The sequence below is a fragment of the Stomoxys calcitrans genome, chromosome 2, assembly GCF_963082655.1.
Source record: "Stomoxys calcitrans chromosome 2, idStoCalc2.1, whole genome shotgun sequence".
NCBI lineage: Eukaryota > Metazoa > Arthropoda > Insecta > Diptera > Muscidae > Stomoxys > Stomoxys calcitrans.
In genome coordinates this window covers 55,561,464-55,633,552 of record NC_081553.1, presented here as the reverse complement: position 1 = coordinate 55,633,552, position 72,089 = coordinate 55,561,464, and the positions used below count along the sequence as shown (strand labels likewise).

Here is a 72,089-nt window from a genome sequence, read left to right as displayed (position 1 = left end):
AGATCATCCGATAGGATTTTCGCCGTCGTACCGACTGTTTCGCTGTTCCACAGTGTTACATGCGCGTTAGTCGCTCACACCCTTAATTCGGACTGCGTCGAGCCGAAAGGCTTCGGGTAAACCAAGTTTATTGACGACAGTCCTCTGGCCTTCACCGCCAAATCGTCTGCCCTATAATTCCCCCTTACTCAGTTATGGCCCGACACCCAAACAATGCGGATTGTGCAATCCTCAGAGATGGCGTTAACCTCTTCCTTAAATTACAAGACAGTTCGTGACTTTACCGTCCTGGTTGTTATAACCCTTAAGGTCATTTTACTGTCCGTAAAGATGTTCACGCTCGTCGTCCTCGCGTTAGCACCACACCACCTCACGCATTCCATGATCGCACGGATCTCGGCCTGCAGGACCGTATTATGGTAAGGCAGTCTAAAACAGATCTCAGCCCTTGGATTCTCAATGTAGATCCCCAGGACTACTCTGTCCTCTAGCTTTGATGCATCCGTGAAACATGATCTCCAGACGGCAATACTAGGGCTCCATCAAGCCAAGACTGTGCCGCTGACAGCAATGCCTCGCACTCGGCCTCAAGTGTTGTCTCAGGTATTCGATTGGAAACCTCTTCCCTTCCATTCCTTACGTCGCCTCGATTATACCACAATGGTATGAGCTGCTCCCATACTCAATCCATTCTCTCATCGCCTTAAGTCTCATAGCCGCAGTGGCTTGGTCTGTATGTCTACGGGTCGGATATCTTGTATAGTCTCCAATGTTCTAGTGGGCGTGGTCCTCATCGATCCGTCTATGCCAAGTCAACATGTTCTCTGAACCTGTTGTGTGGTCCTTATATTGCACTTTTTCTCCATAGCAGTCTACCAAACTACTGAGGCGTAAACACGCTCCTGTAGAGCCAGTGAACTATCCTAGGATTCAGGCCCCATTTCGAGCCTACGGACCGTCTACATAGTGTTCAACATCTGTGAGCTTTCTCGATACGCTCCTGAATGTGACACTTCCAATTCAGTTTCCTGTCCAACATCACATCTAAGTATTTGACTTTGTCAGATATCGAAATCGTCTTATTGAGGAAACGTGGTGCGTTAAATTGGCCCACCTTCGTCTTTCTCGTGAACAGGCATATTTCAATCTTCTCTGGGTTAACATTGAGGCCCCAAGTACTATATAAGTACTTGGTATTTTATAAGTACCCGGGTATTTCTCCTATCGAAGATGGTTTTATTCCAGGACGTACACTTCACAAAGGGCAGGTCCCCATAGTCCTTGATCAGCTCCAAGATACTGTCAAGCATCATCTTGCCCAAAGTCTTTCTCCTATCGAAATTGATTTTGTTCCAGGTAGTACCCTTCACTAAGGGCACGTCTTCATAGTCCTTGACCTGCACCAAGATGCTGTTAATTCTTCGCTTCCAACAGCTTTGGTAAGACTTCTTCATATTCTCAAGGGCAACTGAATCGTTCATGTTTTCGTTTTCCCACTTCGGAGTGATGCGGGCCTCCATAATGTTGGACAATAATTCGCCTATAACTATCTCAGGATTTGGCGTGGTGGCAGGATCATATTTGGCAAAATTGCCGCAGCTGTATTCATAAAAGTCTTCACAAGGATCCGCCAACAAATTTTTATACTTAAAAATATGCTGAGAAATGGTTTGACGAACAAACCCCGCGCCTGGGGTTTCAGGCTTCAATTCAGCTTTCGATAGTGTAGAGCAGTGTTGGGCACATGTGCTTGTGTGCTTGTGTGCGTAATATTTCCAAGCCCATGGGCTTCTGTTGTTGTTCGCATACACAAGTGTGTGTAATAGTGTGTGTGCATTTGTCCGCCACTGGAGTAGAGCCTGTTGCAGGCACAGGACAACGACAGCCAGTATGGCATAAGCCAACGTTATGTTTAATATCTCCTCAGTGCTTTTCTTGTGAAAAACCAGCAGCCAACTGAATTATTGAACTTCGAATACCAGCAGACTTAGTTTGATCTCGTCTCAGTCCTCAATCTTCTATCCACAACCTGGAGCTTAACATTTTTTTTTCATTTTTGACAGACCATATTGTAATAAAGTTGGTACCGAAATTACAAAATTCCCATCTCTGCTGATAGGAGGCATGGGGTTAAAGGTACGAAGTATTTATATGGTACCAGGTCTTATATGCTACCAGGTACTTTTATGTGCTTTTAGGTTGTTGTTGTAGCCACATTTTCATGTGGAGGCAGCGAAACTCGCCAAGCTTTTGTAGGTGGGCAAGCACGTTTCGGTCCAAAGAACCGATGGCCGCGGGAACTGGTTGGTCATCTGTTATTTAAAGGCGCTTTATCATATCGAGCATCATAGGCACTCAGTATTTGTGCAAGAGCCAGTGCCGCCCGACCTCAGAAAATCATTTTAATACATTTATATTTAACAAAAAAATATTATGTGAGTTATTCATCGCTTTTATAATTTTGTTATAGTTCGTGTCTTTGTTTCTTACCTTATATCGTAAAATGGAAAAAGTTTTATTTCTGAGGAGACATAAATCGAGGGTTTGATATCCTGCAAAAACAAAGACAAAAATAAACTAATCAATTAAATACGTTTTGTTTAAATTATGTAGTATTCGGTTGTCATAAAGTAACCGGTAGTTACATAGTACCCATTAGAAGCTAAGGTGTTTATAGGCGTTTTTATAAGAGCGAAAGGAAACGAGGCTTTTTTAATGGTTTTTGAAAAAGAAAAAAATTAAAGATCAATGCAAAAAAGCAATTAATTTAAATAATAATATATAGTACCCGGTAGATATGTAGTACTCGGTATTTATATTAAACCCGGCAGTTGTTTAGTAGCTATATCGCAGCCAGTAGCACTTGGTGGTTATATAGTATTCATTAATTCTATAGTATCCTTTTAATACTAGCCGAAAAGTATAAAATATCAGAAAGCTATTGAGTACTCGAAAGTTATTGAGTACCCGGTAGTGAAGTAGTACCCAGTGGTTATATGGTACCTGGTATTTATAAAGTACCGGAAAATTATTAAGTATCAGAAAGTTATTAAGATCCCGGTAGTTATATAGTAACCGAAAGTTATTTAGTATCCAATAGTTATAAAGTACCGCAAGGTTATTAGGTACCATAAAGTTATTTTGTACCCGGTAGTTGTATAGTACATAGAAAATTTTAAGTTAGGAATGTCGTGCTACTTACAAAATTAAGGATATTGTAAGTAGCACGGAATTCCTATCTTAAAACTTTCTGTTTCGAGGTTACTTTTAAGTTTTTTGAGCGCACACCAAGCCGATTTCTGGCTTAGGCAGAAGGGCAGAATAATATTTGCAACCTCTCTTCAACCTGAACTTACCTATATAGTACACGAAAGTTATTTAGTATCCGGTAGTTATATAGTACCCGGTAGTGTTGAAGTATCCGATAGTATTGTAGTACCCGGTATTTATAAAGCAATCGGTGGTTATCCGTTAGTCATAGAGTACCAGATTATTATAAAGTACCTGCTATTTATAAAGTACTCGGTGGTTATATAGTACCCGGTAGTTAAATTGTGCCCGGTAGTTATATTGTATTCGGGTATTTTCAAATATCTAGCAGGTATAAAATGCACCACAGTTACCTTGTACCCGATAGTTATGAAGTACCCGTTAACTAAGTAGTAGGTGGTTCTTTTATAGTACTCAATAATTGTATAGTTCCCGATGTAACCATCGTACCCGATAGCTATGTAGCATTCGGTATTTACATTGTATCCGGTAGTCATATAATCTCGGTAGTTACGCAATACTTGGTAATTATACAGTACCTGGTAGTCATATAGTACCCGCAATTCATTTAGTACCCGGTAGTTATAAAGTACTCAGTGGATACCCTCTTGTTATATAGTACCCGGTTGTTTGCATAGATAATCTATGCACGGATACAAAGTATTTGAGCAATTCATAAGGAACACACCCAAAAGAGTCTTCATTAGTAGTCAGAAAGGAAGCTGAATTTCAATTTAAAATTAACACCCAATACACCAATTTTGTTCATCATCATCATTTTATTAATCGTAAATAACTTGTATTCCTTTTTAATATATAATGCACTTTTCCTGCGGATTCATGAAAGTGCCCACAGGACAATTGAAAGCTATAGCAAACTCATCGTAATCAGCCAGGGGACCGATGTCTCTCAGCTTATTGGGCGTATGGGTGTCGGCAAGCTGCATGGCCACCACAGAGGGATCATAGTTGGAGCACCACACCTGACCATAGCTTATGAAGAACAATTGCTTGTGTGTGAATTGGCTAAAATTCGGCAAAGACTCCTTGGCCATGGAATGACCCTTAAGCGTGCCTTTGTGATACCAATTCATATAGGCCTCAAAGGCCAAACGTATGCCACTGGCATCGGCAATGTTTTCCGCTTGCGATTCCATTTTGGCCAAATGTTGTCCCTCGTACATTAAATTCTGAAATTGATTAACAAAACATGGAGTGCGTTGACGGAACTGGCGATCGGTTTCATCATCCCACCAAGGTCGAGCATTGCCATGAGCATCATAGTGACGGCCTGTATCATCGAAACCATGGACAATTTCGTGAGCTATGAAATAGCCAAGAAAACCAAAATTGTAGGCTGCGGGATACGAGCTGGACCAGGTGTAAAAGGGTTGCATGAAGCCAATGGGAACCTGAACGACATTCATGAACGGATCGTAGGTGGCTGTGTTGCTGGCCTCTACTCCAATTTCCACACCTCGAGGCGGTTTATGCCACAAGTCTCTAGCCTTTTCGCCATAGGCCAATAATATTTTATGGATGTTTGCCGTATAGTGCGAGTCACTTAATTCAAGTTGGCCAATTTCGGTGGCAATCTCTGGCTGATCTTCATAGGAAAGAATTTTCAATTTCATGTACTTCAACTTTTCAATGGCATTTCGTTTGGTTTCGCCTTGAATCCAATCCAATCGAGGAGATATCAAAATATTGCGAAAGGCGAGTTTAAATTGACGCCACATATCGTACAGCATATTTTCCGCATCGTGGGTAAAATATTTACGATAAATCAAATTATCCAAAAGCTTGTAGAAATACTTTCGGGTCTGAGCCACGCAGTATTCCTGGACTTGGTGATCTTCTTCGCCTTGGGTTTGAAAGAAATATTCATAGAGATAAGTGTAATAGACATAATTCGCTATAGTTTCGTTGGGGGTTTTTCTCAGCAGATCTCTGGTATGGTCCACATAATCCCTTTGCACCATAATCATGTCAAGGCTTATGGGTTCACCCATAACATCCTTGACCAGTTCGTGGATCTCATCGCCCTCCGTTAGGTAACTGTCTGCCGGGAAATAGGCATCGAAGCGTTGAGCTCCTCCACGCTCATCCAACATACCTTGAGCCAAGGCTATGTCGAAATCAAAAACTTCTTTTGCAGTTTCAAGAGCCAGTTCCTCGTCTTCGACTTGCAAATACGCCTGAAACCATGAACTAATTGCCTCTACGTAATTGTCTCGATCACGGGCCAATATCTCATCTCTGTCCACCAACACGGGCTGGCCAACAAAAATACGATTCTCCGAATTGTTGTGAAAGTTAGCCATTACTCGAACTTCGAAAATGTTGGGCAAACCTGACTCACGAATCATCTCGTAGACAGTCTCCCTCCAATCGAAGTTTTCGCTATTCCAAAATTCCCCTTCCAATAAGGGCATGTCTCCCAACTCTTCAATCTGTTCCAACATGCTGTCAATATAAAACTGCTTCGCTGTCTGTACTCCCAGACAGCTTTGATAAAATTTCCTCACGTTCTTAATGGCATCTGAGTCGCTTTCGTCATCGCTTTCCAGCTCCTGCGTAATGCGGGCCTCCATGGTTTTAGCCAGCAATTCACCAATGCCAACAGCAGGATTTTCAGCAGTGACCGGATTGTATTGGGCAAAATTACCGCAGCTGTATTCGTAGAAGTTCTCACAAGGATCCACAGATAAGTTCATGTATTTCGCTATTTGCTGCGATATGGCCTGACGAACGGCCTCCACTGGTGTTTCAGGCTTCAGTTCAGCTATCGAAAGTGTAGACCCATGTTGAAAGCACATAGCCAAAACAGCCAACAGGGCATATGCTGCGAATATGCGTTTCGTTAATTTTTCCATTGTTCTCCTATACCACAACTAAGTGCTTTTCTTTTGAAAAGCCGGCTACCGACTGAAAAATTTAATTTCGAAATGGCGATAATGAAACTTCATTTGTCGTCCCTGTCACTTTGGCCTTAAGCTTATCACAAAGCTAATTTATAACACAAATAGATTTTTTTGTAATAAAGATTATGCCAAAACTCTCATCCTAAATGATAAGAGTGTGCGTGCCTGCTAAGGTGTTTATGGGCATTGCTATTAGAGCTGAAGGAAACGAAGCTATTTTTAATGGTTTTTGAGAAAAAAAAAATAGCGAAAGGTCAATGCAATTAATTTGAATAGAAACTTAAATTTGCATTTTTCTCCATATGGTTTACGGTATATAGAATGGTACGGTGATAGGAATATGAGAACTATGCTGAAATTAAACACCACATTTAATTAAAAAAATCGAAGATTATGTATTTGTGTATGATGTATGCATTATTTATATAGTACCCGGTATTTATGTAGTATCGGTATTTATATAACTCGTTATAATATTTATATAGTACCCGGTATTTATAGAGTATCCGGCATTTATATAGTACCCGGTATTTATATAGTACCCGGTATTTATATAGTACCCGGTATTTATATAGTACCCGGTATTTAGATAGTATCTGGTACTTATATAGTACCCGGTATTTATATAGTACCCGGTATTTATATAGTACCCGGTATTTATATAGTACCCGGTATATATGTAGTACCCGGGATTTTTATAGTACCCAGTATTTATATAGTACCCGGAATTAATGAAGTACCGGGTATTTATATAGTCCCCAGTACTTTTACAGTACCCGGTTTTTATATAGTACCCGGTATTTATATAGTAACCATTATTTATATAGTACCCGGAATTAATGAAGTACCCTGTATTTGTATAGTACCAGGTATTTATATAGTACCCGGTATAAATGTAGAACCCGGAATTAATGAAGTGTATGGTATCTATATAGAACCCGGTATTTACATAGTACCCGGTTTTATATAGTACCCGGTTTTTATAGTGTAACCGGTATTTATATAGTACCCGGGATTTACATAGTTCCCTGTACTTATATGTTGCCTGTACTTGGAATTTATATAGTACCCGGTATTTATATAGTACCCGGAATTAATAAGGTACCCGGTATTTATATAGTACCCAGTATTTTTACAGTACCCGGTGTTCATATATAGTACCCGGTATTTATATAGTACCCGGTGTTTATATAGTACCCGGTATTTGTATAGTTCCTCGTTATTTATGTAGTAACCGGTATTTATATAATACCCGGAATTAATGAAGTACCCTGTATTTATATAGTACCCGGTATAAATGTGGTACCCGGAATTAATGAAGTATCTGGTATCTATATAGCACCCAGTATTTACATAGTACCCGGTTTTTATAGTGTAACCGGTATTTATATAGTACCCGAGTTTTACATAGTTCCCTGCACTCATATGTTGCCTGTACTTCGAATTTATGTAGTACCCGGTATTTATATCGTACCCGGTATATAAATAGTACCCGGAAATTTATATAGTACCCGGTATAAATATAGTACTCGGTATTTTTTTATAGTACCCGGTATGTATATAGTACCCGGTATTAATATAATACCGGATACTTATATGATACCCGGTACTATAAAAAAAATACCAAGTACTATATTAGTACCGGGTACCATAAAAAAATACCGAGTACTATATTTATACCGGGTACTATATAAATTGCCGGGTACTATTTATATACCGGGTACTATCTACAACTTTGCGCAATATAGTCCAAAGCTCGATGTAGCTACTGTATAAACCGATAACCTTAATTTAAAACCTTATTTTTTAAATAAGCGGTCCATGGTAGAGAGTATATAAGATTCTTCTCAACCGAATTTAATGCACTTTGGTTTTTTTTATTCCTAACTAGCCGAACCGGGCTAGTTACGCTGCGCCTTCTTTAACTTTCTAATATCACTGACACTTCACCCTGAATGCGGACACTTCAACCTGAATGCGGATATCGAGTTTGTGCCATTGTAGCCTATGACGATGAACGTGTTCGAACCCTGGCGAGAATATCGGACAAAGCGGTGGTTGGCGACATTTGCAAGGTACAATGCCATGCATGGTCATTTAAAATAATTTCCCCAAAGAGGTGTCGCACTGCAGGACCCCGTTCGGACTCGGCCATAAAAAAGGTCCCTTACTAATATGAACCTAATATGAACCATTTGCAGGGTGTTTTGGGGTTGGGGCGGCCACCGGCACTTTGCACTGAAAATAGATATCAAATTCGTTCTTTACTCCCAACGGAAATGAAGTTCAGTTTGGGGGTGCTCTAGGGCGTACTCCAAAACACTTGGCTCCAAAATTGGAAATCAAATTCGTTTTCTACTGTCAAATACCTTTCATTTGAGTCCCATATTGTCATAATGGGTCAAATAACTCATTTGACTATGTTTAGGAGGAAAAACGCCACCTAGACCTGAACGCAAATTTTAATGTCATATTCGTAATCTATTCCAAAATATCTTTCATTTGTGTCCCATATAGACATGGTCGGCTAATATGCCCATTTGGGGGTATTTGGGGGTGGGCGACCACCCACTACTTGGACCTAATGTTTTATGCCATATTTGTAATCTACTGCCTAATACTTTTCATTTGAGTCTCATATTGACATGAACTTCGAAAATATCTATTTCGAGGAGATTTGGGGTTAGGGCGGATCGCTGGGTACTTCGATCCAAAATTTAATGCGATTTTAGTCGTACCTCCAATACCTTTCATTTGATACCCATATTGTGCCTATCAGTCCACTTTTGGTTTTGGGTGGCGTTTTTGGGGTAAGGGAGAGGGTCCGCCACCATCCGATACCGAAAAATTGTATATCCTATGTCTTCTTCCACAAAAACATACGCAATCTGTGAACATTGAAAGAAAATCAGTTCAGTCGTTTTTCATTCTACGGATCAAACAAGCTAACCGAGTTCTAAATTGTCATGATAGGCCATATGCTCATTTGGGGCGTTTTTAGGAGGTGGGGTGACCCCTACACTTCCATCTAATTTTGTATGCCAGATTTGTTATCTACTACTGAATACCCATCATTTGAGCGCCATATTGATAAGGTCGTTAATTTTTATGCTATTAGAAGTTTTGAGGTTAGGGCAACTTCCTGGGTACTTGGAACCAATTTTTAATACCTTATTCGTATTCTACTCTTCAATACCTGTCATTTGATATCCATATTGTCTTTATCGGTCCACTTGTGAATTTGGGTGGTATTTTTGGGGTAACGGGGGAGGGTCCGCCCCCTACCGATATTAATAAATTATAAAGCATATATCTTCTTCCTGACCATATTCGTAATCTACTTCCGGAAACCCCTCATTTGAGTCCCATATTGCCATGATCATTCAATAAACCTATTTTAGGATGTTTTGGGGTTGGGGCGGACCCCCAATTACTTGGGCCCAATTGTCCTGATCGGTATACTTTTATTTTTGGGTAGTACTTTTGGGGTAAGGGGGAGGGTCCGTCCCCCTTCCAATATCAAAACGTTATATAGCCTATGTTTCCTTCCAGACCAACCTACACAATTTTTAATAATTTTTTTTTTTTAATTTTATGCACAGAAAAAAATAGAATTCAATACCAATTCAGTTTCCTGTCCAAGATCACAGCTAAGTGTTTGACCTTGTCAGATATCGAAATCGCCTTATTGAGGAAACGTGGTGCGTAAATTCGCCCACCTTCGTCTTCCTCGTGAACAGGCATATTTCACTCTTCTCTGGGTTAACATTGAGACCTCTAGGTCAGCCCAGTCATATGCCATATGCAAGACCCTTTCGGCCCTTCTGCATAGCTCGTTCGGATCCTTACCCCTTAGAAGTATTATAATATCGTCTGCGTAGCAGACGGGTTCAAATCCCACCTCTGTTAGCATCCGTAATAGGTCATTTATGGTGGTCACCCATAGGAGTGGCGATAAAATTCCCCCCTGTGGCGTGCCCTGTGCCACTTTATCCCTTATATGCAGGCCATGGGACAAACAATTTATCCACCTGTTCCTTAGCATATGGTTTATCCAGTCTCTAAGGACCGGGTCCATCCGGTACTGGTCCATGAGAGAAGCTGTTGTACAAAATTTCAGCCAAAACGGATAATACTTATGCCCTTTAGAGGCTCAAGAAGTTAAGACCCCAGATCGGTTTATATGGCAGCTATATCAGGTTTTGGACCGATTTGAAATATTCTTAGCACAGTTGTCAAAAGTCATAACAAAACACCTCGTGCAAAATTTTAGCCAAATCGGATAGGAATTGCTCCCTGTAGAGGATCAAGAAGTCAAGACCCCAGATCGGTTTATATGGCAGCTATATCTGGTTATGGACCGATTTGAACTATTCTTAGCATAAATGTTGGAAGCCATAACAAAACATCTGATGCAAAATTTCAGTCAAATCGGATAATAATTGCGTCCTCTAGTCGCTCAAGAAGCCAAGACCCCAGATCGGTTTATATGGCAGCTATATCTGGTTATGGACCTATTTGAACTATTCTTAGCATAGTTGTTAAAAGTTAAAACAAAAAATGTCATGCAAATTTTCAGGTAAATCGGATAATAATTGCGCCCTCTAGTGGCTCAAGAAGTCAAGACCCCATATCGGTTTATATGGCAGCTATATCTGGTTTTGGACTGATTTGAACTATTCTTAGCACAGTTGTTGAAAGTCATAACAAAACACCTCGTACAAAATTTCAGCCAAATTGCATAATAGCTGCGTCCTCTAGTCGCTCAAGAAGTCAAGACCCCAGATCGGTTTATATGGCAGCTATATCAGGTTTTGGACCGATTTGAACTATTCTTAGCACAGTTGTTGAAAGTCATAATAAAACATCTCATTCAAAATTTCAGCCAAATCGGATAATAACTGCGTCCTCTGGTGGCTCAAGAAGTCAAGACCCCAGATCGGTTTATATGGCAGCTATATCTGGTTATGGACCGATTTGAACTATTCTTAGCACAGTTGTTGAAAGTTAAAACAAAACATGTCATGCAAAATTTCAGCCAAATCGGATAATAATTGTGTCCTCTAGTCGCTCAAGAAGTCAAGACGCCAGATCGGTTCATATGACAGCTATATCAGGTTATGGACCGATTTGAACTATTCTTAATACAGTTGTTGGAAGTCATAACAAAACATGTGGTGCAAAATTTCAGCCAAATCGGATAGGAATTGCGCACTCTAGACGTTCAAGAAGTCAAGACTCCTGATAGGTTTATATGACAGCTATATCAGGTTGCACCATATTCAGCACAGTTGTTGGAAGTCATAATAAAACATCTCATGCAAAATTTCAGCCAAATCGGATAAGAATTGTGCCTTCTAGCGGCTCAAGAAGTCAAGATCCCAGATGGGTTTATATGGCAGCTATAACAAAACGTGGACCGATATAGACTATTTACAATCCCAACTGACCTACACTAATAGGAAGTATTTGTGCAAAATTTCAAGCGGCTAGCTTTACTCCTTCGAAAGTTAGCGTGCTTTCGACAGACAGACGGACGGACGGACGGACAGACGGACAGACGGACAGACGGACGGACGGACAGACGGACGAACAGACGGACGGACGGACAGACGGACGGACAGACGGACGGACAGACGGACGGACGGAAGGACAGACATGGCTAGTTCGACTTAAAATGTCATGACGATCAAGAATATATGTACTTTAGTATACCCCCATCCTATGATGGAGGGTTTAAAAACACACAGAACTCGCAAAGAGTTTCCCAATGTCCATTCTATCGATGAGATCACATTGAATGGCCTATTATTCTTCTTCTCCCGCAGAGTTCATAGTTTATCGCAGATAATTAGCAAAAGCCTACATAAAATGAGAATGATTTACGCCTTACAGTTCAGTTACTTGGGGGAAACCCAAACAGACAGTCAGATTAGCGGTATAACAGAAAATAATTTAAAAGAACAATTAAAGAAAACCCCAACAAACATGAGAATGTTAAGCATAGTGGGTATGCTGCAACTCCTCATCGTTCTGGGATTCTCACAAGCATCGCCCCTCAAAGACAGCCAAGAGGACGATGCCATACGACAAACCAATGCTGAAGAGATACTGCGCTACATGAATACATCTGTGGATCCTTGCGAGGATTTCTATGAATTCACTTGCGGAAATTATGCCAAATACCATAAGGCTACCATGGAAAATTCCGAAATCAGTTTATTGCGTCAATTGCATTCCACCATGAATGAAAAGTTCAAATCGTTGCTGCTGACAGCAGATTCGCCCTCGGACTCGATGATAGAGCGACAAGCCAAGACCTTCTATAGGTCATGTTTAAATCTGTACTCATAACAACACACCTATGAGGAAAGCGTAGCGCAGCTGCTGGCAGAATTTGGACAAATGCCCGCTCTAATGGAACAGCAAGGAGTCGCCTGGCAAGAAGACAATTTCGACTGGCTGGAGACTATAGCCCAAATTGCCCATAAACTTGGCATTTCAATTCTCATGCAAATTATTTTGGACATTGACTTTGCCAACAATAGCCGTAATCGTTTGTATATCTCCCAACAGGAATTTCCGTTGGGTGCCAAAGCCTCTTACCAAAACAAGGAAAACAATCCCCTAATGTATATCTTTCGGGTGGAGACTGCCAGGCAGTTAAAGATGTATTTGAAACTCGACATAACATTAGCTCGCAAGGTAGCTAAAGACATAGTCGACTTTGAGAGTATGTTGGCCGAAGGTATGGCAGATGAGCGAGATGACTTGAATATGAACGAAATGTACAAGGCATCCACTTTGGAGGAGGCCCAGGCAGAATATGCCCCGCACATGGATCTCAGGAAACAGGCTACGGCCATCTTGGATACTTTGCCGCCGAATATCGAGGGTTATGCTATGCACGGTTACTTGGAGCAGCTCTTCAAAACCATATCCAAAGTTCCCAAAAGTACTGTGGCCAATTACATTTTCTTCCAAATGCTATCGCGATTCGTAGTTGATGTGGATGAAAGAGAAGCGAAACGTCAAGATGACTGCCTGAATAACATGAAGAAATATTTCTACAAGCATCTGGATAATATGTTCTATCACCATGAAATATCCAATGACACCGCAGAGCCTGTTGCTGAGATGTGGCAGCTGTTGAAGGACTCTTTCCAAACTTCTCTGCAGCAGCTCAATTGGATACAGGAGGGTACCCGACAAAAATCCATACAGAAACTCCAAGCCATGAATCAAGACATTCTTAACTATGAAGACCACAATTTAACCAAAACATATGCCAATCTAAACCTGCTAGACAACGACTACTTGGGAAATGTTAGGCAAATGCTTGAGCTAGGGGCCGCCAGCGAGAGAGCCAAAGTAAATGAACCACCTCAAGTCAAGAAAACCGCTAGTGAGTTGTCTACATCTCCCGCATACATGAAACTTGAAAATGCAATCAAAATTCCGGTGGTCTTCCTGCAGCCTCATACCACTTTTTCCAAGCATTTTCCCAATGCCTACAATTTTGGAACAATGGGCTCCGTATTGGCCCATGAACTTGTCCATGGTTTCGATAAAGATGGGCAATATTTCGACCTGAAGGGTAACAATCGTCTATGGTGGGATGCCGAGTCCAGCGCAGAGTTTGAAACTCATACCAAATGTTTAAGAGACCAATACCGAGGCTTCATCTATGAGGGTCAACCCTTGGGGGATATACCAAATCAAGCCGAAAATATTGCAGACAATGGGGGCATACGCACGGCCTATCTGGCCTATTTGAAATGGTCTGTAGAAGCTGCTGCTGAGAACGATCAACACAAATTGAAATTGAAAACTCTGCCCGGCCTAAGCTACAACAATCGGCAATTGTTTTTCATTAGCTATGGTCACTTATGGTGCAAACAAACTCTTAAAGCTTTCAAAACTTCTTTCGCTTCCATGGACACGCATGTGCCCAGCAAATTTCGAGTTAATGGACCCCTGGCAAATTTGGAAGAGTTCTCCACAGAGTTCAAATGCCCAGAGGGCAGTAACATGAATCCTGTAAAAAAATGTAAAATTTATTGAAAATTAAATTCCACTAATAAACAAGTAAAAGCGTGCTAAGTTCGGCCGGGCCGAATCTTGGGAACCCACCACCATGAATTCTGCTAAAAATCTATACAAAATCAATTTAGTTGAAGGGCATTATTTTAATCTACATATCAAACTTTTGTCAAACCAGCAAAAATTAAGGCTCTAGGAACCGAACAAGGATGATCGAGAGACCGGTTTACATGGGAGCTATATCAGGATCTTGACCGATTTGAACCGTACTTGGCACATTTGTTGGAAGTGCAAAATTTCAGCCAAATTGGTTGAAAATTGAGCCTTCCAGGGGCTCAAGAAGTCATACAGGGAGATCGGTTTATATGGGAGTTACATCAGGTTCTTGACCGATCTGGACCGTAAATGGCACAGTTATTGGAAGTAACAACAGAACACTATGTGCAAAATTTCGGCCAAATCGGACAAAAATTGCTGCTTCCAGGGGCTCAAGAAGTGAAATCGTGAAATCGGTTTATATGGGAGCTATATCAGGTTCTTGACCGATTTGAACCGTACTTTACACAATTGTTAGAAGCCATAAGAGAATACTATGTGCAAAATTTCAGCAAAATCGGATGAAAATTTCGGCTTCCAGGGGCTCAAGAAGTCAAATGGGGAGATCGGTTTATATGGGAGCTATATCAGATTCTTGACCGATATGAACCGTACTTGGCACAGTTGTTGGAAGTTATAACAGAACACCACATGCTCAATTTCAGCCAAATCGAATGAAAATTGAGCCTTCCAGGGGCTCAAGAGTCATATCGAGATATCGGTTTATATGGGAGCTATATCAGGTTCTTGACCGATTTGAACCGTACTTAGCACAGTTGTTGGAAGTCATAACAAATCACTATGTGCAAAATATTAGCCAAATTGGATGAAAATTGCGACTTCTAGGGGCTCAAGAAGTCAAATGGGGAGATCGGCTTATATGGGAGCTATATCCAAATCAGAACCGATATGGCCCATTTGCAGTCCCCAACGACCTACATCAATACTAAGTATGTATGCAAAATCAAGCGGCTAGCTTTAAGCGCTCGACTGCTGTCATGATTTTATAGTGACGTAGGTTGTTGGGGATTGCAAATGGCCCATATCGGTTCAGATTTAGATGTAGCTCCCATATAATCCGATCTCCCGACTTTTATAAATGATCCGAATCAGTCCATAATCTGATATAGCTTCCCATCTCCCGATTTGATTTATTGAGACTTACAAGCCGCAATTTTTGTTCGATTTGGCTAAGATTTTGCATGTGATGTTCCGTTATGACTTCCACCAACTGTTTTAAGTACGGTCCATGTCGGTCTATAACCTGATATAGCTCCCATATAAACCAATCTCCCGATTAGATTCTTGAGCCTCTGAGAGCTGCAATTTTTGTTCAATTTGGCTAAAATTTTACATTTAGTGGACTGTTATGACTTCCAACAACTATGCAAAGTACGGTCCGAATCGGTGTATAACCTGATATAGCTCCCATATAAACCGATCTCCCGATTTGACTTCTTGAGCCCTTACAAATCACAATTTTTGTCCGATTTGGCTGAAATTTTGCAGGTAGTATTCTGTTATGACTTCCAATAGCTGTGTTAAGTACGGTCCGAATCGGTATATAACCTGAAATAGCTCCCATATAAACCGATCTCCCGATTTGACTTCTTACGCCCTTAGAAGCCGCAATTTTTGTCCGATTTGGCTGAAATTTAGCATGGTGTGTTCTGTTATGACTTCAAATAACAGTGGCAAGTATGGACCGAATAGGTCTATAACCTGATATAGCTCCCATATAAACCGATCTCCCGATTTAACTTCTTGAGCCCCTTAAAGCCACAATTTTTTACCGATTTAGCTGAAATTTTCTTTTTAGTGTTCTGTAATGACTTCCAACAGCTATGCTAAGTACGGTCCGAATCGGTGTATAACCTGATATAGCTCCCATATAAACCGATCTCCCGATTTGACTTCTTGAGCCCCTGAAAGCTGTAATTTTCGTCCGATTTGGCTTAAATTTTACGCGTCGTGTTCTCCAATGACATTCAGAAATTGTGCCACATACGGTCCAAATTAGTCCATAACCTGATATAGCTGCCATATAAACCGATCTCGAATCTTGACATCTTGAACTGCCAGAGAGCGCAATTCTTATCCGACTTGGCTGAAATTTGAAAGCTGAAACCGTGCCAAGTATATTCTTAATCGGTTCATTACCTGATATAGCTCCCCTACAAAAAGATTTCTCTATAATCCTATTTGGCTAAAATTTTGAACGAAGCGTTTTGTTATGACTTTCAACAACTGCGCCAAGTATGGTCTTATTCGGTTTATAACCTGATATAGTTCCCATATAAACCGATCTCCCGATTATATTTCTTGAGCATATAGAGGGCGCAATTCTTATCCGATTTGGCTGAAATTTTGCTCAATGACTTCAACTTTAGTCTCCATCGGATCATAAATTCGTAAAGCTCATTTGTTATGTCAGTGAAGATAAATAGTGGAGACACAAACCACAAACTTAGCAGCACTCTGTTAGAGGCAATAGCAGATCACTGTTTAAAATTTTAGACCATACTTGGCACGATTGTTGGAGGTTAATCGGATAATAATTGCGCCCTCTAGCGGCTGAAGAAGTCAAAATACAAGATTGGTTTATATGGCAGCTATATTAGGTTATGGACCGATTTGGACCATATATAGCACAGTTTTTGTAGGTCATAACAAAACACCTCATGCGAAATTTCAGCTAAATCGGATAAAAATCGCACACTCTAGTGGCGCAAGAAGTCAAGATCCATGATCGGTTTATATGGCAGCTATATCAAAACATTGACCGATATGAGGGGAGACTCTCCCCAAGGGAGGGTAGACTGTAAAGACTCGGCTACTAAAAAAAGTTCCCTTATCGTTGATAAACTCAACTTGAATCGAAAAGCACTCATTGATGTATGAAAAGTTTGCCCCTGCTCGGTTCCTGGCCAAATTTTTACTCTACTCCCAAATGCCTTTCTTTTCAGCTCTATATTACAGTATTGGTAAATATTTCGGGTTTAGGAGGTAAAGGGTGATTTTTTTGAGGTTAGGATTTTCATGCATTAGTATTTGACAGATCACGTGGGATTTCAGACATGGTGTCAAAGAGAAAGATGCTCAGTATGCTTTGACATTTCATCATGAATAGACTTACTAACGAGCAACGCTTGCAAATCATTGAATTTTATTACCAAAATCAGTGTTCGGTTCGAAATGTGTTCAAATTTTGACAAATTTTGTTCAGCGATGAGGCTCATTTCTGGTTGAATGGCTACGTAAATAAGCAAAATTGCCGCATTTGGAGTGAAGAGCAACCAGAAGCCGTTCAAGAACTGCCCATGCATCCCGAAAAATGCACTGTTTGGTGTGGTTTGTACGCTGGTGGAATCATTGGACCGTATTTTTTCAAAGATGCTGTTGGACGCAACGTTACGGTGAATGAACACATTTCGAACCGAACACTGATTTTGGTAGTAAAATTCAATGATTTGCAAGCGTTGCTCGTTAGTAAGTCTATTCATGATGAAATGTCAAAGCACACTGAGCATCTTTCTCTTTGACACCATGTCTGAAATCCCACGTGATCTGTCAAATACTAATGCATGAAAATCCTAACCTCAAAAAAATCACCCTTTATTTCGGGAGTGGTCACTTGGCCATCAAAGTAAATATAAGATTCGCGTTCCACTTTCAGAAACATTTGGTATGAGTCCCATAATGGCATGATAGGTAAATAAGTTGTGTTTGAAGGTGGAATGGACTCCAGGGTCTTTGTCCCGAAAATCAATAAATATCCACCCCAAATAGCTTTTATATAATAGGGAGGTATTTTGGGGTGGTGCGGCTCCCCCAAACACATGGCTCTATATTGCCGTGATTGGTCTATATATCCATTTGGCGGGTTTTGGGCTGTCCCCGCGGCATCGGTCCCCAACAATAGAAAACATGTTTTTTTTTGATGATTGTTAAAATGCAAAAAATTTCGAACTAATCGCATTACCAAACTGGTATTTTTGAAACGAGGGTAAAAAGAAGTGCTTTTTAGGGTAGACATTTCGATTCAAATATGGATATCAAATTCGTGTCCACTCCCAAATCCCTTTATATTGAATCGTTTGATAGGTGTTTTGGGGTTGGGGAGGCCCCCGGCACTTTGACCTGAAACTTCATATCACATTCGTTATTTACTCCCAAATACCGTTGATTTGAGCTCCATATTGCTGTAGTCGGAAATAAAGTTCAGTTTAAGGGGTGATTTAGGGCGTACCCCCAAAATTGGATATCAAATTCGTTTTCTATTCTCAAATAACTTTCATTTGAGTGCCATATTGCCATAATGGGTCAATGGGTCAATTAATCTATTCGACGTATTTTTAGAAGGAAAAGAGCCACCTTGACTTGAACGCAAATTTTAATGTCATATTTTTAATCTACTCCCAAATATCTTTCATTTGAATCCTATATAGCCATGATCGGCTGATATGCTCATTTGGAGGTGAGGCGACCTCCCATTACATGGACCTAATTTGTAATCCACTGCCGGATACTTTTCATTAGTGTCCCATATTGATAGGAATGTCGAATATGTCTACTTGGAGGAGTTTTTGGGTTGGGGCAGCCCGCTAGGTACTTGGACCAAAATTTAATATGATTTTCATTTTCCAGTCTCCGATACCTTTCATTTGATACCCATATTGTGCCCATCAGTCATCTTTTGGATTTGGGTGGCGTTTTTGGTGAGGAGGGGAGAGGCAGCCACCATTTGATATCTAAAAATTATATAACCTATGTTTAATTTTTTTGATTCTACGGAACAAACAAACAAACCGAGTCCCATATAGTCATGGTGGGTCATTTGCCCATTTGGGGAGTTTTTGGGGGGTGGGGTGAGCCCCTACACTTCGATCGGATTTTGTATGCCAGATTCGTAATCTACTCCCGAATACCTTTTACTTAAGCCCCATATTGATATGGACGACCAATTTGTCTGTTTTTAGATATTTTAGGGTTAGGGGGACTTCCTGGGTACTTGGACCCAATTTTTAATACCATATTTGTATTCTACTCTTTAATGCCTTTCATTTGATATCCATATTGTCTTTATTGGTCCACTTGTGATTTTGGGTGGTATTTTTGGGGTAACGGAGGAGGGTCCGCCCCCTTCCGATATTAACAAATCATAAAGCGTATTTCTTCTTCCTGACCATATTCGTAATCTACTCCCGAATACCTTTCATTTGAGTCCTATATTGTCATGATTGTCAAAAAAATACATTTGAAGGGGTTTTTGGGGGTAGCGCGGGCCCCCAGGTACTTGGACCCAACTTTTATTATGAAATTCGTACTCTTCTTTTGAATACCTTTCATTTGAATCCCATATTGTCCTGATCGCTCCACTTTTATTTTGGGGTCGTACTTTTAGGGTAAGGGGGAGAGTCCGCTCCCCCTCCTCATTTTTTATGTCATATTTGTAATCACCTCTCGAATACATTTCATTTGAGTCCCATATTTATATGTACGTCCAATATGTTTGCTTAGGGAACTTTTGGGGTTGGAGTGGCCTCTGGATTCCTTGGATCCAACTTTTAATATGATATTCGTATTTTATTCGCCAATAGCTTTCATTTGATACCTATATTGTCCCCATCGGTCCACTTTTGATTTTAAGTAGTGTTTTTGGGGTAACGGGGGAGGGTCCGCCCACTTCCAATATCAACAAACTAAAAACCCTTTTCCTCCTTCCTGACCACCGAATACCTTTTATTCGAGTCCCATATTGTCATTATCGTCCAATAATCGTTTGGGGTCGGGGCGGCCCCCCAGTTACTTGGATCCACCAACACTGTGGTACAGGGTATTATAGATTTGTACCGATCGACTCAGAATCACTTTCTGATTCGATTTAGCCATCCATGTATTCTTGTAATCAAAGTGCAGGTCGTATTTGTTGCTCGATTGTCACGAAATTTTGCACATATCACTTTTTCGCCCCAATGACAAACGCTATTGATTTTGAAAAAAATCGATTCAGATTTAGATATAGCTCCCATATATATCTTTCATCCGATATGGCTTTTTCAGGCTGTAGAAGCCACAATTTTCGTCTGATCTTCACAACATTTGGCATTGGGTGTTTTATTTGAGGTCTTCATATTTGTGGAAAATTTCATAAAAATCGGTTCAGATTTAGACATAGCTCCCATATATATATATCGCCCGATTTGCACTTAAATGGCCGTAGTAGCTTCAATTTTCATCCGATCTGCACAAAATTTGGCTCAGTCTGTTTTGTTACTGCACTTAATATATCTGGATTTCATTTCATAAAAATAGGTTCAGATTTAGATATAGCTCCTATATATATCTTTCATCCGATTTGAACTATTATAGCTGTAGAACCCACAATTTTGGTCCGATCTTCACCAAATTTGGCGTGGAGTCGTTTTTCTGGAGTCTCAATGTATTTCATAAAAATCGGTTTAGATTTAGATATAGCTCCTATATATATTTTTCATCCAATTTGGCTTTTTAAGACTGTAGAAGCCACAATTTTGGTCCGATCTTTACAAAATTTTGCATGAGGTGCTTTATTTGACTTCTTTATATATGTGAAAAATCGGTTTAGATTTAGATATAGCTCCACTGATGTATATTTCATCCGATATGAAATTTTAAGGCAGTAAAATCCACAATTTTGGTCACATCTCTACAATCTAGGGCGTGAGATGCTCTATTTGACTTCCCACTATGTGTCATTAACATTGGCACAGGTTTCGTTATATCTCCCACATAATCGTTTATCCGATATGGCCTTTTAAAGATGTTGAAATCCAAGGAAAATCTTACAAGGTTCTAAATTGCTATTTTAATTGGCATCTAAATTAAAGTCTGACTAGATTTCCACATAAGTTTTGCATATAAAAAGTACTACATGCACTAGGTGGTGTAGGGTATTATATAGTCGGCACCGCCCGACTTTTGCCTTTCCTTACTGGTTAATACGAAATTCGTAGTCTTCTCCTGAATACCTTTCATTTGAATCCCATATTGTCCCGATCGTTTCACTTTTATTTTGGGGTCGTACTTTTAAGGTAAGGGGGATGGTCCGCCCCCCCCCCCCCCCCCCTACCTACCTACCTATCAATTCATTATACAGCCTATTGCTCCTTCCGGATCATTCCCCACAATCTGTGAAAATTTGAAAGAAATCGGTTCAGCCGTTTTTTAGTCTATACGGAACAAACAAATTTACAAACCCACAAACAAACAAACAAACAATCATACAAACAATCAAACAAACAAACACAAATTCATTTTTCTATATAAGATATGGGGCTATATCTTTTTATAGACCCATTCGCCCATTCGGATCATACTTGGCATGGATGTTGGATGTCATAACACAAGTCTTTATTCTCAATTTTGCCAAATCGGATAAAAATGGAGACTTCTAGGGGCTCAAGAAGTCAAAACCGGGGATCGGTTTATATGGGGGCTATATCCAAATCTAAACCGATATGGCCCATTTGGAATCCCCAACGACCTACACTAATAACAAGTATCTGTGCAAAATTTCAAGCGGCTAGCTTTACTCGTTCGACCGCTATCGTGATTTCGACGTACGGACGGACGGACGGACATGGCTAGATAGACTCAGACCCTTTTATGGGGTCACAGAGCAATACTTCGAGGTCTTACGAACGGCCTGATTGAATTAGTATACCCCCATCCAATGATGGTGGGTGGGTGGATAAACATTTGGTTTTTCCGCTACTAATTACGGTTAATTAAAATTTCGCTCAATGTTTAAATGGTTATGGGGTTTAAAGAGCCAAAAGCCCCAATGGTAGCGCCACTGTGGCAAAAAGTTTAAATCGCCTTATAATTTCTTATGACAAGTATTTTGTGCATCTATCCATCATTACCCTAAATGCTGATTTGTTGCAAACATTGTTTCCATTCTCCTCTGTGTTCTACTTCTCAGCCATAGTTCAAAGATTATCGCTGATGTTTGAAAATTCAGATTGCATGGCCTCATAGAATTTAGCGCAAAGACATTGTTGTGCACTCTTGCTTGCCTCAAATCGATTTTAGTTTAATCGAGGCGATTTCAAGAGACGGCAGTACAAATAGATAGCACCAAAGGACGCTGTCTTTCCGAATTCTATAACAATGAGGGTAGTTGGGAGACTTGTAGGTATCCTCTGGTTGCTTGGGATATCACAAGCAAACCCCATCAACCAGCCCCAAGAGGAGACAACCATACGCCAAAGCAAGGCCCAGGAGATATTGCGCTACATGAACACCACAGCAGATCCTTGTGAGGATTTCTATGAGTTCACCTGCGGCAATTATGGCAAATATCATACGCCCAGTCAGGAAAATCCTAAAATTGGAGTTATGCAAAATTTACAAACCAAAATGAAGGAAAAGCTCAAAGTGTTGTTGGCAGCAAGAGACTCTCCCTCCGATACGGCAATAGATAAGCAGGCCAAGATCTTCTATAGGTCATGTCTAAATATGGCTGCGAATAACCAAAGCCATGCAGATAAACGTAAAGCTATTGCCCATGAATTTGGTCAGGTGCCCATTTTAATGGAACAGGAGGGTGTGGCTTGGCCGGCGGAAAATTTCGATTGGCTACACACGGTAGCCAACATGGCCCACAAACTGGGCGTTGTGGTACTTTTGGAGTTTGGTGTGGCCATCGATTTCGCCAACAACAGTGTAAATCGTTTGTACATCTCCCAGCAAGAGTTTCCCGTGCCCTCCAAGGCCATTTATCTAAAGGAGGAGTATAAACCCCTGAGGGATCATTACAAGAATGCCATTGCCGCCGACTTGATGGTTTTCTTGAATGTCAGTGCTGAGTTGGCCACTCAGGCTGCCGATGCCATAGTTGATTTTGAGTGCATGCTGGCCGAAGGCATGATGGATGCTCAGGAGGGCCTAGGCATGGCTGAGCTGTATAAACTAATGACGCAGGAGGAGGCTTTCAAGAAATATGCCTCTCACATGGACATCAAGAAACATGCCTCTGATGTTTTTGGCCCTTTGCCAGAGGACCTGAAGGTCTATATGCAGCATGATTATTTTGTGCATTTGCATAGCACCGTATCCAAAGTACCCAAGAGCACTCTGGCCAATTATATTTTCTATAAACTGTTGAAAAACTTTATATTTGTGCAACCGGAAACGGAGGAAAAGCGTCAGAATGAATGTTTGGATGCCATGAAAAAATATTTCTTTAAAAATTTGGACAACATGTACTACCGCCACCAGATTACCAGTGACTCGGGCAAGGGGATTTCAGAGATATGGCAGCAATTGAAAAACAGCTATCAGAAATCCCTGGAATCCACCGAGCTCAATTGGATTCAAGAGGATACTCGCAAATATGCGGTGAAAAAACTTCAAGCCATGAGCATAGAAATTTTGTCCTACGAACATTACGATTTCAACAAAACCCATGGAAATCTGAGCTTGGATGAGCACGACTACATAGGGAATCTAAGAAAAATGCTTGAGGTAATGGCCGCCATAGAAAGGGCCAAAATTAATGAACCCCCACAGTCGATAGATTTTGGGCAGCAAGTGTCTATGACCCCTGTACACATGGTGCTGGAAAATGCCATAAAAGTTCCAGTGGCCTTTCTGCAACCGCAGACCACCTGGTCTCAGCACTTTCCGAATGCCTTGAATTATGGCTCCATGGGTTCAGTTTTGGCTCATGAGCTATTGCATGGTTTCGACGATACCGGACGCACCTACGATCTGAGGGGTAACAACTATGAATGGTGGGATTCCGAATCCAGTGCTCAGTTTGATAATCGCACAAAATGTCTGCGAACTCAATATACCGGCTACTCGTACGGAGGACATCAATTACCCGATATGGCAAATCAAGGTGAAAATATTGCCGATAATGGAGGTGTGCGCATGGCCTATCAGGCCTATATGAATTGGTTCAACAATGCCAAACCCAGCATGGAGATGGAAACATTGCCCGGTCTGAACTATACAAATTGGCAGCTGTTCTTTATAGGCTATGCTCAAATTTGGTGTGAAACCACTTTGGAGGAATTTCAAAGTGCCATGGCCTCCATGGATGCCCATGTGCCAGAAAAGATGCGAGTTATTGGACCGCTATCGAATTTTGAGGAATTTTCAAAGGCCTACCAGTGTCCCCTGGGAAGTGGTATGAATCCCCAGAAGAAGTGTAAAATTTATTGAAATATTTTGGATCATAACAAGAAAAATATAAAAATTTTATTGAACATTTGAAAAGATAATAAATAAATGAAGATAGGTTTCATTCAATCCTGTGTTTTGCCCAAAAAGTAATTGCGGATTTTTTAAAAGAAAGTAAATGCATTTTTAATAAAACTTAGAATGAACTTTAATCAAATATACTTTTTTTACACTTTTTTTCTAAAGCAAGCTAAAAGTAACAGCTGATAACTGACAGAAGAAAGAATGTAATTGCAGAGTCACAAGCTGTGAAAAAATTTGTCAACGCCGACTATATGAAAAATCCGCAATTACTTTTTGGGCAACCCAAAATGTCCATAATCGTTGATGTTAGAAAACTTAGAAAGCAGCAGTTTGGGTTTTTTTAGTATTGAATTTCCATCCGTATTTAATTTTATTTTTTTTTTTATATCTCTAGCCAAACCGGATCTGCTTCGCAACGCCTTCTTTAACGCTCTTAAAGCCAAAACATAAGGAGGGTCTCGCTTACCTCTGTACTTCAATTACATCAATTCGATATCCACATTTGGGACGAAATGTCCCCATCTTAAAACTCTACCCAAACATGACTAATATATCGACCATTGCAATATAGGGCTCAAATAAAAAGTACAAAGGCCAAAACAGAATGAGCGCGCGTTGAGCTTTGTTTTTGAGCGTTGCGTTAAAAAAATTCAAATATTCAAATAAATTCCACAAAAGAAACACGCAAAAGTTATAAAATTTTCACACAGGTAAGCGAGTCCCTCAATACTTCGACCTGATTTTGTATGACAGTTTTGTAGACTGCTCTCGAATACCTTTAATTTGAGCCCCATATTGATATGAACGTTCAATTTGTCTGCTTGGAGGAGTTTTGGGGTTAGGGCTACTTCCTGGGTACTTGGACCCAATTTCCACTACCAAATTCGTATTTTACTCTTCAATACCATTCATTTGACACCCATAATGTTCTTATCGGTTTACTTTTGATTTTGGGTGGGGTTTTTGCAGTTACAGGGGAGGGTCCGCCCCCCCTCCGGTATCAATAAATTATAAAGCCTATTCCTCCTTCCTAACCATATTCGTAGTCTACTCCAGAAGACCTTTCATTTGAGTCCCATTTTGTCAAAATCGTCCAATAAAGTCATTTTAGGGGGTTTTGGGGTTGGGGCGGCCCCACAATTAAATGGATCCAATTTTTAAAACGAAATTCGTGCTCCACTCCTTAAAACCTTTCATTTGAGTCCCATACTGCCCCGATTATTACGCTTTTATTTTTGGGTCGTACTTTTGTGGTAAGGGGAAGGGTCCGCCCCCCTTTCGATATGAAATAAATTATATAGCCTATGTTTTCTTCCAGACCAACCTACACAATCTGTGAAAATTTCAAGGTAATCGGTTTAGCTATTTTTGAGTATATACGTACAAACAAACAAACCGACTGACAAACAAACAACCAAATAAACACAAAATCATTTTTATACCCTCCACCATATGATGGGGGGTATACTAATTTCGTCATTCTGTTTGTAACTACTCGAAATATTGGTCTGAGACCCCATAAAGTATATATATTCTTGATCATTGCGACATTTTATGTCGATCTAGCCATGTCCGTCCGTCTGTCCGTCCGTCCATCTGTCTGTCTGTCGAAAGCACGCTAAATTCCGAAGGAGTAAAGCTAGCCGCTTGAAATTTTGCACACATACTTTTTATTAGGGTAGGTCGTTTGGTATTGTAAATGGGCCATATCGGTCCATGTTTTGATATAGCTGCCATATAAACCCATCTTGGGTCTTGACTTCTTGAGCCTCTAGAGTCCGCAATTCTTATCCGATGGGGATGAAATTTTGCACGACGTGTTTTGTTATGATATACAATTACTGTGCTGAGTATGGTGCAAATCGGTCCTTAACCTGATATAGCTGTCATATAAACCGATCTTGGGTCTTGACTTCTGGAGCCTCTAGAGTGCGCAATTCTTATCCGATTGGAATGAAATTTTGCACGACGTGTTTTGTTATTATATCCAAAAACTGTGCCAAGTATGATTCCAATCGGTTCATAACCTGATATAGCTGTCATATAAACCGATCTTGGGTCTTGACTTCAGGAGCCTTTAGAGTGCGCAATTCTTATCCGATTGGAATGAAATTTTGCACGACGTGTTTTGTTATGATATCCAACAACTGTGTCAAGTATGGTTCAAATCGGTTCATAACCCGATCTGGGATTTTGACTTCTTGAGCCTCAAGAGGTCGCAATTATTATCCGATTTGCCTGAAATTTTGTACGACGGATTCTCTCATGACCATCAACATACGTGTTTATTATGGTCTGAATCGGTCTATAGCCCGATACAGCTCCCATATAACTCGATCTCTCTATTTTACTTCTTGAGCCCCCAAAGGGTGCAATTCTTATTCGAATTGGCTGACATTTTACACAGGTCTCCAACATATACTTTAATTGTGGTCCAAACCGGACCATAACTTGATATCGCTCTAATAGCAGAGCAAATCTTTTCTTATATCCTTTTTTGCCTAAGAAGAGATGCCGGGAAAAGAACTCGACAAATGCGATCCATGGTGGAGGGTATATAATATTCGACCCGGCCGAACTTAGCACGCTTTTACTTGTTATATATAAGATTTTTATACCCACCAACGAAAGATGAGGGAATATTCATTTTGTCATTCCGTTTGCAATACATCGAAATATCCATTTCCGACCCTATAAAGTATATATATAAAGGGTGATTTTTTTGAGGTTAGGATTTTCATGCATTGGTATTTGACAGATCACGTGGGATTTTAGACATGGTGTCAAAGAGAAAGATGCTCAGTATGCTTTGACATTTCATCATGAATAGACTTACTAACGAGCAACGCTTGCAAATCATTGAATTTTATTACCAAAATCAGTGTTCGGTTCGAAATGTGTTCATTCACCGTAACGTTGCGTCCAACAGCATCTTTGAAAAAATACGGTCCAATGTTTCCACCAGCGTACAAACCACACCAAACAGTGCATTTTTCGGGATGCATGGGCAGTTCTTGAACGGCTTCTGGTTGCTATTCACTCCAAATGCGGCAATTTTGCTTATTTACGTAGCCATTCAACCAGAAATGAGCCTCATCGCTGAACAAAATTTGTCAAAATTTGAACACATTTCGAACCGAACACTGATTTTGGTAATAAAATTCAATGATTTGCAAGCGTTGCTCGTTAGTAAGTCTATTCATGATGAAATGTCAAAGCATACTGAGCATCTTTCTCTTTGACACCATGTCTGAAATCCCACGTGATCTGTCAAATACTAATGCATGAAAATCCTAACCTCAAAAAAATCACCCTTTATAATCCGATTTTGGTGAAATTTGGGACAGTGAGCTGTGTCGGTCCCGATTTGGATATAGCAGCCATTTGGCCCAAAACGGACCATATTTCGATAAAGCTGCTATTAGGGCATAAATTATGCATTTATCACCGGATTATGTATACCCGAGGTGGTGGCTATCCAAAGTTCGGCCCGGCCGAACTTAACGCCTTCTTACTTGTTTTCTGGTGTTCCCGCCAGGATTCGAACCCCGCCGTTCAGCGTCATAGGAGGGCATGCTTACATCTGCACTTTAATGGCCTTCAAAACGGGGCACTCATTTCACATGTCTATGACTAGTGTCCGATACAAGTCCAACATCTGTGAGATACTAAGCCATGTAAAAATTTCTCTCCAAAGAGGTGTCGCACTGCGGTACACCGTTCGGACTCGGCTATAAAGAGGCGGCCGCTTATTATTGAGCTTAAACTAGAATCGGACTGCACTCATGGGAAATATTTGTATTTGTGCCCCTGTTAATGGAATGTTCATGGTCAAATTTGAATATGCAGGTTGGAAAGAGGGTGCGGATATTAATCCGCCGCATACCGCTATGGACATACACCTAAGCCAATAATAGGCTTATTGTATGCTCTAAATACTAACAAGTAAAAGAGTGCTAAGTTCAACCGGGTCGAATCCTGAGAACCCACCACCATGATTCCTGCTAAAATATGGGACTTATATCTGGTTATAGACTGATTTGGACCGTACCTGGCACAGTTTTTGAGAGCCACAACATAAAATTTCAGTCAAATCAGATAAAAATCACAACTTGTAAGGGCTCAAGAAGTCAAATAGGGAGATCGGTTTGTATGGCAGCTATATCATATCATATCATATATATATATTTGGACTGTTGGGAGTTATAACAGAATACTATGTGCAAAATTTCAGCCAAATTGAACAAATATCACAGCTTCTAGGGGCACAAGTAGTCAAATCGGAAGAACAGTTTAGATGGGAGCTATATCAGGTTCATGACCGATTTAAACCGTACTTGGCACAGTTTTTGAAAGTCACAACAGAACACCGCATCCAAAATTTCAGCCAAATCGAACAAAAATTACAGCTTCCAAGGGCTCAAGAAGTCAAATTGGAAGATCGGTTTATATGGGAGCTAAATCAGGATAAATTCAAATTTCTGTCCAACATCACTCCTAACTATTTGACCTTGCCAGATATCGAAATCGTTTTACTGAGAAAACGTGGTGCGTCAAATTGGCCCACCTTCGTCTTCCTCGTGAATTTTGAGGTTGGCTTTTCATTTTACCAAATATTGAGTTCTGCATCATCAGTGTCTCTGGGACAACCTTTGAAGTCTTAAGGGTTCTTTGTTTCAAGCATATTGTGTTCAGCTTTATCAGAGTTTTTAGGACTACCTTCGTAATTTTGTGATGTTTCCCTTTCAATAGGCGCATGTAGCATGCAGCATCATCAGTGTCTCCAGCAAAAGATTTAATGATTTATAGCTTTACGTCTTATTTGAACGTTTCTCATTTTTTGCCGTTTCTCGTTTCTCATTTTTTGCCGCTTTGAAATCATATTTAAACTGTTTTTGCTACTCATTAGGGAATTTTTGTTTAGCATCAACGCCTACACAAGATTGTATTCTGCAGCATTGGTGCCCAAGCACAGCATTTGAAGTTCTATAGCTTTCCGTCTCATTTGAATATGTATAACGTTGAGCATTCTCAATGTCAACTGGACCACAGTAGAAGTTTTCTGGTGTTTTCGTTACATTTGAGCATAAACTGAGTTCTGCATCATCAGTGTCTCTAGCACTCCCTAAGAAATTTTAAGATGTTATCGTCTGAGACATATTTTGTTCAGAGTTTCCATGACTACCTATGAAGTTTTCTGGTATTTTTCCCCCATTTTGAGAGTATATTGCGTTCTGCAACATCAGTGTCTCCAGCACAACATTTGAAGTTTTTAAGCTTTCCATCTTATTTGAACGTTTGTTACGTTGAGCTTTCTCAATATATGCACGACTGTTGTAGTGTAATGGTGTTTTCATCCCATTTGACACATTTTGGGAGTTTTGGCTTCTCATTGTAATCCACTTCATTACACCGTTTTGCTTCATCAGAGTCTCTAGCACTAAATTTTGTGCATACCAGCTTAATTACTAATTCACATAATACCCAATTAGGGTAAGACCCTAATGCTTGGCTTAAGGGTTATTTGCTTCGAAGGCATTATGGGTATTCAGCAACTTTTTAAAATCGTTATGGACCAGTTATCCAAAATATCACTTTGGGGATATCGTCAATTTCAATGACTTCAATATATCGATAATAAATAACATCATTTTCCAAATTATTTTAATGACAGCCAATTAGTTGACAATTTTAAATCTCAATTGGCCCGAAAATACAACTCAATGATAGTGTGCGTGTGTGTGTCTTCATAATATACTCAGTCTTTATCTCTGGCTTCCCCTCTTCAGCTAAGTACTTGATGTTCAGAGTGCCATCACCCACAATGATGTTAAGTATCACTTAAAGGAACATAACGATTCTTAAAGAGCAACCATAGACTTTTGTCTCTCTCTGTCTCTCTTTCTCTTTTTGATACCTGGTTATCCTTATCGTCCTTCCCCCTCTTCTCCTCCTCCACCATCTCCTCCTACTTTGCTCACTTGAATGTCCTTTTTTCTGTGGGTTGCTCATGCCATATCCCTAGGCTAAGGTAAACATGAAATTGTCTTCACCAAGATGTAAATCAATAGATAAGAGCAAGAGACGAATGATAGTGAAAAACGAAATGATATCAACTCGAACGCAGGCCATTGACAGCAAGGCAGACACAAAGTGCTTGAGTTTGAAAGGTTGAGACAAAACCAGACCACCTCAAGAGCCAGAGTAGTTACCAAAATTTGGCTATGGCTTGTCAAAGGTAATCGACATCAGTGGAGCAATGTAAATGGAAATTGAAAATGATATTTAATTTAAGGATTTATCAGGGATATTGCCTTTTTGGTGGTAATATCTCCGGCAAGCATTGTTACAAGGAAGACATGTAATTTTACAAATTAAAACTTTGACATTAAACATAAAAACTTTTTGTAAAGGTAAGGCAATGGCCTAAAATAAAAGTTAAAAGAAGTAATATTTATAATTAATTTGAATTCCTATTAAGAAAGTTGTACTTTCCCCCCACCCCCCAAAAAAAAAAGAAAAATGTAAATGACAACTTGTCCATTAAATCTAAAGACTTGCCTTTCTTAGAATTTCATTTTATATAACAAAGAAAGAGAGAGAGTGAGAGAAGGCGCCGGAACTGCTATTACATATCCCTTTGAATATTGCATACTTTTGGGCTCATTTCGAAATATGTTTGAAATGCTTAAAGTACTTTTCTTTTAGGCATAATGTCTCCCTCTCTCTCATCATTTAATTTTTTGCAAATGTAAAAGTTTTTGCTTTCGCAAAATCTTACAAGAAAAGAGAATTAAGTTTATTAACACTTTCTCCATAAGGTCTAAGAAATTTACCGAATATTTAATGAAACATTGCCTGCGAGTGCAAAATGAACATTGTTGTGTGCCAACAACCAAACGAAACAACAAAAGGGTCTTTTGGTTTAAAAGTGTTAGATAACCTTCAACTGTACCATGACATGCTTGGCATTGGTTTAATGGACATTCAATGTTAAATTTTGGTAGGAAATTTTTGCAAAACAAGGGTACATGCTACAAGGAGCCAAAAGTGTAATGAAGTGGTTTTAAACCTCAACTTAAGTCATTAGTTGAAATGTCTTGGGATTTAAATATGAGAGGCCTTACTTATGTTATCATTTAAATAAAGAGAAGGAAATTTTTTGGGACTTTTAAAGTTGAAACTATTTTAATTTTGTATGCAAAGAAGGCTATTTATGAGTATTATGGGTTATAACACTGAAATGATGGTCGTGGAGACACTGATGATGCAAACCGCCATATGTGTTCAAATAGGACGAAAATACCAGACAACTTCAAAGGTAAGTTAGGTCCAGTGACACTGAAATAGTAAGATATCATAAATGTTCACTTTGAAGGAAATAACAGACAACTTTCGAAGGTGGCTCTAGAGACACTGATGATGCAGTAATGTACGCTCCAATAAAAAAGAAACATCAGAAAACTTCAAAGCTAGAGCTATCAACGCTGCCTAACGCCTAACACAATATGCGTCAGACGATAATTATACCCACCACCATAGGATTGGGGTATACTAATTTAGTCATTCTGTTTGCAACACCTCGAAATATTCATCTAGGACCCCATAAAGTGTAAGTATTCCAGATCGTTTCGACATTCTGAGTCGAACTTGCTGTTCGTCCTTCGAAATCACGATAGCGGTCAAACGCTTATAGGTAGCCGCTTGAAATTTTGCACAGATACTAAATACCGATGTAGGTCGTTGGGGATTGCAAATGAGCCATATCGGTTCAGATTTGAATAGAGCTCCCTTATAAACCAATCTCTCGATTTGACTTCTTGAGCCTTTGGAAGCCTCAATTTTGGTCCGATTTAACTGAAATTTTGCACATAGCGTTTTGTTATGGTTTCCAACAACTGTGCCTAGTACGGTCCAAATCGGTAGAGAACCTGATATAGCTACCATATAAACCGATCTCCCGATTTGACTTCTTGAGCCCTTGGAAGCCTCAATTTTGGTCCGATTTAACTGAAATTTTGCACATAGCGTTTTGTTATGGTTTCCAACAACTGTGCCTAGTACGGTCCAAATCGGTAGAGAACCTGATATAGCTACCATATAAACCGATCTCCCAATTTGACTTCTTGAGCTCTTGGAAGCCTCAATTTTGGTCCGATTTAACTGAAATTTTGCACATAGCGTTTTGTTATGACTTCCAACAACTGTGTCTTGTACGATCCGAATCGGTCTATAACCTGATATAACTCTCATATATCCCGATCTCCCATTTTGAATTCTTGAGCCCCTAAAAGCCTCAATTTTCATCCGATTTGGTTGAAATTTTGCACATAGTGTTCTGTTATGACTTCCAACAACTGTGCCTTGTACGATCCGAATCGGTCTATAACCTGATATAGCTCCCATATATCCCGATCTCCCATTTTGAATTCTTGAGCCCCTGGAAGCCTCAATTTTCATCCGATTTGGTTGAAATTTTGCACATAGTCTTCTGTTATGACTTCCAACAACTGTGCCTTGTACGATCCGAATCGGTCTATAACCTGATATAGCTCCCATATATCCTGATCTCCCATTTTGAATTCTTGAGCCCCTGGAAGCCTCAATTTTCATCCGATTTGGTTGAAATTTTGCACATAGTGTTCTGATATGACTTTCAACAATTGTGCCATGGACGATCCGAATCGGTCAAGAACCTGATATAGCTCCCATATAAACCGATCCCCCGATTTGACTTCTTGAGCCCCTGGAAGCCTCAATTTTCATCCGATTTGGGTGCAATTTTGCATGCGGTGTTCTGTTATGACTTCCAACAATCGTGCCTAGCACGATCCGAATCGGTCAAGAACCTGATATAGCTCCCATACAAACCGATTCCCCGATTTGACTTCTTGAGCCCTTGCAAGCCTCAATTTTCATCCGATTTGGGTGCAATTTTGCATGCGGTGTTCTGTTATGACTTCCCACAACTGTGCTAAGTATGGCTTAAATCGGTCCGTAACCTGATATAGCTCCCATATAAACCGATCCGCAATTTTTGTCCAATTTGGCCGAAAATTTGCATATAGTGTTCCGTTATGATTCTCAACAATTGTGTCATGTACGGTCCAAATCGGTCTATAACTAGATATAGCTCCCATATTTTAGAGGAATCCATGATGGTGTGTTCCCAAGATTCGGCCCGGCCGAACTTAGCACGCCTATACTTGTTTTTCAAATTGGATGGAAATTGAGGCTTCTAAGAGCTCAAAAAGTCAAATCCGGGTATCGGTTTATATAGGCGCTATATCTGTTCATAAACCGCTTCGGATCATACTTGGCATGGATGTTGGAAGTCATAACAGAAGTCTTTGTTTCATATTTCACCCAAATCGGATGAAAAGTGAGGCTTCTAAGGGCTCAAGAAGTCAAATCCGGGGATCGGTTTATATGGGGGTCTATCTCTTTATACACCGATTCGGATTATACTCGGCATGGATATTGGAGCCATTACAGAAGTCCTCGTTCCAAATTTCACCCCAATCAAATGAAAATTGAGGCTTCTAAGGGCTCAAGAAGTCAATTCCGGAGATCGGTTTATATGGGGACTATATCTGTTTATAGACTGATTCAGATCATACTTGGCATGAATGTTGGAAGTCATAACTCCAGACTTTATTCCAAATTATATCCGAATCGGATAAAAACTGAGGCTTTTATGGGCTCAAAAAATCAAATCGGGGGATCGGTTTATATGAGGGCTCTTTCCCAAATCTGAACCGATATAGCCCATTTGCAATTCCCAATTACCTACGGTACTCCTCGGATGGAAAAAGTACTGAAAAAAGTACCAAAGTACTGACTTTTCCATCCCTGTTTAAGATATATTTTCTTGATAGTCTTGATCAAAACGATTTCGCTGAAATTTGGAACGGTAAGTTGCGTTAGGCCCTCGACATCCTTGTTCAATTTGGCCCAGATCGGTTCAGATTTGGCCATATAGACTAATCTAACGGTTTAAAGTTTTGAACCCATAGGAGGCGCAATTTTGGTCAGATTTCACTGAAATTTAAGATAGCGAGTTGTGTTAGGCCCCTCGTCATGTCTTTTCAGTAATGCCCAGCTCCATCCAGATTTGGATATAGCTGCGATATATACCGATCTCCCGATTTAAAGTCTTAGGTTCATGAAAGGTAAATTTTTGAACCGATTTTCCTGAAGTTAGGCATAATGAGCGTTAATGAACCCCTCGACATTCGTATCGAGTATGGTCAAGATCGGTCTACATTTCGATATAACTGCCATACAGGCCGATCTCTCAGTTGAAGGTCTTACACGAATAAAAGGTGCATTTATTGTCCGATTTTGGCTGAAATTTGGCACATGAGCCCTGTTAAGCACGTCGACATCCTTCTTCTATAAGGTTCAGATTGGTATTTAGATATAGCTGCCATATTTAAGTTCTTAGGCCAATTAAATGTGAAATTGTATACCCTCCACCATAGGATGGGGGTATACTAATTTTGTCATTCTGTTTGTAACACCTCGAAATATGCATCTGAGTCATGTCCGTCCGTCTGTCCGTTCGTCTGTCTGTCGAAAGTACGCTAACTTTCAAAGAAGTTAAGATAGCCGCTTGAAATTTTGAACGAATACTTTTTATTAGTGTAGGTCGGTTGGGATTGTAAATGGGCCGAATCGGTCCAGGTTTTTGTATAGTTGCCATATAAACCAGTCTTGGGTCTTGACTTCTTAAGCCTCTAGAGGGCGCAATTTTTGTCCGATTTGACTGAAATTTTTCATGCAGTGTTTTGGAACCTTTTGTATGTTTCAAATCGGTCCATGTTTTGATATAGCTGTCATATAAACCGATCTGGGATCTTGACTTCTTGAGCCTCTAGAGGGCGCAATTTTTGTCTGATTTGACCGAATTTTTGCACGTGGTGTTTTGTTATCACTTCCAACAACTGTTCTAAGTATGGTTCAAATCGGTTCATAATCTGGTATAGCTGTCATATAAACCGATCTGGGATCTTGCCTTCTTGAGCCAATAGAGAGCACGGTTCTCATCCGATTTGGCTGAACTTTTGCATGAGGTGTTTTGTAATGACTTCCAATAACTGTGCTAAGTATGGTGCGAATCGGTACACAACCTGATATAGCTGCCATATAAACCAATTTGGGATCTTGACTTCTTGAGACTCTAGAGGGCGCAATTCTCAACCGATTTGGAAAAAATTTGTACAACGACTTCTTTCATTACCTTAAACATACTTTTTTTATTTTTTTTAAATCTTTTAAGTTCAGATGCACATACACAAAAATGTCTGGTCTTTTCATGTTCTTAACACTCTTCCGTTATTCTATTCATGACAATATCGTTACTAATACCAATGATTTGTCTACAAGGAAACTGCTACTTTTTATTAGTACATCAATCATACGCCTAAATGCCTTCATATAATTAATATCGATAATACGCCTGTATTAGCAATCAAGATAAGTATCAAAGTCATCCAACAATTTGGCAACAATAATTAGCTCACCTATTCATCTTGTTCACAAAGAGGAAAGTGCCAGAAACAAAACAACAGCAGCAACAAGAATAAAAGAAAAGTTCTTTGCTCTACTGATAAACTGAGTATAAAACATTTTGGTGATTTACAAAATAGATTGTAAGATGGTACTTGTTATGAGTTATAATCTTTAAGGATTATCTTGGTACTTGCTGTGCCAGTCGCTTTCAATGGTATTCTGATGATAAATGAATTTTCTGATATTAAAAAAAATAAATTAAAAAGTCTCTGATATACAAGTCACAAGCAAAAAGGCATTAAGTTTGGCCGGGCCGGGCGATATATACATATCCACCACCTCGGATATGTATATTAACAACCTTTCGCCATAAAACAGTGAAAAATGCATCATTTATGAAACCATACCAGCTATATCTAAGAAGGCCAATCCAGGAAGACCACCACATTCAAGAAGACTATGTTAGTGTCTAACACAACTCATTGTACCACATTCATCAGTTAATTAATTCACATTTTATGGGCCTAAGAACTTACATCGCAAGATAGGTATACGTATATGGCAGCCAAATATAGACCAATCTAAACCATTTTTAACACGAATATCGAAGAGCCTAACACAGCCCACTGTCACAAAATTCAGCGAAATCCAATTATAAACGTGTTTTTATTGTCACAAAAACTTAAATCGGCAGATCGGTGCATATGGCAGCTATTTCCAAATATAGCCCGAACTTGATCATACTCGATACGAATGTCGTGAAATCGGTTAATAAATTCACCCTTTATGGGCCTACAACTTTAAATCGAGAGATCATGGCAGCTTCATCCGACTATGGACCGATGTGGGCCGTATTGACCAGACATGTTGAGGAGCCTAACACAACTCGCTATACCAAATTTCAATGAAATCGGACAATAAATACAACTGTTATGAACCCAAGAACTCAAATTGAGAGATCGGTCTATATGGCAGTTATCTTATATATAAAAAACAATTGTTTGTTTGTTTGTTTCATTTTATTTTATTTTATTTTATTTTATTTTATTTTATTTTATTTTATTTTATTTTATTTTATTTTATTTTATTTTATTTTATTTTATTTTATTTTATTTTATTTTATTTTATTTTATTTTATTCTATTTTATTTTATTTTATTTCATTTTATTTTTTTTTACTTTAATTTAGTTTATTTTATTTTATTTTATTTTATTGTTTTTTTTTTATTTATTTTATTTTATTTTATTTTGTTTTATAAAAAACAATTGTTTGTTTGTTTGTTTATTTGTTTGTTTGTTTGTTTCATTTCATTTTATTTTATTTTATTTTATTTTATTTTATTTTATTTTATTTTATTTTATTTTATTTTATTTTATTTTATTTTATTTTATTTTATTTTATTTTATTTTATTTTATTTTATTTTATTTTATTTTATTTTATTTTATTTTATTTTATTTTATTTTATTTTATTTTATTTTATTTTATTTTATTTTATTTTATTTTATTTTATTTTATTTTATTTTATTTTATTTTATTTTATTTTATTTTATTCTATTTTATTTTATTTCATTTTATTTTTTTTATTTTAATTTAGTTTATTTTATTTAATTGCTTTTTTTATTTTATTTTATTTTATTTTATTTTATTTTATTTTATTTTATTTTATTTTATTTTATTTTATTTTATTTTATTTTATTTTATTTTATTTTATTTTATTTTATTTTATTTTATTTTATTTTATTTTATTTTATTTTATTTTATTTTATTTTATTTTATTTTATTTTATTTTATTTTATTTTATTTTATTTTATTTTATTTTATTTTATTTTATTTTATTTTATTTTATTTTATTTTATTTTATTTTATTTTATTTTATTTTATTTTATTTTATTTTATTTTATTTTATTTTATTTTATTTTATTTTATTTTATTTTATTTTATTTTATTTTATTTTATTTTATTTTATTTTATTTTATTTTATTTTATTTTATTTTATTTTATTTTATTTTATTTTATTTTATTTTATTTTATTTTATTGTATTTTATTTTATTTTATTTTATTTTATTTTATGTTATTTTATTTTATTTTATGTTATTTTATTTTATTTTATTTTTTTTTATTTTATTTTATTTTACTTTATTTTTTTTTTATTTTATTTTATTTTATTTTATTTTATTTTATTTTTTTCCTGTTTTCCTGTTACCCTATTATTTATTGTGCTACCCAATTAGTACACTCCAACATTTAATATAGCTCATACGACACCCTAGAAAACAATTCCCCATCTGTTTCTGGTCTTTCATTGCCTTGCTCTAAGCTGTGACCAACATTAATTATACGCTACAAAGCACTCCTCTATAATTAATATCAATCATACGCATGATGTAACCAAAATAATATCAATTATACGTTAAACTAAAGCCTACCTAAAGCCCTATTTCCCCCGCTTTCCTTCGCACAACACAACATTAAATAACTGACCTATTCATCATATTACGCACAACCCCCCGTATAAAAAAAACCAATAACAACAGCAAGAAGCATCGCTGTCATTTCCAATCATGGTAAGACCACAAAATCTCCTAAATTGTATACTATAATTGTAATTATAAATTGAATTATAATCAATTACAAAAGACCCTTACCTCCTCTCTCCCCCTGTAGGCAAAAGAAGAAGAAGAAAAAACAAAAGTGAACCGCAAGCAGCCAAGATGTTTCGTAAGCCGCTTCTGTTAAGACCCTTGCTGTACACAGACATAAAAGACACAATCGTTGGTACCTTCTGGGGGTATTTTTCTACTATGTTTCATAATTTGTTGTTTCAATTTCTGCTCTTCATTTGTCTTTATTTATTTATGTAATATTTATTTTCATTTTCGTTTTGTTTCGTTCTCCCTTTAGACGTTTCTTCAGATGTTGCTTACTATTGTGTCGTTATTGTGGAAAAGTCTTATATTACTTTACGTCACATAAATTTTCCCATCGACATGGCAAAACATTTACTGCCACTGGGTACATGGTGGAAAAATCTAAAACTATGATGAAAAAAAACCAAAAAATAAGAAAAAAAACGGCAAAAACTATAAAATACAATATATATGAAAAACTCAAATTTCAATTAACCCCATAAATCGTCTCGGCGTTCAGAGTCGATCTAGCAATGTCCGTCCGTCTGTCGAAATCACTATAGAGGTCGAACGCGTAAAGCTAGCCGCTTGAAATTTTGCACAGTTAGTTAATGCACGTCTCACCACGATTCCTCAATAAGACGATTTTGATATCTGACAAGGTCAAATACTTAGGTGTGATCTTGGACAGAAAACTGAATTGGAAGTTTCACATTCAGGAGCGCACTAAGAAGGCTCACAGATGTTGGGCACTATGTAGACGGGCCGTAGGCTCGAAATGGGGCCTGAATCCTAGGATAGTCCAATGGCTCTACAGGAGCGTGATTAGACCAATAGTAGTTTGGAGGACTGCTATGGAGAAAAAGTACAACATAAGGATCATACAACAGGTTCAGACACATGTTGTCTTGGCATAGGCGGTGCGATGAGGACCACGCCCACTAGGGCACTGGAGACTCTTCTCTTGGGTTGCCCAAAAAGTAATAGCGGATTTTTCATATAGTCGGCGTTGACAATTTTTTTCACAGCTTGTGACTCTGTAATTGCATTCTTTCTTCTGTCAGTTATCAGCTGTTACTTTTAGCATGCTTTAGAAAAAAAGTGTAAAAAAAGTATATTTGATTAAAGTTCATTCTAAGTTTTATTAAAAATGCATGTACTTTCTTTTAAAAAATCCGCAATTACTTTTTGGGCAACGCAATAGATATCCGACCCATTGACATACAGATTAAGTGTGAGGCAGCCACTGCGGCTATGAGACCTAAGGGGATGGGAGAATGGATTGAGTATGGGAGAAGCTCATATCATCGCGGTATAATCTAGGCGACGATACGAAACTTGGAAGGAAGGGAAGAGGTTTCCGATCGGATACCTGAGATGAACTTTGTAGTCGAGTGCGAGGCACTGCTGCCATCGGCACAGTCTTGTATTAACAGGACTCTAATATTGCCATCTGGAAGATCGTGTTACACTGATGGATCAATACCAGAGGACAGAGTAGGCCTGGGGATCTACATTGATAATCCAGGAACTGAGATCTGTTTTAGACTGCTGACCGTAAAACGGTCCTGCAGGCGGAGATTCGGGCGATCACGGAATGTGTGAGGTGGTGTGGTACTAATGCGAGGACGTCAAACGTGAACATCTTTACGGACAGTAAAATTGGTAAAGGGCAATATCAACCAGGACGGTAAGACCACGAACAGACTTGCAGTGTAAGAAGGAGATTAACGCCTTCTCCGAGGACGGCACAATCCGCATTGTTTAGGTGCCGGGCCATAACGGAGTAAGAGGGAAATAAAAGGGCAGATGATTTGGCGTTGTAGGCCAGAGGATTGCCGTCAATAAACTGAGTTAACCCGAAGCCTTTCGGGTCGACGCAGTCCGAGTTAAGAGCGTGGGCGACAAATGCGCATGCAACACAGTGGAACAGCGAAACGGTCGGTAGGACGGCGAAAATTCTATGGGGGGATCCATATCGTGAGAAGACGAGACAATTTCTGAAAGGAAGTAAGAAGGAGGTCAGTATAGTTATTGGTATCATAACGGGACTCAAAGGACTTCGAGCTCACTTATGTAAAATCGGTGCGGCAAGTGCTAGCATGTGTAGGGCATGCGGGGAAGATGATGAGACGTTGAAGCATTTCCTTTGTCTTTCCCCGGGTTTTGCGTCTAACATATACCGGCACTTAGTTGGGGACACAATACCAGACATGAACCAACTTAGGGGAGTGGCATGAAAAACAATTAAGGATTTTGTAAGTAGCACGGAGTTCCTAACTTAGATTTTCTTCTTCGAGGCTACTTGTTTTTGTGCTTAGAGCGCACAACAAGCCGAATTCTGGCTTAGGTGTATGCCCATAGAGGCATGGGGCGGATTAATAACTGAATCCTCATTTCAATCTAACACAACCTAACCCAATATCGATGTAGGTCGTTGGAGATTGCAATTGGGTCATATCGATTCAGATTTAGATAAAGCTCCCATATAAACCATATCTCCAGATTTAACTTCTTGAGCTTCTGGAAGTCGCAGATTTTACCCGATTTGGCTGAAAGTTTTCACTTAGTGTTCTGCTAAGACTTTCAACAACTATGCCAAGTACGGTCCAAATAGATCCATAATCTGATATAGCTCCCATATGAACCGATCTCTCATTTGACTTCTTGAGCCCCTGGAAGCCGCAATTTTTGTCCGATTTGACCGAAATTTTGCACGTGGTGTTTCTTTATGGCTTCCTAAAACTGTGCCAAGTACGGTCCAAATAGATCCATAATCTGATATAGCTCCCATATAAACCGATCTGCCGATTTGACTTTTGATCCCCTGGAAGCAGCAAATTTTGTCCGATTTGGCTGACATTTTGCACGTGGTGTTCTTTTCTGACTTCCAAGAACTGTGCCAAGTACGGTCTAAATAGGTCTATAATCTGATATAGCTCTCATATAAACCGATCTCCCGAATTGACTTCTTGAGCCCCTGGAAGCCGCAATTTTTGTCCGATTTGACCGAAATTTTGCACGAAGTGTTCTGCTAAGACTTTTAACAACTGCGCCAAGTACGGTCCACATCGATCGATAACCTAATATAGCTCCCATATGAACCGATCTCCCGATTTGACTTCTGGAGCCCTTTGAAGCCGCAATTTTTGTCCGCTTTGGCTGACATTTTGCACGCGGTGTTTTTTTTTTTACTTCCAAGAACTGTGCCAAGTACGTTCTAAATAGATCCATAATCTGATACAGCTCCCATATTAATCCATCTCCCGAATAGACTTCTTGAGCCCTGACAAGCCACAATTTTTGTTCGATTTGCCTGAAATTTTGCATGCAATATTTTGTTATGACTTCCAACAACTGTGCCGAGTACGATGCAAATCGGTCTATAATCTGATATAGCTTCCATATAAACCGATCTCCCGATTTGACTTTTGATCCCCCTATCAGCAACGTACCTATTCTCATATATCTACATTCATTAATTTGAACCCCATATTGCCATTGCCCTCAAAATTGGATAACAAATTCGTTTTCTAATCTCATTTAAACTCCTTATTGCAAAAGTCAGCAAATATGTCCGGTTTGGGGTACTGGCCCTAAAAACTATGAATATTTAGTTCGATTCTCTTTAAGACCCAAATTGTGGTGGTGAACAAATACGTCCCATTTGGGGGTTGTTATGGTGGTGGGACGTCTCTAGACAGTTGGCCCCTAATTTTGATATCAGATACGTAGTCTACTCCCACATACCTTTAATTTGAGCCCCATATTTCCATAGTCGGCAAACATGACCGGCTTGGGGGGTGTTTTGGGGGATGGGCGGCCACTCAGTGAGTTGGCCTTGAAAATATATATCGGATTCGTGTTCCACTCTAAAAATCCTCTTATTTGAGCCTCATATTGTAATAGTCAGCAAATGCTTACTATTTGGGTGGTGTTGTGGGGGTAGGGTGGCCCTCATAGACTCTTTTCCCGAATATTGATATCAAATTCGTGCTTTACTCCCAAAGACCTTTCATTTGAGCCCCATATTGCTATGGTCGTAAATTTGTCCCCTTTGGGGGATGTTTTTGGAGAGAGGCGGCCCCCCAAACACTTGGTCCCATATTTGGATATCAGATTCTATATCTACACTCAAATACCTTTTATTTAAGCCCCATATTCCCATGGTCAGTAAATAAGTCCTGTTTGAGGGGTGTTTTGGGGAAGGGGTGGACCCTCAGAAACGTGGTCCCACATTTGGATTCTACTCGCAAATACCATTCATTTGAGTCTCATATTGCCATGATCGGTAAAAAAGTCCGATTTAGGGGTGTTTTGGGGCTTGGGGTGGTCCTCCTAGCACTTGGTCCGACAATTGAGTATCAGGTACGTTTTCTTATCCTAAATGCCTTTCATTTGAGTCCCATATTGTCGCGATCGGTCTAAATATATGTTTGGTAGGTTTTAGGGTGGGGCAGCCCCCCTAGGGGGTGGTCCCCCTAGCACTTGGTCCGACAATTGGATATCAGATACGTTTTCTTATCCTAAATACCTTTCATTTGAGTCCCATATTGTCGTGGTTGTTCTAGATATATGTTTGGTGGGTTTTAGGATGGGGCAGCCCCCCTAGGTAATCCATCCGAAATTTGGATACGAAATTTTTATTTTTATGGTACTATATGAGAGCACACAAAATTTTGCTTAAATCGCACCACCCATCTCCGAGATCTGGCGTTTCTGAAAATTAGGGTACGGGGGAGGGTCCGCCACCCCTCCGGATATAAAAAAAATTTAGTACCCTATTTTTACCACGGGGTCATTTCTGAGTCTATAAGGAACACACAAACATACAAACAAACAAACCTACAAACAAACACAAATTGATTTTTATATATAAGATTAAGTTTAAAAAAAGAATTTTATATTTTTAAAAATTTGACAAAATTTAATTTTTATAGTATTTTTTTAATTTTCTTTTTAATTTCTTTTTTTTTTATATTTTTAATGTACTACTTAATACCTCTCACTTGACACCCATATTGTCCCAATCAGTTGACATGTCCGTTTGGTTGTGGTGTGGAATGGAGAGTTCCCTCATTTATTTTATGCCAATTTTTCTACAAATTCGTGTTTTCGGGTAAATCAGTGCACACATCTCCAATAACAGACATAAAGGGGAGGGTTCCCCCCCCCCCTCTCACGTTTAACGGTACGCTTTTTGAACCCGCCAGCCTACCTTATCAAAACTTGAATGAAACAACACGCATTGATATAACAAAGATCTCCTGAAAATTTTTTATTTACCTCGTTTTTTCTATTTCTCTCGGTGTGTATTGATGCGCATTTGTGCCAAATATTTGCCAATAACCAAACAACCCAACAACCAACACAATTGTACCAAAAACTACTACAAAACAAATGAAATAAACACATGCTACGAATTAGGCCCCACACACACACAGACACATTCACATAATGAATGAGTGACATGTGAGAACTAACAATGCCGCCCCAAAAGCTTGACTAGCAATCCAAATCAACAAAGACACACACGAACAAGAACTTGGAAAAAGTTCACGTGTCAGCGGTGACTACAAAAAGAAATCACTGAGTGACTGGTACAGCAAAGTGCACATGGCCAAAAATGAGAATACCGAAAAACTTTTCAAAGACAAGAATTTACAAAAAACAACCACCTTGAAACTTTTGTGCAGCCACTACGCTCTGTGTGTCTGTGTGTGTGTGTGTTTGTGGTGTGTGCACAAGTGTCGCAAAATGTCTTACGCCAGTGTCATTACGGACTATTTTTGTGAGGTTTAGGCTCTCGTTTGTGGCTAACACTTGGACAATTATATTTGGAATTTATCGACAATTTGCAAACGTTCAACATACAACTAAATGGAGGACGAAATTTCATTTGGCAAATTGCGTAAAATTGTTGGAAGTTTCCATAAAATCACCGCAACGCAAATAATTTGCAAAAATTACATTTCACTTTGGAAGGGCAGGGAATGGGGTCTTAAGGCACTTGGTTGCCTAAAAATGGGTAAATAATCAAGTCAAGGTTTTGTTAATAGTTTATGAAAGAAGGAAAGTATTTGAATCGCATTTTTTTGTTATGAAAATTCGAAGATTACGATCTGGAACGTAGTTTTGGGTAATCGTAAGGGCTATTTATAAATACCATAAAAAACAAATGAATTTCGCAGAAATATTTGTGACATGTCCATCCATTGCCCTAAGTAATTTTAGTACTCTACAGAAAGAGTAGTTTTAGTACACTTTCCATGAGAAAAGGGCTGCTTAGGTTGAAGTACACTTTCCCTAAATAAAGGATAGTTCTAGTACCCTTTCCTTAAGGTACCAAATCTACCCTTCCCTAAAGAAAGAATAGTTTCAGCACCCTTTCCTTAGGGTACTAAAACACCCTTTCCCCAGGGTACTAAAACCACCCTTTCCCCTAGGAAAACATTGTTTTAGTACCATTTCCCCAGGTAAAGGGTAGTTTTAGTACCCTTTCACTCTCCCCTAGAACAGAGTAGTTTAAGTACCATTGCCCTCTCCCCTAAGAAAAGGTAGTTTTAGTACCCTTTATGCTAGAAAAGGGTAGTTTTAGTACCCTTCCCCTAGGAAAGGGCAGTTTAAGTACCCTCTCACCTAGAAAAGGGTGGTTTTAGTACCCTCTCAACTAAGAAATGCTAGTTTCAATTCCCTATCCCCTAGGAAAGGGTAGTTTTAGTACCCTCTTCCCTGGGAGGTGGTAGTTTAAGTACCCTCTCCCCTAGGAAAGGGTAGTTTTAGTACCCTCTCTCCACGGAAAGGCTAGTTTTTGTACCCTCTCCCCTAGGAAAGGGTAGTGTTAGTACACTCTTCCCTAAGAAAGGCTAGTTATAGTACTCTCCTCCCTCGGAAAGGATAGTTTTTGTACCCTCTTCCCTAGGAAAGGATAGTTTTAGTACCCCCGCTCCTAGTTTACGTACCCTTTCCTCCCTCCTAGGAAAAGGTAGTTTTAGTACCCTTTTCTCTCCCTCTCTAGGAAAGGATTGTTTTAGTTCCCTCTTCCCTAGAAAGGGTTGTTTCAGTTCCCTCTTCCAGAGGAAAGTGTAGTTTTAGTCCTAGGGGAAAGGGTAGTTTTAGTACCCTTCATTCTCCCCTAGAACAGGGTAGCTTAAGTAGCCGTTCCCTCTCCCCTAAGAAAAGGTAGTTTTAGTACCCTTGCCCTAGGAAAGGGCAGTTTAAGTACCCTCTCTCCTAGGAAAGGGTGGTTTTAGTACCCTCTCCACTAAGAAATGGTAGTTTTAGTTCCCTCTCCCCTAGGAAAGGGTAGTTTTAGTACCCTCTCCCCTAGGAGGTGGTAGTTTAAGTACCCTCTCCCCTAGGAGGTAGTAGTTGAAGTACCCTCTCGCTAGTAAAGGGTAGTTTTAGTACCCCTCCCATAGGAAAGGGCAGTTTTAGTATCCTCTCTCCTAGAAAAGGGTTGTTTTAGTACCCTCTCCACTAAGAAAGGGTAGTTTTAGTACCCTCTCCCCTAGTAGCTGGTAGTTTTAGAACCCTCTCCCCTAGGAAAGAGTAGTTTCTGTACCCTCTATCCTAGGAAAGGCTTATTTTAGTACCCTCCTCCCTTGGAAAGGATAGTTTTAGTACCCTCTTCCCTAGGAAAGGATAGTTTTAGTACCCTCTCTCCTGGGAAAGGGTAGTTTTAGTACCCTTTCCCTAAGAAGAGGGTAGTTTTAGTACTCTTTCCCTAAGAAGAGGGTAGTTTTAGTACCCTTTCCTTAAGGAAAAGGGTAGTTTTAGTACCCTTTTCTTAAGAAAAAGGGTGGTTTTAGTACTTTTTACCTAAGAAAAGTGTAGTTTTAGTACCTATTTCCTAGCAAAAGGTAGTTTTATTGCAATTTCCTTAAACAACGGGTAGGAGTACAATTTCCCTAAAGGGATTGTAGTTTTTGTACCCTTTCCCTAAGGAAAGGTAGTTTTTGTGCCCTTGCCCTAAGGAAAGAGTAGTTTTTGTACCGTTTCCCTACGGAAAGGGTAGCTTTAGCAACCTTTTCCTGAGAAAAAGTTAGTTTTAGTACCCTTTTTCTGAGGAAAAGTTAGTTTTAGTACCCTTTTCCCTGTGAAAAGGTACTTTTGGTACCCTTTCCCTAGTACCCTGTCCCTAGTACCCTTTCCCCAGAACCCTTTCCCTACAGAACAACTAGTATCTAAGAAGTTTGGTCGAAATCGGTTTAGATCTAGCTCTATAGTACGACAAATGATTTTAGGACTATTATTCTGTCATGGTTTTTGCTGAAAACACTGGAAAGACTGATTGACCTGAAGGTGAGAGGGACACTGACGCTGGAGAACTTCAGTGGGGCACAACACGCATACCTCAAAGGCAGGTCGGTGGAGACGGCCCTTCACGAGGTGGTACAGGAGGTTGAGACGTCTTTCCGACAGAAGGAGTTCACTTTGGCGGCCTTCTTGGATATTGAGGGGGCTCTCAATAATGTGGAGATTGGGGCGATAGTCATCTCCCAATGGACAAATAATAGGCTTTATGGCAGGATTATTAATGCAAACTTGGGAGATTGTGTGGTCAGAAGGCGGGTGACCATAGCAACGCCCTAAGGAGGGGTGTTCTCACCGATACTGTGGAACCTCGTGATTAATGAAATCCTGATGGATATCGGTGGGGACAGCACTAGGATTATCGCTTATGCGGACGACGTCGTGCTGCTGGTCCGAAGCAAGTTTCTGTCGACTATCAGCGAGATCATGGAAGGGTCACTGAGGAGGTTGTCGAGATGGGTTACCAGAAATGGGTTGAGAACCAACCCAGGGAAGACAGAGCTGGTGCTCTTTACGCGTAGATATAAGAAGATACAGGAGTTCAGACTCCATGTCCTTGGACAGGATCATCCTGCGGCTGTCGAAGGAGGTGAAGTACCTATGCATAGTTCTCGATTCGAAACTGTCCTGGAAGAGGAACACCGAGGAAAGAAACCGTAAGGCACTGTGCGCCTTTTACTCATGCAGGAGGATGTTCGGTAGGAAGTGGGGGGTGACTAAGATGATTTATTGGATGTATACGGCCATCGTGAGACCAATACTGGCCTATGGAGCACTGGTATGGTAGGACGCCGTAGAAAGAGGACGCCGTAGGAAAGAGGACGCCGTAGGAAAGAGGACGCCGTAGGAAAGAGGACGCCGTAGGAAAGAGGACTCCGTAGGAAAGAGGACGCCGTAGGAAAGAGGACGCCGTAGGAAAGAGGACGCCGTAGGAAAGAGGACGCCATAGGAAAGAGGACGCCGTAGGAAAGAGGACGCCGTAGGAAAGAGGACGCCGTAGGAAAGAGGACGCCGTAGGAAAAAGGACGCCGTAGGAAAGAGGACGACGTAGGAAAGAGGACGCGTGCGAAGGAGTTCGAGAAGGTCCAAAGACTGGCCTGCATCGGCATCACAGGGGCGCTGAGAATCGCACCGCAGGCAGGCCTGGAGGCGATGCTGAATATGCAGCCCATTGGGGCCTATATTTGGAACTGCGCCGCCAGGGTCGCGTTTAGGCTGAGAGAGCTCGGCATGCTGAAGGAGGATGGTTGCGGCCACAGTTCGATTCTGGGTGTTATGGATACGGAGGGTAGACTGTGGAGTATCTTCGACTACCTGGCACCAGTGCCGACTGTAGTGAGAACATTCGCGATTTGTTTACCTGGGAGGGACGAATGGACGGCGGATGGTGTACTTATGGAGGATGAGACCTCGATCTACAAAGATGGCTCCAAGATGGAGTCATGGACTGGATTGGGGGTCTACACTCAATATTAGTTGGGTTTGGTATCCCTGGATAGGCTCTGGGCCCACGATGTGTTCCTGATGGAGTCATGGACTGGATTGGGGGTCTACACTCAATATTAGTTTGGTTTGGTATCCCTGGATAGGCTCCGAGCTCATGAAGTGACCCTGACAAGGGTTCCTGGGCATGAGGGGATTCCAAGAAATGAGAGGGCGGACGAATGTGCCAGGAGGGGTTCGTCTGCGCCGGTGGGACTAGTCATCGGTCTTGCCTATGTGCCATTTGTCGAGCTAATGAACACAGTAGATGGGATGGCCAGGGAGGCATCGGTGGCAAGGTGGGACACGGTAGATGGTTGCCGGTATGCGAAGGCGCTATGACCGGTCATCGACCGGAGGAGAATGAGGGAGTTGCTGGCGCAATTTTTATATCCATCACCGTAGTATAGGGGGTATATTCATTTAGTCATTCCTTTTGCAACACATCGACATATCCATTTCCGACCCTACAAAGTATGTATATTTCAGATCGTTGTAAAATTCTAAGACGATTTAACGATGTCCGATGTGCTCCATAGGCCGTCCATCTGTCCGTCTAACCGTCTGTTGTAATCACTCTAGAGCCTTCAAAAACTGAGATATTGAGCTGAAATTTGGCACAGATACGTCTTTTTGATGCACGCCGGTTAAGTTCTTGAACGGGCCAAATCGGACCATATTTGGATATAGCTGCTATATAGACCGATTTTCAGATAAAGGGTCTAATGCCCATAAAAACTTTATTTTTCATGATGTTTGAAACAGTGAATAGTTTTAGGCCTCCCGACAACTGACCCAAATATGTTTCAGATCGGACTATATTTAGATGTAGCTACCATATAGACCGATCTCCCTATAAAGGGTCTGAAGACTATAAAAGCTATATTTATTATCCGATTTCGCTGAAATTTGCAACAGTGGGTTATTTCAAGACTCCCGACATCTGACCTAAATATGGATTAGATCGGTCCATATTTAGATATAGCTGTCATATAGACCGATCTCCCTATAAAGGGTCTGTAGCCCATAAAATCTTTATTTATTACCCCATTTCGCTGAAATTTGCAACAGTGGGTTATTTTAAGCCTCCCGACATCTGACCTATTACCCGATTTCGTTGAAATTTGCAACAGTGGGTTATTTTAAGCCTCCCGACATCTGACCTAAATATGGATTAGATCGGGCCATATTTAGATATAGCTGTCATATAGACCGATCTCCCTATAAAGGGTCTGTAGTGCATAAAATCTTTATTTATTACCCCATTTCGCTGAAATTTGCAACAGTGGGTTATTCTAAGCCTCCCGACATCTGACGTAAATATGGTTCAGATCGGACTATATTTAGATATAGCTGCCATATAGACTGATCTCCCGATAAAGGGTCTGAAGCCCATAAAAGCTTTATTTATTGCCCGATTTCGCTGAAATTTGCAACAGTGGGTTACTTTAAGCCTCCCGACATCTGACGTAAATATGTTACAGATCGCGCTATATTTAGATATAGCTGTCATATAAACCGATCTCCCGATAAAGGGTCCGAAGGCCATAAAACGCTTTATTTTTATCCGATTTTGCTGAAATTTGCAACAGTGGGTTATTTTAAGCCTCCCGACCTAAATATGGATCAAATCGGTTCATTTTTAGATATAGCTACCATATAGACCGATCTGCCGATAAAGGATCCGAAGCCCATAAAAGCTTTATTTATTACCCGATTTCGCTGAAATTTGCAACAGTGGGTTATTTTAAGCCTCCCGACATCTGACCTAAATATGGATGAGATCGGTCTATATTTAGATATGGCTGCCATATAGACCGATCTCCCAACAAAGGGTCTGAAGGCCATAAAATCTTTATTTATTACCCTATTTCGCTGAAATTTGCAACAGTGGGTTATTCTAAGCCTCCCGACATCTGGCGTAAATATGGTTCAGATCGGACTGTATTTAGATATAGCTGCCATATAGACTGATCTCCCGATAAAGGGTCTGAAGCCCATAAAAGCTTTATTTATTGCCCGATTTCGCTGAAATTTGCAACAGTGGGTTATTTTAAGCCTCCCGACATCTGACCTAAAAATGGATTAGATCGGTCTATAGTTAGATATAGCTGCCATATAGACCGATCTCCCGATAAAGGATCTGAAGATCATAAAAGCTTTATTTATTACGCGATTTCGTTGGAATTTGCAACAGTGGGTTATTTTAAGCCTCTTGACATCTGACCTAAATATGGATTAGATCGGTCTATATTTAGATATAGCTGCCATGAAGGCCGATCTCCCGATAAATGGTCTGAAGGCCATAAAAGCTTTATTTATCACCCGATTTCGCTGAAATTTCCAACAGTGGGTTATTTAAAGCCTCCCGACATCTGACCTAAATATGGTTCAGATCGGACTATATTTAGATATAGCTGCCATATAGACCGATCTCCCGATAAAGGGTCTGAAGACCATAAAAGCTTTATTTATTACTCGATTTCGCTGAAATTTGCAACAGTGAGTTATTTTAAGCCTCCCGACATCTGACCTAAATATGGATTAGATCGGTCTATATTTAGATATAGCTGTCATATAAACCGATCTGCCGATAAAGGATCCGAAGGCCATAAAAGCTATATTTATTACCCGATTTCGCTGAAATTGGCAACAGTGGGTTATTTTAAGCCTCCCGACATCTCACCTAAATATGGATTAGATCGGTGTATATTTAGATATAGCTACCATATAAACCGATCTCCCGATAAAGGGTCTGAAGAACCTAAAATCTGTATTTATTACGCGATTTCGTTGAAATTTGCAACAGTGGGTTATTTTAAGCCTCCCGACATCTGTCCTAAATATAGATTAGATCGGTCTATATTTAGATATAGCTGCCATATAGACCGATCTCCCGATAAAGGATCTGAAGATCATAAAAGCTTTATTTATTGCCCGATTTCGCTGAAATTTGCAACAGTGGGTTATTTTAAGCCTCCCGACATCTGACCTAAATATGGATTAGATCGGTCTATATTTAGATATAGCTGTCATATAAACCGATCTGCCGATAAAGGATCCGAAGGCCATAAAAGCTATATTTATTACCCGATTTCGCTGAAATTGGCAACAGTGGGTTATTTTAAGCCTCCCGACATCTCACCTAAATATGGATTAGATCGGTGTATATTTAGATATAGCTACCATATAAACCGATCTCCCGATAAAGGGTCTGAAGAACCTAAAATCTGTATTTATTACGCGATTTCGTTGAAATTTGCAACAGTGGGTTATTTTAAGCCTCCCGACATCTGTCCTAAATATAGATTAGATCGGTCTATATTTAGATATAGCTGCCATATAGACCGATCTCCCGATAAAGGGTCTGAAGGCCATAAAAGCTATATTTATTACCCGATTTCGCTGAAATTGGCAACAGTGGGTTATTTTAAGCCTCCCGACATCTGACCTAAATATACATTAGATCGGTCCATTTTTAGATATAGCTGCCATATAGACCGATCTCCCGATACAGGGTCTGAAGGCCATAAAAGCTTTATTTATTACCCGATTTCGCTGAAATTTGCAATAGTGGGTTATTTTAAGCCTCCCGATATCTTATCTAAATATGGATGAGATCGGTCTATATTTAGATATAGCTGCCATATAGACCGATCTCCCGATAAAGGGTCTGAATTCGCTGAAATTTTGCAATAATTTTTTATTTTTTAAACACTTTAAACAAAATTTTCTTACTCATAACATATTTTTTCTCACCTGAAAAGGCTTCACCCAGCTGAATCCCTTGGAATTTGTAAGCGAATGCATTAATTAAAATTAAGTCTATCTTCCCTTCCCACCATACGCAAGTGTCACAATTAATATCAATCATGCGTCACATAATTCACTCAAAGCAAGCTTATAACGTTGATGGCACATGTCTCACATTAGCTGCCCAAAATAGACTTTAGGCTATAAAACTCCCTGGTGTGCTATCATCTTCCTCTTGCTATCCTAGCATTCCTTAACACCCCCTGCGTCAAAACAAAAATTAATATACATTATGTTGTACACAAAAATATTTAAGATAAGAAATTATGGCATATTTAATGACTGTAATGAAGCGTAAAATAGCTTGGAACATAATTTGGGGTTGAAGGCAAATTCATGAAGGAACTTTTTCTGCATAGCAAAGTGCAAAAACAATACTGAGATGAGTTTAATAAAAATTTTGGCAGAGGCAGGCTCCTTGCGCTGCCTTGCTCTTGACCAAAATCTCCAGGGAGAAAAATGGCGCATCGTAAGAAGTTGGTTGGGCCAAAGGAAACTAATTTAAAACTTGGCCAAGTTTTAATCAAATTTGTTTTTGCATAAAAAATTTCATTTTTTTTTTTTGTTTTGCTGCCCAAAGGATTTACGCAATTACCATAAAAACTAAACTTTTTGTTTGGCAACTATAAAACTAAAATTATGAAGGTTTTGTTTTCAATGTGTCAGCAAAATGTATGGATGACAATAAAGACACAATTTTGTTATGAATAAATTTTATCAAAGGCCAACTACTTTGAAGTAATTGAAACTAATTCGAGGATTTATTACATTATCCAACTATAGCAGGTAGAAATGATAGTTGGTGATCTTGTGAATGTGCCATGAGGTTTTAAGGGGCATATGAATAGCAAAGTTTGAATACAGAATGCTTTAGGGTAGAGACAGCCCCTCAGATCACCATGCTCTACTCCTAAATAGCTTTCATTTGAGCCTCATATTGCCATGGCTGCAAAATATGGCCGGTTTGGGGGATGAGGCAGTCCCCAGACACTTAGCCCAGAAAATAGATATCAGATTAGTTTTCTAATCTCAAATACCTTTTATTTAAAACTCACATTGACCTGGTAGGTAAAATATCCATTTGGGGGTGTCTTATGGGGGGGGGGGGGGGGGGGCACACAAAACTTGGCCCTGAAAGTTGATAGAAGATTCATGCTCTACTCTAAAATAGCTTTTCTTTAAGCCCCATATTGCCATGCTCAAGAAATTAGTCCTGTTGGGGGGTATTTTGGGGGTGGGTTGGATCCCCAAAGACTTGGTCCTGCAAAAAATTTAAGATTCTTGCTCTACTCTGAAATAGCTTTTATTTAAGCCCCATATTGCCATGCTCAAGAATTTAGTCCTGCTGGGTGGTATTTTGGGGGTGGGCTGGACCCCCAAAGACTTGGTCCTGCAAAAAATTTAAGATTCGTGCTTTACTCCAAAATACCTTCTATTTAAGCCCCATATTGCCATGCTCAAGAAATAAGTCCTTTTGGGAGGATTTTATGGGGATGGGGTTGGATCTTCAAATCTTGGCCCTACAAATAGATTTAAGATGTGTACTCTTCTCGCAAATAGCTTTCAAGGGGTGATTTTTTTTAGCTATAATCTTTTTGGAATCACGGGTTTAAACAGCTCACGCACGTTTCGTGTTTTGTTTCACTGTCAAACATCTGGGTCTTCACGAACAACGCTTGCAGATTATTGAATTTTTTTTTTATCAAAATGCGTGCTCTGTTAAGAAAGTTCATCGCGTGCTTCTTCTTCAATTAAGCGACGAAGCTCATTTTTGGCTCATTGGGTACGTAAATAAGCAAAATTGTCGATTTTGGAGTGAAGAGCAGCCAGCAGCATTGCAAGAGCTACCAATGCTTCGAGAAAAAATCACAGTTTGGTGCGATTGATGGGCTGGTGGCCTCATTGGACCGTACTTCTTAAAAGATGATGCGAATCGTAACGTTACTGTGAATAGTGAGCGCAACGGTGAGATGATATCCAAAGTTTTTTGCCCAAAATACAAGAGCTCGTGAGACCATCAGAAAAAAACAATATTCAGCTGTGGTTTTCTCCTCCTTATGCTGGCAACATTTGTGAGGTACTATGCACAGGTAAAACTTCTCTCCAAAGAGGTTTCGCACTGCGGCACGCCGTTCGAACTCGGCTATAAAAAGGAGGCCCCTTAACATTGAGCTTAAAACTTGAATCGGACTGCACTCATTGATATGTGAGAAGTTTACCCTTGTTCGTAAGTGTTATGTTCATGGGCAAAATTTGCTTTTGATCAGCCAGAAGCATTGCAAGAGCTACCAATGCCTCAAGAAAAAGTCAGAATTTGGTGCGGTTTATGGGCTGGTGGCATCATTGGACCGTACTTCTTCAAAGATGATGCGAATCGTAACGTAACTGTGAATGGTGAGCGCTACCGTGAGATGATATCCAACATTTTTTTGCCTAAAATGCAAGAGCTTGATTTGCATGACATGTGGTTTCAACAAGACGGCGCCACATGCCACATAGCATGCGTAACAATGAACTCATTGAGAGGCGAGTGCGGAAAACATTTTATTTCACGTTTGGAACCGGTCAATTGACTGTCTAGATCGTGCGATTCCTGGCGAGACCATCAGAAAAAAGATTTTCCACATTTGTGAGGTACTATGCCATGTAAAACTTCTCTCCAAAGAGGTTTCGCACTGCGGCACGCCGTTCGAACTCGGCTATAAAAAGGAGGCCCCACGTATTCTAGTCCCGAAAACATTTCATTCAAGTCCCATAATGTCCCGATCAGTCCACTTTGAGTTTCGGCAGTACTTTTGTTGCAGTTTTGGGCTTGGGGTGGCGGCCTACGTACTTGGATTCAGTTTTTAACATCATATTCGTATTCTACTTCCGAATACCTTTCATTTGAGTCCCACTTTGTCCCGATAGGTCCACTTTTGATTTTTGGCGCTACTTTTGGAGCGGGTTTGGGCTTGGGGGGGCGCCCTTGGCACTTAGATCCAATTTTTAACACCATATTCGTATTCTTCTTCCGAAAATCGTTCATTTGAGTCCCATATTGTCCCGATGGGTCCACTTTTGATTATGGGCGCTATTTTTGGGTCGGTTTTGGGTCTGGGGCGGCCTCCTTGGTACCATAGTCGCATTTAACTCCCAAATACCTTTCATTTGAGTCCCATATGGTAACAATCTGTAAATATGTTATGCTGAGTGATTTTGTAAGGTGGGGAGACCCCTCAGGAAGCAAGGAATTATGATTTGTACTGTACTTTTAAATACCTTTCATTTGATACCCATATTGTCCTAAGCGGTAAAAATGCCCAGTTGGGTTGGTCTCTTTGGGGGTGGGGAACCCCCCCTACACATAGGGTGCCAATTTTATACCAACTTCGCACTCTACTTTGAAATACCTTTCATTTGATACCCATATTGTCCCAATCGGTGAACATGTCCGTTAGGGTGGGTTATGGGATCGGGCGTCCCCCCTGGTTATTTAACAGCAATTTTGTATACCATTTTCGTGTTTTTGGGATACCATAAGGTGGCGTACAAAATTTTGCTTAAATCAGTGCGCACCTGTCTCCGAGATCTGGCGTGTTTTAAAAATGGTGATAAGGGGAAGGGTCTGCCCCCCTTTAGATATCAACTAATTTAGTACCCTATTTTCACCAAGGGGTTAAAATTCTATCATCTGTGAAAATCGGTACAGTCGTTCTTGAGTCTATAGGGAACAGAAAACAAACTAACAAACAAAGTGCAAAGGCTTCAATTTTATATAATAGATGTCTTCTTGTCCTCCAAAGCCTGGACTAGAAAATTTATGGCTTTTATGCACCGATTCACAGCTTTACTATGAACTTGGCTATGAATCTATAATTTGGACTCTTTCCATCTGAATGGTAGTTCTTCGTAGCTCTTATAATACTAGATCTTATGCACAATCGTTTTTTTCCTTATTTGAATGCATGTCCGCATGGCAGGATTTGAGGAATTTAAGCTTTGCCCTTTGATTATGGATTTCGAACAGTTTTATATTGGATATCTTATTCAATCTTATCTTAGCTTCAAAATACTTTTACACATGCTACTTCAACGAAAAAAAATGAATATGCAAACAATTTTTCCGTCAAGCATATAGAATTTGCTTTGGAGACACTTTGAAGTATCTCCCACACACACACACACACATTTATATAAATTTACTCGAAAAAATTATAAAAGCGAACCCAAACAAAATCAACAAATGTACAAATGCAGGCACGCACGCATAAATTAAGTCAAGGTTGTTCATTTAAAATCATAATATTTTGTTAAGAAATTATAAATTCTCAAATAAAAGCGCATTAAAATTTATACAAGAACGTAAGTAAGCAAGAAAGAAAAAAGAATGAAAGACTGACAGCATACTTTGTGCGAATTAAACACAAGCATGCACAAGGACAAAAGCACTCACGCACACACACACACAACCATAAAATATTAGCATATATAAATGGTATAAATCACACTGTCAACATGCCAGCAATGAATGGGCAGGATTTTGGGCATACTTGAAGAAAAAGTACAAAACTTGAGAGAGAGAGAGAGGCCTAACAGACCCAAAACACCCACACACACGCACACACACACTTATACGCACAACATCCCTCAAACACACTCAAGTATTTGAGATTATTTATGCTTAAAGTTTGCAACAAACTCACCATACTACCATTATGTCAAAAATAAGGGACCACAAAGTGAAAGGCTACAAAAGTGTGGCATATTTTTAGGCACAGACTTATAAGCGCACAACTACAAAATCACCAAACACTTGTATGTGTCTCCCTCATCCTCCCTCGCTCTCTCTCATACTCTGTACACAGCACTTTAATACTCTGTTTTTCTCTTTTTGGCTGGATTATAATTGAAAAGGGATTTGCGTTGAGATTTTATTAATCAAATTTTGAATCTAATTATGTTTCATAAAACCGATGTAGGTAATCACAAAGCATAGGCTTCATTGTAGGCTGTTGCCTTTTGCTGCTATTGTTTGGTTTTGGTTATTGCGGTGGCATTGGTATTGGTGATGTTGGTTTAAGGCTCTCTGCCAGACGACGGCTTTGATGGCGTTGCAAAGTACACATTTATTATTAATTAATTGCTAATGTAATCGAAACATATTTTAATGATTAAAAATTCGTGCTGTTACCCTCTTTTTGCCATTATGCATAGGCAGCATTATTTTTTGGCAAAGCAGAGAGAGAGAGAGAGGGAGACGTCTTTAAGCCACAGTCCGCAGACATACTATCATAAAGTGTATATAAACCCTAATTTTGTATGCAAATTTTGTTTGGTTTTGGCTGCTGGTATGCTTTAGGGATATCAATTGCCAAGGCATATGCTAAGGGGCGGAGGGTTTCTATTATGAGTTAGGTATATGACGGCAAAGTATTGCAAGCTGAAGGAAAGCGTGGAAGGCAAATTGTATTTTTAAGTATTGATTTAGTGTTTTGTTAAGAATATCGATAAGAAGCTAAGCCTTTGCCCTTAATGTTGCCTGTCGTTGACGTCAATTATATAGAAAATTAAATTTATATTTGTAACATGCGCCAAATGGCAACACACTTTGAACAGGGCAAAAAAAAAACAAACCATAATAACCCATAACAAGTAATTTTATCATAAATTAGACTATAACAATTTTTAAACCGTTGTAATTAAGTTTAAATTGTACAAAAATTCGTTCCATGGGGTCTTCTCAAATACGTTTCAATTGAGTTCCATATCGTTCTACTCTACATTCTGGTCTATTCTACTTTCTGGTCGTCTCTTTTCCTTTTTGGGTTTGTTTTTTGGGGGAGGAGGTGCGATGGACCTGAAACTTGGCAGCAAATTTTGATATCAGATTCGTTCTCTACTTCCAAAAACCTTTCAATTAAGTCCCATATTATCCCGATCGGTTTACATATCCGTTTAGGGGTGGGGCGCCCCTGAAACTTGGCCGGAATTTTGTTATAGATTGCGAATTCTGCCGTTTGACAAAACCACTTTTTAGAGAAGTCTAACATAGCTGTATCGTTCCCCTAGCGGTTGAGTTTATCCACCTTGCTGCCAAAGGGAGCTCGTCTAGGATCGATACACCCACATGCAAGGAAGTATGTGGCTACAACAAGATGGCTGTTACCCAGAAAATGTCGCAAGCATTAGTGAGGGGACAACCACGTCCAAAAAAATGTTCTGATATTCCCTCCGCGATTTGGACCCACGAGTTCGACGTTATATGCGGACATATTAACCTCTGCACCACGGGGGCAGCCTCGATCGATACATGACTCCCTGGGGGGCATGATGATCCATCTCCACTTGGTGAATTGTTTGTCGAGTGCTCGATTAGGTATATTATGACTAGGGGAAATCTACCCTTCCCTTTCTTATGCCCTTATTTGTGGCTTTTGGTAAACAATAGGGTTTTCAGGTATTTTCGAAAGCTAAGCGTGAAGGTTATTGGCTACATGGAACACGCTTTCTCTCTACTATTACACACTTCGACAAGCGCGCATGTAACACTATGGAACTGCGAAACGGTCGGTAGGACGGCGAAAATCCTATGGGGGGATAGGACTGCGAGCTCACTTATATGAAATCGGTGCAGCAAGGGATAGGATGGGTAGGGCATGCGGGGAAGATGATGGGACGTTGGAGCATTTCCTTCGTCATTGCCCGGCTTTCGCGTCCAACAGATAACGGTACTTAGGTGGAGACACAATATCAGACATGAACCAACTTAGGGGAGTGGTATTGAAAACATTTAAGGATTTTGTAAGTAGCACGGAATTCCAAACTTAAAATGTTCTTTTTAGAGGCTACTTTATAGTTTTTAGAGCGCACAACAAGCCGATTACTGACTTAGGTGTATGTCCATAGTGGCATGGGACGGATTAATATCTGCACCCTCTTTTCAACCTATCCTTAGGTTTTCTTTCTTGTCTGTCTGACTTGTCTGATTTAGCGGATATGAACACTCGCAAGTTGTTGGGCTTTCTAAAGCGATCTGTATGGTAAAAGGAGTCTGATGGCTGCCACTTAAACCTAACCTAACGGGTCATTGCCAGTAAAGTCCTTGACGTCGCTCTGGACACATGAAGAGGTGGTCTTCTACAGAGTTTGTGGTGATGAGGAGGAGTTGGAGCTGGTCGAGAAAAGGCTCAGGAATATGGTGCAACATTAACGAATCGTTCTTGGCTACTTTAGAACTGAAGTGGCTAACTGAAATAGGCTCTGGCCTTCGGTCCGCCTTTTAATATTTTAGCAGCCTTAGTTTTTCGTTCCCCTCTCTTTACACACTCCACCATAGGATAGGGGTATACTAATTTCGTCATTCTGTTTGCAACTCCTCGAAATATTCGTCTAAGACCCCATAAAATATATAGTCTTGATCGTCATCACATTTCAAATCGATCTAGCCATGTCCGTCCGTGCGTCCATCCACCTGTCTGTCGTAAGCACGCTAACTTTCGAAGGAGTAAAGCTAGCCTCTTGAAATTTTGCACAAATACTTTTTATTAGCGTAGGTCAGTTGGGATTGTAAATGGACCATATTGGTCCATGTTTTGGTGAAGCTGGCATATAAACCGATCTTGGGTCTTGACTTCTTGAACTTATAGAGGGAGCAATTTTTATCCGATTAAGCTGAAATTTTGCACATATCGGTTTAATATGACATCCGACAACTGTGCTAATTTTGGTTCAAATCGGGCCATAACCTGATATAGCTGCCATATAAACCGATTTTGAATCTTGAGTCACTAGAGGGCGCAATTCTTATCCGATTTGGCTGAAATTTTGCATGACGTGTTTTGTTATGACTTCCAACAACTATGGCAAATATGGTTCAAATCGGTCTATAACCTATAGCTACCATATAAACCGACCTGGTATCTTGACTTCTTCAGCCACTAGAGGGCGCAATTTCCATTCGATTGAGCTGAAATTTTGCATGACGTGGTTTGTTACGACTTCCAACCACTGTGCTTAGTATGGTTGAAATCGGTCTATAACCTGATAGAGCTGCCCTATAAACCGATCTGGGATCTTGACCTCTTGAGCCACTAGAGGGCGCAATTCTTATCCGATTGAACTGAAATTTTGCAAAACGGAGTTTGTTATGACTTCCAACAACTGTGGCAACTATGGTTTAAATCAATCCATAACCTATATCTGCCATATAAACCGATCTGGGGTCGTGACTTCTTGAGCCACTAGAGGGCGCAATTCTTATCCGATTTGGTGAAATTTTGCAAAACGGGGTTTATTGTGACTTCCAACAACTGTGGCACACATGGTTCAAATCGGTACATAACCGTTAGCTGCCATATAAATCGTTCTGGGGTCTTGACTTCTTGAGCTGAAATCTTGCAAACGTGTTTTGTTATGACTTCCAACAACTGTGGCAAATATGGTTGAAATCGGTCCATAATCTGATATAACTGCCACATAAACCGATCTGGGATCTTGACTTCGTCAGCCTCTAGAGAGCGCAATTATTTTCCGATTTGGCTGAAATTTTACGCAATGACTTCTTCTGTGGCCTCTAACATTCAATTCAATTATGGTCCGAATCGGACCATATCTTAATATAGCTCCAATAGCATAGCAATTCTTTTCTTTTATCGTTTGTTTGCTTAAAAAGAGGTACCGGGGAAAGTATTCGACAAATGCGATCCATGGTGGAGGGTATATAAGATTCGGTCCGGCCGAACTTAGCACGTTTTTACTTGTTTCATTCTAGAGACTTGTCGCGTACACGTGTAGTCATTAGAAGTGTTTATATCAGTCGATATTAAAACTTGGCTATGGTTCTGGGCAATGTCAACAGTATGGTCTACAAGGTTAATTTGTCTTTCAGGGACGAGAAGAGCTAAGAAAAACTGGATTCGTTGAGTCAAGTCATTAATCATCATTGCAAACTTGATTTTGTTCCCATTCAAGTCTAAAGTCTTTGATATGTATGTTAAATTATGTATATTGACTTTCAAAACTTTAGTGTATTTAGGTATTTTCCTCTAAGCCCCTAAAAGCATGCCACATACTTTAATACCCAAAGCAACCAAATCCTATTTAGGTCAAATGAATGAAAAAAAAAGCGACAAAAAATAACATTATTTCAATAAGATTTTAAACCTTCTACTTCAACTTTCTTAATATGTTTACAGCCATTAAATTCCACGATTTTCAACGGTAATTCCAATACACAGCAGCATAACTCAGGGGAAAATCAACACATACATTTTATGGCATAGCCTAAGGATATTTAAGTATGTCACCAATTTAAACCACACAAATGCTCCCCTAAGAAAAGCAACAACCAAACAACCAGCGATGTATGTTATTACAGGAGAATGTTAAACAACCAGCACGGCATAAGAATACGGAATAAGGACTTTTTATTTGTTCTCACAGAATTTGTGTTTAAAGACCCGACTTGTTCCTTAAATCTTGGTTATTTCTCTTGATGTTTTTTTCCAAAGAATTCAAGATTTTTCCTACAATCATTTAGCGTAGCAGCAATGTTGCTATCCCCTCCAAGCATCAAAAATAATTCTTTCTTGAGATAAACTTCCGCTGCATGAGTCCTGGCATGTTTAGGAGCAGTAAAAAAGCAACAACGCCAACGCCATCTCATAATCACTAGTAAGCAATTTTTCTTGCCATTTTTTACACCATTAAACCAAAACCGCAAAACATGCTCTTTTCCGACGTGTAATGTTTTGTTTTTTTTGCTTCTTTTTTTAGTGGGTGTTGGTAGGGCGAAAAGGTGAAGGTAAGTAAGCAAACCCTAATCTTTTCACATTACCTACCCGATTCTTGTAACACTGGCCATTGGGTTAAATCAGGGTTGCCGTGTTTAAATAAAATAAAAAAACAGTAATGAAAGGCAAAAGTCGGGCGGTCGCCGACTTTATAATGCCCCACACCTACTCTATAGGTGCAAAGTGGGAGGTATATCTTAATCTGAACCGATTTTTTCCAATTTCAATAGGCTTTGTCTCTAGGCCGAAAAACATGCCTGTACCAAATTTGAAGACGATCGGATGAAAACAGCGACCTGTAGTTTGTACACAAATTAACATGGACAGACGGACAGACAGATGGACAGACAGACTGACAGACTGACTGACTGACAGACTGACAGACTGACAGACTGACAGACTGACTGACTGACTGACTGACTGACAGACTGACAGACTGACTGACTGACTGACTGACTGACTGACTGACTGACTGACTGACTGACTGACTGACTGACTGACTGACTGACTGACTGACTGACTGACTGACTGACTGACTGACTGACTGACTGACTGACTGACTGACTGACTGACTGACTGACTGACAGACTGACTGACTGACAGACTGACAGACTGACTGACTGACAGACTGACAGACTGATAGACTGACAGACAGACAGACTGACAGACAGACAGACAGACAGACAGACTGACAGACTGATAGACTGACAGACTGACAGACAGACAGACTGACTGACTGAGAGACTGACAGACTGACAGACTGACAGACTGACAGACTGACATACTGACAGACTGACAGACAGACTGACAGACAGACTGACAGACAGACAGACAAACAGACAGACTGACAGACAGACAGACTGTCTGTGCCAGACAGACAGACTGACAGACAGACAGACTGATAAACTGACAGACTGACAGACCGCCAGACTGACAGACAGACTGACAAACGGACAGACTGACAGACGGACAGACAGACGGACATAGCTAAATCGAATCAGAAAGTGATTTCTAGTCGATCGGTATACTTATCAATGGGTCTATCTCTCTTCCTTCTGGGTGTTACAAACAAATGCTCTAAGTTATTATACCCTGTACCACAGTAATGGTGTAGGATATAAAAATAAAATCAAATCGGTGCACAGGGCACTATGGTTCCAGTGACCCACTTTTTTGGCCAGAAGTAAAAGTGGAAAATATCTGCCAAAACAAAATTTTTTCAAAGATTTTTAATACCCTAAAATTGGAACGAGACTAGCCACAATCCGCATAAAAGCCAAATTCTTCAACATCAGCCTTATTTGTGCCCATGCTCCGACGAAAGACAAAGACGAACAGACCAGGGATATTTTCTACGAGCGCCTGGAGAGAAAATATGACCGCTGCCCCGCCCATGATATTAAAATCGTTCTGGGAGCGAATATAGATTCGGACCATTACCCTGTTCCAGCAAAGGTTCGCACCCGTTTAAGCATGGCGAGGAAAGTACGATCTGACACTGCCCGCAAGCTGGACATTGAAGGGCTGTAAATACAATAGATGGCAACGGCATACTCCACTCGACTGACCCAACTGCTTGATGAAAGCACTCCTTGTTGCATAGATATAATGACGCAGTCGCAAACCATTGCCCACTCCATGGAAAATGCCGCGAAATATGTACGTAGGTACCGGAAACCTTCCCAAGAAACCCATGGTACGACCAAGAGTGTCCAAATGTTACTGAAACCAAGAATGCGGCATATAGAGCAACCCTGCAATCAGTAGCAACGCACCAGATGTAAAAGAGGTATTGGGAGAAAAGGTGAGAGGAGAAATGCCTATCCAGCAGAAAGAAAAAGGAAATGGAAAGATATGAGTGTGAGCGAATTGAGATCTACGGGAGTACAGAATGAAGTCCGGAAATTCTACCAAAACATCAAACCGATGGCTTTGGTACAGGAACATCCTCCTGCAGAGGCAAAGAAGGAAATCTGGTAACTATTACAGATAGCTTGCTGAGGATATGGAAAGAACATTTCAGCCAACTGCTAGTGTCCGACGTTGGCGGCGAAGAGTATACCGCAGAACTAATCACTGACGTTGATATAGAATGTTTACCTCCTAGTCAGAATGAGGTCCAAGTAGCTGTGACCCGACTGAAGGACAACAAAGCAGCAGGAGCCGACAGGTTACCCGATGAACAATTTAAGATCAGAAGCGGCACGCTAATAATCTCTGCCTAGAAAAACGCATACCCGCTGATTGGAACCTCAGCATACTATGTCCCATACACAAAAAAGGAGACATGACAGAATGTTCCAACTATAGAGGAATGAGTCTCCTCCTCCACATCGCATATAAGATACTCTCGAGCGTACTGTGTGAAAGATTAAAACCTAAAGTCAATGAGATAATTGGGCACTATCAATGCGGCTTTAGAACTGGTAAATGCATCCTGGTACAGATATTCACACTGCGCCAAATCCAGGAAAAGAGCAGTGCGCCAAATCCAGGAAAAAACCTCTGTGAAGTGCTTAGTCCACCCCCAGAGGCCTTTCTACGCTTATGCCCAAAGAATGACGCTATATGAAGGAAAAAAATTTAACAAGTTTCATTCATCCTCTTTCCTATCTCGAGCTAGAATTTTTCTACGGCAGCTCTATTCTTGTGTATTTTTCTGTCGTTAATGGGTTAAAAGCAATGATAGAGACATCAATTTTGTTTTAATGAGTCCGAATAGCATGCTGCAGAAAAACACCACTTAGTAGAGAAATTTTATACGGGTCAATACCGCACAAACGACAAGCAATACAACATTTCCCAACTTCTAAGGCCCATGGGTCAACCTCAGGACCCTCACCTTATAGACCCCACAATCAAATCACTTAAGTTCAAAACAGAATGGACACGTTGAGCAAATATGCAACTCTACTCTTCCGCAAAAGCAATGCGGAAAAGTTTAAAAATTTTCAACTTTGACGCTTGAAAGAGAGCGTCATTCTGTGTTACCACAGGTGGAGTGGTGTTTTTGGTCGTCAAAGTTAAAGAATGTTTAACTTCTGCGAGTTACTTTTTTAACATTTGTATGCAGAGTTGCATTTTTCAAAGCGAAGCTCCTTAATGCATTCATTCTGTTTTTAGGCCTTTAAGCTTTCATCTTAAAATACAATTTGTTTGTTTGTTTGTTTGTTTGTTTATTGATACCAGACATCACAAGATAAAAATCTTATAAGTGACGATGCCGGTTTAAGGAATGGATTACATCGAATATGTGTTAAGAAAAATATAAATAAAAAAGTAATTATATTATAAAATTTATCATAAGAGAATTTTTTTAGGAATTATACTTTAAATATAGTGTTTGAAAATTGTTTTCTTGAAAAGAGTAGCATTACTTATGGTTTGGATGTTGGATGGCAAATTGTTCCAAAGACGAATACTGTTGATTAAAAATTGTTTTTCAGAGTTTGAGGTTCGGAAGCGTGGTAGAATGATTTTTAGTCCTCTGCCAGATCGAGCAAAATGGAGATGATCATAAAGATATTTTGGCTGCTTAAGATAGATTATTTTTTGCAGTAAAATAACGCATTTCGCTTTGAGGAGGTTTTCGAAACTAATGTCGAATATTTTGTGGGCGAATTGAGAAATTCGGTCTCTCCTTTTCTTATTAAATATGTAGCGAGCAATGTTATTGTAGCTTACTTTTAGTTTGTTGAAGTCTCTCGAATCACAATTTGCGAAAATTTCACATCCATAAAGTAGAGTAGGTATAAGGTAAGATTTCGCTAAAAGCATACGTACTTGAAAAGGTGTAGAAGTCCGCACAGACCACAAACTTCGCAGCATTCCTTGAACTTTACCAACAGCTTTGTTTATATGATTAGTCCAAGTCAGTTTGGAATTGAATATTACACCAAGGTTGCAGGATGTATCAACAGTTTCTATTACCGAGTTGTTCAAAGTAGCTCTTACAGGAGGAATCTGGGTGGTTGATCGTTTTAGAATTTTCATCAGTTTAGTTTTTGACGGATTTAGACAGAGACTATTTTTACTCGCCCAGTTCTGGATTTCATTCAGATCGCAATTAATATTATTTATACATGATTGTACGCAATTTGGTTTAGCGCTGGAGAAAAGCTGAACATCGTCAGCGTACATTTGCACATTACAATGCATTGGAATATCAGGTAGATCATTTATGTATACAGAAAAAAGTAAGGGACCAAGGATAGAGCCCTGCGGAACACCTCTAGGTACATCAAGTGCCGCAGATGTTGTATCACCGACATTGACGGATTGACGGCGTCCGGTAATGTATGATGAAATCAGTTTACAGGCCGGTTTGGAGAAAAAGAAAAGTCTGTCAAGCTTCGAGATAAGAATATCATGGTTCACTGTGTCAAAGGCTTTACTGTGGTCCAGTAAAACCAGAAATGATACCATATTATTATCCATATTTTGTCTCAATTCTTCCACAACGTCAATTAATACAGTAGAGCAGTTTCTTTTTGTTCGAAAACCAGATTGTCTATCATTCAAAAGACCTCTGAAACTCAGGAAGGCATCTATTTGAGTATTTATAATACGTTCCAAAGCCTTAGAGAAAAACGGCAGGATAGCAATCGGACGGAACTCTGAATTCTGTTTGGGTATCGGTATAATTTTTGCCAATTTCCAGTCTGTTGGGAACGTTGACTTTGTAAGAATGTTGTTATAAATGTGTGTAACAAATGGAAGTATTTTCGGCAGTACCAATTTGGCAAATCTAGGATGTATGCCATCAAATCCCATTGCGTCAGACTTTATGGTTGCAAAACTTTGTAAGACTTCTTCGGGACTAACACATCTAAACGAGAATGTGTCTTCAATCTGTGCTGTAGAAATATTAGAATAAGTGTTTGTGCCAGGGTCCACAGTATTTATTTTCAAAAAGTTTTCATTTATCTCATCTAGGTCAGAGATAGAAAGACAATCAGTGTTGGTATTGGATTTCGATCCAATTCCGATGTTCCTTATTTCTTTCCATTTTCGCTTACTATCAATTGCATTTTCGAATTTCCTTTTATAGTACTGCTTTTTGGACTCGTTAGTCTTTTTGAGCACATCTCTTCTAGCGGATTTAAACGTGTCATACAGTGTAGGCAGTCTATAACGTTTCCATCTTTTATATGCCAAATTTCGAACGCTGATCAAGTGTTTGATTTCAGGAGTAAACCATGGCTGTTGTTTTCTGTTAGTATAAATGACTTTGACAGGAACGAATGTGTCGTAAATTGAGCAAAGGTTATGATTTAGGAAGGAAACTTGTTCGTCAACACCTTCCATATAGAAAATCTCTTCCCAAGGTACTTCATCTAAACTTTGATGCAGAAGTGGCCAGTCAATGTTTTTGAAGTCGCGATATGTCGATGTACAAACAGTGGGATTAATTTCGAAGTGGTATGTGACGAAAAGCAAATCATGCTTGGAGAATGCGGGGGCATCTAGCTGATTGTAGAGAGATATTTTGGACAAATGGCTGACAAAGAACACATCTAGCAGACTCGCGTTACTTCTTGTGAAGTGAGTTGGTGCGGAATCATTCACAGGAAGTAGCCCTAGGGTTTGCATTGAGTCGGCAAGACAGCGCTCAACAAGCAAGTTGCTATTAAAATCACCAGCTACGATTATATTGTCGTACTCGATGGAAATTATATCAATAGTTTCTATTAATTCTTCAAAATCTATTGATGAATTTGGTCTGTAGACGCAACCCAGCAGTAATCTTTTCTTGTCATCAGATAAAAGTTCCAGAAATAAGTATTCAATGCGGGAAGAGCGGTTTGACATACATTTGAGAGAGCAGCTTATACCATGTTTGATATATATAGCTACCCCGCCGCCATGAGTATGACGATCCGCTCTAAACAGTTTGTATCCCGTAACATGAAAAATGCTGCTATCGATTTCAGGATGAAACCACGTTTCAGATATACAAATGGCGTCGATGTCGGAGTTAATAAATGTATCGCGAAACTCATCCATTTTGTTATTAAGACTTTGGGCATTTATGTGCACCAGTTTTAGGCCTGTTTTTTGTTTTGATAGTATTCGTATCATGCATTTTAAGTTGTCTTTGGAACATTGTTTTGCTCTATCTAATATTATAAGAAAAATAAGTAATGCTACAAAGGTTTGTATAGTTACTTAGGACTACAATGTGAAATTTACTTAAAGTAAGTGGTGTAACATTTATTTTTTCTATGCAGGAAATCAGTGAGTAACAATTTATGTAAATAATAATAAAAAGTTCGAGTAATTTATATATTGAGTCATGAAATATTTTAATTTTGATCATTATTATTGCTGGAATATTCTGCTGGCATGTTGATTGGTTCAGGACCGCCGCGAAAAAGATTGATTAATTTGCTGGTACTATCAACCATGATAGGTGGCTCATCTTTTGTTCTTTTGACATATACGAGGCCACGGAGACTAAATGTTGACTCGATGCATTTTTGCCGTTTTAGTTTAAGTGCATTTTGAAGTATTTTGTAGTTATAACTGGTAAGATTTTCGTTTACATAGATATGTTTATCGGAATCATATCCCACATGTTGTAGTTGCAATGCAGTTTTATGACTTTTTTTGAACTGCGATATATTTTTTAAAATAAAGTTTTTATCAGAGGGTGATGTTAGATTCACCATGATTGTTTCTGGAGTGTCTCTATTTTTATTAACATTGCAGACTCGATAAATTGCTCTGATGGTTGGAGTAGCAATGTTTAGATTGTTGCAAAGAGTGTCAAAAATTTGAAATAGATTTTCGTTATTTGTATAAGGGATACCGTTTATCCGAAGGTCACTCGCAACGTGTAAATTTTCGTGTTTTTGTTGTTGAACTTTTAGTTTTTCGATTTCATGTTTTAATACACCTATATCCTGGTTCATGTTTTCAATTTTGTCTGCCACTGTTTCAATTTTCTCAACACGATTGGTTATATTAGAAAGCTTTTCTGATAGCTTACCAATGTCTTTTCTAAATTCATCCATGCTCTTATCTATAACACTTAAGAGTCTAGATTCACTCTCGAGTATCAATGCTTTGATAAGCTCAGATTGTTTCTCGAACCGTTTATCTATGAGTTGAACAATACGTTGAGGAGAGTCATAATTAGACAAGCGAGGAGTTTTGCAAACGTTCTCATCAGAGTAAGATCCACGGCCTTCTCTCCACCTTTTTGGCGCCATAACCAACTTATCTGTGGTGAGCGTGTTTTCACTGTTTATTGTTGTTATTTCAATTACTGGTACTTGCTCAGAGTGTGCCATGCTAAGAGATATTTATTTATTTTTTCGGTTTGGGTTTTTTTTTTTTTTTTTTTTTTTTATTTTTGTTTTTGTTTTGTTGTCACTTAAGAATTTGCACTGAATGTTAATTGGTTCTTTATATTTTCAAGCGCAGACACTCACGAGAATTTAGATAAAGAGCACAGAGAGATGTTCAAATTTATCTAGTTTGATGTATATGTACTTGTAGCAAACAAGTTGTTTTGTTTATTTTATTTTGTTTTGTTTATTTGTATCGACGGTGTTTGACTGTTTTTCTGTTATTTTAGGTATCACAGTGAATTTGTTATGGCAGTCTTTGGTTGTCGGTAGATTGAAATGGGTTTAAACTGATGTTTCTATTAAAACTTCAAGGAGGTAATTGAAACACGTCCGTTCTCTTGTGGGATTGAATGCGTTATTTTAAATGAAAATTTTATGAAGATATCCATACGTTCGTCATCCCGAGAAATATTTTCAAAATTTTTTGATTTTTCGAAACCTTTGCAAACTACAAACATTTTTTGCCCACATTTTCTTTGAATATGGCAACTCAACTCTCAGAAAATAATAATGCGTATGGAAAACACAGAAATACTTGGATATACAATATGGGTGTGAGATGTTGTTATTTTGCTAACGCATGCAAAAACCAACAACAACAACAACAGCAGCTATATTGCAACATTTGACACCAACCCTTCTCTAAACGCCACAACATACACATCCCCCACTCGACCCCAACACACTCACACACACACACACACACACTTGGTCTCATCTCAACATGAGGCGAGAAATGAAATCAAATGGAATATCCCTGACTTTCGTTAACTTTTTTCCTTGGCTGTTTTGTTTTGAAGGCTTGAAATGAAGCAGCCGAATCGTAATGTTGTTGTAAACGATGAATGCGCGCGTATTTGTGAAGGGAAACAAGAGAATAACCCAATGAGAGGATGAGAAAGTGCGTCTCACATAGAGAGCAAGAGCAAGAGAGAAAAAGAGCAAGAGATAGAGAAAGGTATGTAATGACAACGAATTTGCCTAAGAGAATCTGAAGGTGAATGTAAAATGTAACTGTAACATTGTTAGACCAAGAGAATATGTCTTTTCTTGGGATGTTTGATTTTTTTCATCTTGTACTCCTTCTCTCTTCACATTTGTCTAACCATCTGCACATCTAATACAAGAAGACAAACGACAACGATGACGACGACGAAGAACAAGGAGAAGAAGCAGAAGCAGAAGACTATGGACACGACACAACTGTTTATGTAACAATGTACCGTAAACTAGCACGTGCTTACACTCTTGCCATACACAGGCGAAAACAAACAATCGCACGCAACATCAAAAAACCAAAAAAAAAAAAAAAAAGAAAAAACCAAATTGTAATACACAAAGTGTATGAGGATGTTCTGAAAAGTCAGGCTATTTTGTCATAACAAATGACGCCAGGGAAATGACTGAATGACTGACTGCCTAACTAATTAGCTGATTGACAAACTGACGGACTGACTGTCATGTTTGATTTCATTTCACCCTTATGGAGTTGTATGGATCGATGGATGAATGGACGCATAGCCTTGCTACGCATTTACTGCGTGTTTTTTGGGAGCAATGATAAGTAAATAACCGACCGACCGACCTTCTATCATTTGAATTTTTGGGGTTGGCAATGGCAGGGATATTTTGCGCATCACACAAGGGATTTGACATTTCTCAAGTTCATGTGTCATAAATTAGCAAGGATAACAAAACACTACAGTAAACGTTGGGAGATGTTATTCAATTCACAACTACAACTAACGATAGAGGGGTTCACATTGTGTGTAATTTGAAGAGAAATTTTTAATTTAGGGCTATTTAGTTTAGATACAGCACTTACTAACATTCAAAGTGATTTCAGGCCATACAAAATAGACAAAATTTTAAGTGAGAAGCATTGAGAGAGAATATAAACCGAGATCCGTGGGGTCTTGGCTACAAAGTTGTTATGAAAAAACACGGAGGGAAGAGTACAAAAAGTGAGCTAGACGAAGAGGCCATAGATAACATTGTAAACACGTTATTCCCCAGACACAACATGATGCAGGGAATACTGCTAATGAGGATAAACGAGGCTTTGCCTCTTTTAGAGTGAAGGAATTTAATTGAGCAGCTGCAAAACTGAAGATGGGGAAAGAAGCCCCAGGTCTTGATGGAATACTAACAGAGGTGCTGGCACAAATAGCAGTGGCAGGGCCGGACATACTCCTAGGTATGTATAATACGTGTCTCGCCGAAGGTGTTTTCCCAGAATGCTGGAAAAATTACACTTGCTGATACGCGTTCCTCAGTAAGAATGGGAAAGAATCTCTCCGAGTCATTTATTACTAAACGAGGTTTCAGACAAGGAGACTGCCAATCGTGTGATCTCTTTAATATCCTTTTGGAGAAGATTATACGAGATGCAAATGTGAATAGATATGGCACACTAATCACAAGAGAACACATGCTAATCGCCTATGCCGACGACATCCACATCATAGGTCGGTCACCCGAAGTAGTAACTGCTGCCTTTGAAAGAATCGAAAGAGAGTCAGTAAAAATGAGTAGGGCAGTAAATGGAGAAAAGACGACATGGATGGTTTCAACTCCCAAAAAGCCTAGCACAACCAAGCAGATGGAGAAAGTTGGG

General features: G+C 39.5%; 5 protein-coding genes across 5 annotated transcripts; 3 read left to right on the top strand and 2 right to left on the bottom strand.

Moving 5' to 3' along the window:
* Positions 1–4,072: 4,072 nt before the first annotated feature.
* Positions 4,073–6,198, bottom strand: LOC106096224 (endothelin-converting enzyme 1). The gene has a single exon (XM_013263868.2). The coding sequence runs from the start codon at positions 6,144–6,146 to the stop codon at positions 4,080–4,082; it is 2,067 nt and encodes a 688-aa protein (XP_013119322.2). The 5' UTR covers positions 6,147–6,198; the 3' UTR covers positions 4,073–4,079.
* A 5,854-nt stretch (positions 6,199–12,052) lies between these two features.
* On the top strand, positions 12,053–12,548 carry LOC106096232 (neprilysin-2-like). Its single transcript, XM_013263878.2, has one exon. It carries the CDS (start codon positions 12,066–12,068, stop codon positions 12,546–12,548), a length of 483 nt encoding a protein of 160 aa, XP_013119332.2. The 5' UTR covers positions 12,053–12,065.
* A 51-nt stretch (positions 12,549–12,599) lies between these two features.
* On the top strand, positions 12,600–14,336 carry LOC106096231 (neprilysin-4). Its single transcript, XM_013263877.2, has one exon. The coding sequence runs from the start codon at positions 12,600–12,602 to the stop codon at positions 14,256–14,258; it is 1,659 nt and encodes a 552-aa protein (XP_013119331.2). The 3' UTR covers positions 14,259–14,336.
* An 8,055-nt stretch (positions 14,337–22,391) lies between these two features.
* LOC106096225 (membrane metallo-endopeptidase-like 1) lies at positions 22,392–24,635 on the top strand. The gene has a single exon (XM_013263870.2). It carries the CDS (start codon positions 22,488–22,490, stop codon positions 24,546–24,548), a length of 2,061 nt encoding a protein of 686 aa, XP_013119324.2. The 5' UTR covers positions 22,392–22,487; the 3' UTR covers positions 24,549–24,635.
* A 14,030-nt stretch (positions 24,636–38,665) lies between these two features.
* On the bottom strand, positions 38,666–68,123 carry LOC131994666 (uncharacterized). Its single transcript, XM_059361454.1, has 3 exons — positions 65,901–68,123; positions 38,752–38,764; positions 38,666–38,700 (listed from the first exon to the last, which is right to left on the bottom strand). The coding sequence occupies exons 1-3, from the start codon at positions 68,121–68,123 to the stop codon at positions 38,666–38,668; spliced, it is 2,271 nt and encodes a 756-aa protein (XP_059217437.1).
* Between the last annotated feature and the right edge of the window lie 3,966 nt (positions 68,124–72,089).

Excerpts from the sequence above, each read along its gene's own strand:
- LOC106096224 (XM_013263868.2), bottom strand. The coding sequence starts at position 6,146 with ATGGAAAAATTAACGAAACGCATATTCGCAGCATATGCCCTGTTGGCT.
- LOC106096225 (XM_013263870.2), top strand. The coding sequence starts at position 22,488 with ATGAGGGTAGTTGGGAGACTTGTAGGTATCCTCTGGTTGCTTGGGATA.
- LOC106096231 (XM_013263877.2), top strand. The coding sequence starts at position 12,600 with ATGCCCGCTCTAATGGAACAGCAAGGAGTCGCCTGGCAAGAAGACAAT.
- LOC106096232 (XM_013263878.2), top strand. The coding sequence starts at position 12,066 with ATGAGAATGATTTACGCCTTACAGTTCAGTTACTTGGGGGAAACCCAA.
- LOC131994666 (XM_059361454.1), bottom strand. The coding sequence starts at position 68,123 with ATGGATGAGTTTCGCGATACATTTATTAACTCCGACATCGACGCCATT.